Here is a 72,089-nt window from a genome sequence, read left to right as displayed (position 1 = left end):
GAAATTGCATCGGAATTTAATACAAAAGGCACAATGCCGAGTTAAGTAAAAGAGGACTGACACTCTCACTTTCTATGATTTGAACCTCTCCTGTGAGTCGAGTTTTTGATTCCGATGCTTCACTTCAGGTTTACTGTATACCTTGCACCTTCTTATTGACGATGAAACACAGAAATTGCATCGGAATTTAATGCAAATGGCACAATGCCGACTTATGTAAAAGAGGGTTGACACTCTAACTTTCTATGATTTGAACCTATCCTGTGAGTGAAGTTTTAGATTCCGATGCTTCACTTCAGGTTTACTGTATCCCTTGGACCTTCCTGTTGACAGTGAAGCACAGAAATTGCATCCGAATTTAAAATAAATGGCACAATGCTGACTTAAGTACAAGAGGACTGACACTCTCACTTTCTATGATTTGACCTCTCCTGGGATTCCAGTTTTAGATTCCGATGCTTCACTTCAGGTTTACTGTATCATTTGGACCTTCTTATTGACGATGAAACACAGAAATTGCATCCGAATTTAATACAAAAGGCACAATGCCGACTTAAGTACAACAGGACTGACACTCTCACCTTCTATGATTTGAACCTCTCCTGTGAGTCCAGTTTTAGATTCCGATGCTTCACTTCAGATTTACTGTATCCCTTGGACCTTCTTAATGACGATGAAACACAGAAATTGCATCCGAATTTAATACAAATGGCACAATGCCGACTTAAGTACAAGAGGACTGACACTCTCACTTTCTATGATTTGAACCTCTACTGAGAGTCCAGTTTTAGATTCCGATGCTTCACCTCAGGTTTACTGTATCCCTTGGACCTATTTATTGACGATGAAACACAGAGTTTGCATCCGAATTTAATGCAAAAGGCACAATGCCGACTTAAGTAAAAGAGGACTGACTCTCAAGCTTTCTATGATTTGAAACTCTCCTGTGAGTCCAGTTTTAGATTCCGATGCTTCACTTCAGGTTTGCTGTATCCCTTGGACCTTCCTATTGACAGTGATGCACAGAAATTGCATCCGAATTTAATATAAATGGCACAATGCTGACTTAAGTACAAGAGTATGACACTCTCACTTTCTATGATTTGACCTCTCCTGGGAGTCCAGTTTTAGATTCCGATGCTTCACTTCAGGTTTACTGTATCATTTGGACCTTCTTATTGACGATGAAACACAGAAATTGCATCCGAATTTAATACAAAAGGCACAATGCCGACTTAAGTACAAGAGGACTGACACTCTCACCTTCTACGATTTGAACCTCTCCTGTGAGTCCAGTTTAGATTCCGATGCTTCACTTCAGATTTACTGTAACCCTTGGACCTTCTTAATGACGATGAAACACAGAAATTGCATCCGAATTTAATACAAATGGCACAATGCCGACTTAAGTACAAGAGGACTGACACTCTCACTTTCTATGATTTGAACCTCTACTGTGAGTCCAGTTTTAGATTCCAATGCTTCACCTCAGGTTTACTGTATCCCTTGGACCTACTTGTTGACGATGAAACACAGAGTTTGCATCCGAATTTAATACAAAAGGCACAATGCCGACTTAAGTACAAGAGGACAGACACTCTAACTTTCTATGATTTGAACCTCTCCTGTGAGTCTAGTTTTAGATTCCGATGCTCCACTTCAGGTTTACAGTATCCCTTAAACCTTCTTATTGACAATAAAACACAGAAATTGCATCCAAATTTAATACAAATGGCACAATGCTGACTTAAGTACAAGTGGACTGTCACTCTCACTTTCTTTGATTTGAACCTGTCCTGTGAGTCCAGTTTTACATTCCGATGCTTCACTACAGGTTTACTGTATACCTTGCACCTTCTTATTGACGATGAAACACAGAAATTGCACCGGAATTTAATACAAAAGGCACAATGCCGACTTAAGTAAAAGAGGACTGACTCTCAAGATTTCTATGATATGAACATCTCCTGTGAGACCAGTTTTACATTCCGATGCTTCACTTCAGGTTTACTGTATCATTTGGAGCTTCTTACTGACGATGAAACACAGAAAATGCATCCGAATTTTATACAAAAGGCACAATACCGTCTTAAGTACAAGAGGAGTGACACTCTAACTTTCTATGGTTTGAACCTCTCCTGTGAGTCCAGTTTTAGATTCCGATGCTTCACCTCAGGTTTACTGTATCCCTTGGGCCTTCTTATTGACGATGAAACACAGAAATTGCATCCGAATTTAATATAAATGGTACAAAGTCGACTTAAGTGCAAGCGGACTGACACTCTCACTTTCTATGGTTTGAACCTCTCCTGTGATTCGAGTTTTTGATTCCGATGCTTCACTTCAGGTTTACTGTATAGCATGCACCTTCTTATTGACGATGAAACACAGAAATTGCATCGGAAGTTAATACAAATGGCACAATGCCGACTTAAGTAAAAGAGGACTGACACTCTAACTTTCTATGATTTGAACCTCTCCTGTGAGTGAAGTTTTAGATTCCGATGCTTCACTTCAGGTTTACTGTATCCCTAGGACCTTCTTATTGACGATGAAACAGAGAAATTGCATCCGAATTTAATACAAAAGGCACAAGGCCGACTTAAGTAAAAGAGGACTGATACTCTAACATTCTATGATTTGAACCTCTCCTGTGAGACTAGTTTTAGGTTCCGATGCTTCACTTAAGGTTTACTGTATCCCTTGGACGTTCTTATTGACGATGAAACACAGAAATTGCATCCAAATTTAATACGAAAGGCACAATACCGACTTAAATACGAGAGGAGTGACACTCTAACTTTCTATGATTTGAATCTCTCCTGTGAGTGCACTTTTAGATTCCGAAGCTTCACTTCAGGTTTACTGTAACACTTGGACGTTCTTATTGACGATGAAACACAGAAATTGCATCCGAATTTAATACAAAGGCACAATGCCAACTAAAGGACAAGAGGACTGACACTCTCACTTTCTATGATTTGAACCACTACTGTGAGTCCAGTTTTAGATTTCGATGATTCACCTCAGGTTTACTGTATCACTTGGACCTTCTTACTGACGATGAAACACAGAGTTTGCATAAGAGTTTAATACAAATGGCACAATGCCGACTTAAGTACAAGAGGACAGACACCCTAAATTTCTATGATTTGAACCTCTCCTGTGAGTCTAGTTTAAGATTCCGATGCTTCACTACAGGTTTACTGTATCCCCTGGACCTTCTTATTGACGATGAAACACAGAAATTGCATCCGAATTTAAAACAAATGGCACAATGCCGGCTTAAGTAGAAGAGAACTGACACTCTCACTTTCTATGATTTGAACCTCTCCTGTGAGTCCAGTTTTAGATTCCGATGCTTCACTTCAGGTTTACTGTATACCTTGCACCTTCTTATTGACGATGAAACACAGAAATTGCATCGGAATTTAATACAAAAGGCACAATGCCGACTTAAGTAAAAGAGGACTGACACTCTTACTATGATTTGAACCCCTCCTGTGGGTCCAGTTTTAGAATCCGATGCTTCACTTCAGGTTTACTGCATAAAGTGGACCTTCTTATTGACGATGAAACACAGAAATTGCATCGGAATTTAATACAAAAGGCACAATGCCGACTTAAGTAAAAGAGGACTGATGCTCTAACTTTCTATGATTTGAACCCAGTCTGTGAGTCCAGTATTAGGATCCGATGCTTCACTTCAGGATTATTGTATCCCTTGGACCGTCTTATTGACGATGAAACACAAATATTGCATCAGAATTTAATATAAATGGCACAATGCCGACTTAAGTACAAGAGGACTGACAATCTAACTTTCTATCATTTGAACCCCTCCTGTGAGTCCAGTTTTAGAATCCGATGCTTCACTTCAGGTTTACTGTATACCTTGGACCTTCTTATTGACGATGAAACACAGAAATTGCATCCGAATTTAATACAAAAGGCACAATGTCGACTTAAGTAAAAGTGGACTGACACTCTAACATTCTATGATTGGAACCTCTCCTGTGAGTCCAGTTTTAGATTCCGATGCTTCACTTCAGGTTTACTGTATCCCTTGGACCTTCTTATTGACGATGAAACACAGAAATTGCATCGGAATTTAATACAAAAGGCACAATGCCGAGTTAAGTAAAACAGGACTGACACTCTCACTTTCTATGATTTGAACCTCTCCTGTGAGTCGAGTTTTTGATTCCGATGCTTCACTTCAGGTTCACTGTATACCTTGCACCTTCTTATTGACGATGAAACACAGAAATTGCATCGGAATTTAATGCAAATGGCACAATGCCGACTTATGTAAAAGAGGGTTGACACTCTAACTTTCTATGATTTGAACCTCTCCTGTGAGTGAAGTTTTAGATTCCGATGCTTCACTTCAGGTTTACTGTATCCCTTGGACCTTCCTATTGACAGTGAAGCACAGAAATTGCATCCGAATTTAATATAAATGGCACAATGCTGACTTAAGTACAAGAGGACTGACACTCTCACTTTCTATGATTTGACCTCTCCTGGGATTCCAGTTTTAGATTCCGATGCTTCACTTCAGGTTTACTGTATCATTTGGACCTTCTTATTGACGATGAAACACAGAAATTGCATCCGAATTTAATACAAAAGGCACAATGCCGACTTAAGTACAACAGGACTGACACTCTCACCTTCTATGATTTGAACCTCTCCTGTGAGTCCAGTTTTAGATTCCGATGCTTCACTTCAGATTTACTGTATCCCTTGGACCTTCTTAATGAAGATGAAACACAGAAATTGCATCCGAATTTAATACAAATGGCACAATGCCGACTTAAGTACAAGAGGACTGACACTCTCACTTTCTATGATTTGAACCTCTACTGAGAGTCCAGTTTTAGATTCCGATGCTTCACCTCAGGTTTACTGTATCCCTTGGACCTACTTATTGACGATGAAACACAGAGTTTGCATCCGAAATTAATACAAAAGGCACAATGCCGACTTAAGTACAAGAGGACAGACACTCTAACTTTCTATGATTTGAACCTCTCCTGTGAGTCTAGTTTTAGATTCCGATGCTCCACTTCAGGTTTACAGTATCCCTTAAACCTTCTTATTGACAATAAAACACAGAAATTGCATCCAAATTTAATACAAATGGCACAATGCCGACTTAAGTACAAGTGGACTGACACTCTCACTTTCTTTGATTTGAACCTGTCCTGTGAGTCCAGTTTTACATTCCGATGCTTCACTTCGGGTTTACTGTATACCTTGCACCTTCTTATTGACGATGAAACACAGAAATTGCACCGGAATTTAATACAAAAGGCACAAGGCCGACTTAAGTAAAAGAGGACTGACACTCTAACATTCTATGATTTGAACCTCTCCTGTGAGACCAGTTTTAGGTTCCGATGCTTCACTTAAGGTTTACTGTATCCCTTGGACCTTCTTATTGACGATGAAACACAGAAATTGCATCCAAATTTAATACGAAAGGCACAATACCGACTTAAGTACGAGAGGAGTGACACTCTAACTTGCTATGATTTGAATCTCTCCTGTGAGTGCAGTTTTAGATTCCGAAGCTTCACTTCAGGTTTACTGTAACACTTGGACGTTCTTATTGACGATGAAACACAGAAATTGCATCCGAATTTAATACTAAGGCTCAATGCCAACTAAAGGACAAGAGGACTGACACTCTCACTTTCTATGATTTGAACCTCTACTGTGAGTCCAGTTTTAGATTCCGATGATTCACCTCAGGTTTACTGTATCACTTGGACCTTCTTACTGACGATGAAACACAGAGTTTGCATAAGAGTTTAAACAAATGGCACAATGCCGACTTAAGTACAAGAGGACAGACACCCTAACTTTCTATGATTTGAACCTCTCCTGTGAGTCTAGTTTAACATTCCGATGCTTCACTACAGGTTTACTGTATCCCCTGGACCTTCTTATTGACGATGAAACACAGAAATTGCATCCGAATTTGAAACAAATGGCACAATGCCGGCTTAAGTAGAAGAGAACTGACACTCTCACTTTCTATGATTTGAACCTCTCCTGTGAGTCCAGTTTTAGATTACGATGCTTCACTTCAGGTTTACTGTATACCTTGCACCTTCTTATTGACGTTGAAACACAGAAATTGCATCGGAATTTAATACAAAAGGCACAATGCCGACTTATGTAAAAGAGGGTTGACACTCTAACTTTCTATGATTTGAACCTCTCCTGTGAGTGAAGTTTTAGATTCCGATGCTTCACTTCAGGTTTACTGTATGCCTTGGACCTTCCTATTGACAGTGAAGCACAGAAATTGCATCCGAATTTAATATAAATGGCACAATGCTGACTTAAGTACAAGAGGACTGACACACTCACTTTCTATGATTTGACCTCTCCTGGGAGTCCAGTTTTAGATTCCGATGCTTCACTTCAGGTTTACTGTATCATTTGGATCTTCTTATTGACGATGAAACACAGAAATTGCATCCGAATTTAATACAAAAAGCACAATGCCGACTTAAGTACAAGAGGACTGACACTCTCACCTTCTATGATTTGAACCTCTCCTGTGAGTCCAGTTTTAGATTCCGATGCTTCACTTCAGATTTACTGTATCCCTTGGACCTTCTTAATGACGATGAAACACAGAAATTGCATCCGAATTTAATACAAATGGCACAATGCCGACTTAAGTACAAGAGGACTGACACTCTCACTCTCTATGATTTGAACCACTAGTTAGAGTCCAGTTTTAGATTCCGATGCTTCACCTCAGGTTTACTGTATCCCTTGGACCTACTTATTGACGATGAAACACAGAGTTTGCATCCGAATTTAATACAAAACGCACAATGCCGACTTAAGTACAAGAGGACAGACACTCTACCTTTCTATGATTTGAACCTCTCCTGTGAGTCTAGTTTTAGATTCCGATGCTCCACTTCAGGTTTACAGTATCCCTTAAACCTTCTTATTGACAATAAAACACAGAAATTGCATCCAAATTTAATACAAATGGCACAATGCCGACTTAAGTACACGTGGACTGACACTCTCACTTTCTTTGATTTGAACCTCTCCTGTGAGTCTAGTTTAACATTCCGATGCTTCACTACAGGTTTACTGTATCCCCTGGACCTTCTTATTGACGATGAAACACAGAAATTGCACCGGAATTTAATACAAAAGGCACAATGCCGACTTAAGTAAAAGAGGACTGACTCTCAAGATTTCTATGATTTCAACATCTCCTGTGAGACCCGTTTTAGATTCCGATGCTTCACTTCAGGGTTACTGTATCATTTGGAGCTTCTTACTGACGATGAAACACAGAAATTGCATCCGAATTTTATACAAAAGGCACAATACCCTCTTAAGTACAAGAGAAGTGACACTCTAACTTTCTATGATTTGAACCTCTCCTGTGAGTCCAGTTTTAGATTCCGATGCTTCACTCAGGTTCACTGTATCCCTTGGGCCTTCTTATTGACGATGAAACACCGAAATTGCATCCAAATTTAATATAACTGGCACAAAGTCGACATAAGTACAAGCGGACTGACACTCTCACTTTCTATGGTTTGAACCTCTCCTGTGATTCGAGTTTTTGATTCCGATGCTTCACTTCAGGTTTACTGTATAGCATGCACCTTCTTATTGACGATGAAACACAGATATTGCATCGGAATTTAATACAAATGGCACAATGATGACTTAAGTAAAAGAGGGCTGACACTGTAACTTTCTATGATTTGAACCTCTCCTGTGAGTGAAGTTTTAGATTCCGATGCTGCACTTCAGGTTTACTGTATCCCTAGGACCTTCTTATTGACGATGAAACAGAGAAATTGCATCCGAATTTAATACAAAAGGCACAAGGCCGACTTAAGTAAAAGAGGACTGACACACTTACATTCTATGATTTGAACCTCTCCTGTGAGACCAGTTTTAGGTTCCGATGCTTCACTTAAGGTTTACTGTATCCCTTGGACGTTCTTATTGACGATGAAACACAGAAATTGCATCCAAATTTAATACAAAAGGCACAATACCGACTTAAGTACGAGAGGAGTGACACTCTAACTTTCTATGATTTGAATCTCTCCTGTGAGTGCACTTTTAGATTCCGAAGCTTCACTTCAGGTTAACTGTAACACTTGGACGTTCTTATTGACGATGAAACACAGAAATTGCACCCGAATTTAATACAAAGGCATAATGCCAACTAAAGGACAAGAGGACTGACACTCTCACTTTCTATGATTTGAGCCTCTACTGTGAGTCCAGTTTTAGATTCCGATGATTCACCTCAGGTTTACTGTATCACTTGGACCTTCTTATTGACGATGAAACACAGAGTTTGCATAAGAGTTTAACACAAATGGCACAATGCCGAATTAAGTACAAGAGGACAGACACCCTAACTTTCTATGATTTGAACCTCTCCTGTGAGTCTAGTTTTAGATTCCGATGCTTCACTACAGGTTTACTGTATCCCCTGGACCTTCTTATTGACGATGAAACACAGAAATTGCATCCGAATTTAAAAGAAATGGCACAATGCCGGCTTAAGTAGAAGAGAACTGACACTCTCACTTTCTATGATTTGAACCTCTCCTGTGAGTCCAATTTTAGATTCCGATGCTTCACTTCAGGTTTACTGTATACCTTGCACCTTCTTATTGACGATGAGACACAGAAATTGCATCGGAATTTAATACAAAAGGCACAATGCCGACTTAAGTAAAAGAGGACTGACACTCTTACTATGATTTGAACCCCTCCTGTGAGTCCAGTTTTAGAATCCGATGCTTCACTTCAGGTTTACTGCATAAAGTGGACCTTCTTACTGACGATGAAACACAGAAATTGCAAATGAATTTAATGCAAAATTCACAATGCCGACTTAAGGAAAAGAGGACTGATGCTCTAACTTTCTATGATTTGAACCCAGTCTGTGAGTCCAGTACTAGGATCCGATGCTTCACTTCAGGTTTACTGTATCCCTTGGACCCTCTTATTGACGATGAAACACAGATATTGCATCAGAATTTAATATAAATGGCACAATGCCGACTTAAGTACAAGAGGACTGACACTCTCACTTTCTATGATTTGAACTTTTCCTGTGAGTCGAGTTTTTGATTCCGATGCTTCACTTTAGGTTTACTGCATACCTTGCACATTCTTATTGACGATGAAACACAGAAATTGCATCGGAATTTAATACAAAAGCACAATGCCGACTTAAGTAAAGAGGACTGACAATCTAACTTTCTATGATTTGAACCCCTCCTGTGAGTCGAGTTTTTGATTCCGATGCTTCACTTCAGGTTTACTGTATCCCTAGGACCTTCTTATTGACGATGAAACAGAGAAAATGCATGCGAATTTAATACAAAAGGCACAAGGCCGACTTAAGTAAAAGAGGACTGACACTCTAACATTCTATGATTTGAACCTCTCCTGTGAGACCAGTTTTAGGTTCCGATGCTTCACTTAAGGTTTACTGTACCTCTTGGACCTTCTTTGTGACGATGAAACACAGAAATTGCATCCAAATTTAATACAAAAGGCACAATACCGACTTAAGTACGGGAGGAGTGACACTCTAACTTTCTTTGATTTGAATCTCTCCTGTGAGTGCAGTTTTAGATTCCGAAGCTTCACTTCAGGTTTACTGTATCACTTGGACCTTCTTATTGACGATGAAACACAGAAATTGCATCCGAATTTAATACAAACGGCACAATGCCGACTTAAGTAAAAGAGGACTGACACTCTAACTTACTATGATTTGAACCCCTCCTGTGAGTACAGATTTAGAATCCGATGCTTCACTTCATTTTTACTGTATACCGTGGACCTTCTAATTGACGATGAAACACAGAAATTGCATCTGAATTGAATACAAAAGGCACAATGCCGACTTAAGTAAAAGAGGACTGACACTCTTACTATGATTTGAACCCCTCCTGTGAGTCCAGTTTTAGAATCCGATGCTTCGCTTCAGGTTTACTGCATACCGTGGACCTTCTTATTGACGATGAAACACAGAAATTGCATCGGAATTTAATACAAAAGGCACGATGCCGACTTAAGTAAAAGAGGACTGACGCTCTAACTTTCTATGATTTGAACCCAGTCTGTGAGTCCAGTTTTAGGATCCGATGCTTCACTTCAGGTTTACTGTATACCTTGAACCTTCTAATTGTCGATGAATCACAGAAATTGCATCCGAATTTAATACAAATGGCACAATGTCGACTTAAGTAAAAGTGGACTGACACTCTAAAATTCTATGACATGAACCTCTCCTGTGAGTCCAGTTTTAGATTCCGATGCTTCACCTGAGGTTTACTGTATCCCTTGGACCTTCTTATTGACGATGAAACACAGAAATTGCATCCGAATTTAATACAAAAGGCACAATACCGTCTTCAGTACATGAGGAGTGACACTCTAACTTTCTTTGATTTGAACCTGTCCTGTGGGTCCAGTTTTAGATTCCGATCCTTCACTTCAGGTTTTCTGTATCCCTTGGACCGTCTTATTGACGATGAAACACAGATATTGCATCAGAATTTAATATAAATGGCACAATGCCGACTTAAGTACAAGAGGACTGACACTCTCACTTTCTATGATTTGAACCTCTCCTGTGAGTCGAGTTTTTGATTCCGATGCTTCACTTCAGGTTTACTGCAAACCTTGCACATTCTTATTGACGATGAAACACAGAAATTGCATCGGAATTTAATACAAAAGGCACAATACCGACTTAAGTAACGAGGACTGACAATCTAACTTTCTATTATTTGAACCCCTCCTGTGAGTCCAGTTTTAGAATCCGATGCTTCACTTCTGGTTTACGGTATCCCTTGGACCTTCTTATTGACGATGAAACACAGAAATTGCATCCGAATTTAATACAAAAGGCACAATACCGTCTTAAGTACAAGAGGAGTGACTCTCTAACTTTCCATTATTTGAAACTCTCCTGTGAGTCCAGTTTTAGATTCCGATGCTTCACTTCAGGTTTACTGTATCCCTTGGACCTTCCTATTGACAATGAAACACAGAAATTGCATCCGAATTTAATATAAATGGCACAATGCTGACTTAAATACAAGAGGACTGACACTATCCATTTCTACGATTTTACTTCTCCTGGGAGTCCAGTTTTAGATTCCGATGCTTCACTTCAGGTTTACTGTATCTCTTGGACCTTCATATAGACGATGAAACACAGAAATAGCATCCGAATTTAAAATAAAAGGCACAATGCCGACTTAAGTAAAAGAGGACTGAGACTCTAACATTCTATGATTTGAACCTCTCCTGTGAGACCAGTTTTAGATTCCGATGCTTCACTTCAGGTTTACTGTATGCCTTGGACCTTCTTATTGACGATGAAAAACAGAAATTGCATCCGAATTTAATACAAAAGGCACAATGCCGACTTAAGTAAAGGAGGACTGACACTCTCACTTTCTATGATTAGAACCTCTCCTGTGTGTCCAGTTTTAGATTCCGATGCTTCACTTCAGGTTTACTGTATCCCTTGGACCATCTTATTGACGATGAAACACAGAAATTGCATCCGAATTTAATACAAATGGCACAATGCCGACTTAAGTACAAGAGGACTGACACTCTCACTTTCTATGATTTGACCCCTCCTGGGAGTCCAGTTTTAGATTCCGTTGCTTCACTTCAGGTTTACTGTATCCCTTGGACCTTCTTATTGACGATGAAACACAGAAATTGCATCCGTATTTAATACAAATGGCACAATGCCGACTTAAGTACAAGAGGACTGACACTCTAACTTTCTATGATTAGAACCTCTCCTGTGAGTCGAGTTTTGGATTCCGATGCTTCACTTCAGGTTTACTGTATCACTTGGACCTTCTTATTGTCGATGAATCACAGAAATTGCATCCGAATTTAATACAAAAGGCACAATGTCGACTTAAGTAAAAGTGGACTGACACTCTAACTTTCTATGATTTGAACCCCTTCTGTGAGTGCAGTTTTAGGATCCGATGCTTCACTTCAGGTTTACAGTATACCTTGGACCTTCTTATTGTCGATGAATCACAGAAATTGCATCCGAATTTAATATAAATGGCACAATGCCGACTTAAGTACAAGAGGACTGACACTCTCACTTTCTATGATTTAAACCTCCCCTGTGAGTCGAGTTTTTGATTCCGATGCTTCACTTCAGGTTTACTGTTTACCTTGCACCTCCTTATTGACGATGAAACACAGAAATTGCATCCGAATTTAATACAAAAAGCACATTACCGTCTTAAGTACAAGAGGAGTGACACTCTAACTTTCTAAGATTTGAAACTCTCCTGTGAGTGCAGTTTTAGATTGCGATGCTACACTTCAGGATTACTGTATCCCTTGGACCTTCGTATTGACAATGAAGCACAGAAATTGCATCCGAATTTAATATTAATGGCACAATGCTGACTTAAGTAAAAGAGGACTGACACTCTAACTTTCTATGATTTGAACCCAGTCTGTGAGTCCAGTTTTAGGATCCGATGCTTCACTTCAGGTTTACTGTATACCTTGGACCTTCTCATTGTCGATGAATCACAGAAATTGCATCCGAATTTAATACAAATGGCACATTGTCGACTTAAGTAAAAGTGGACTTACACTCTAAAATTCTATGACTTGAACCTCTCCTGTGAGTCCAGTTTTAGATTCCGATGCTTCACCTGAGGTTTACTGTATCCCTTGGACCTTCTTATTGACGATGAAACACAGAAATTGCATCCGAATTTAATACAAAAGGCACAATACCGTCTTCAGTACAAGAGGAGTGACAATCTAACTTTCTATTATTTGAACCCCACCTGTGAGTCCAGTTTTAGAATCCGATGCTTCACTTCTGGTTTACTGTATACTTTGGACCTTCTTATTGACGATGAAACTCAGAAATTGCATCCGAATTTAATACAAAAGGCACAAGGTCGACTTAAGTAAAAGTGGACTGACACTCTAACATTCTATGATTGGAACCTCTACTGTGAGTCCAGTTTTTGATTCCGATGGTTCACTTCAGGTTTACTGTATCCCTTGGACCTTCTTATTGACGATGAAACACAGAAATTGCATCCGAATTTAATACAAAAGGCACAATACCGTCTTAAGTACAAGAGGAGTGACTCTCTAACTTTCTATTATTCGAAACTCTCCTGTGAGTCCAGTTTTAGATTCCGATGCTTCACTTCAGGTTTACTGTATCCCTTGGACCTTCCTATTCACAATGAAACACAGAAATTGCATCCGAATTTAATATAAATGGCACAATGCTGACGTAAATACAAGAGGACTGACACTATCACTTTCTATGATTTTACTTCTCCTGGGAGTCCAGTTTTAGATTCCGATGCTTCACTTCAGGTTTACTGTATCCCTTGGACCTTCATATTGACGATGAAACACAGAAATAGCATCCGAATTTAAAATAAAAGGCACAATGCCGACTTAAGTAAAAGAGGACTGACACTCTAACATTCTATGATTTGAACCTCTCTTGTGTGACCAGTTTTAGATTCCGATGCTTCACTTCAGGTTCACTGTATGCCTTGGACCCTCTTATTGACGTTGAAAAACAGAAATTGCATCCGAATTTAATACAAAAGGCACAATGCCGACTTAAGTAAAGGAGGACTGACACTCTCACTATCTATAATTAGAACCTCTCCTGTGAGTCCAGTTTTAGATTCCGATGCTTCACTTCAGGTTTACTGTATACCTTGGACCTTCTTATTGTCGATGAATCACAGAAATTGCATCCGAATTTAATATAAATGGCACAATGCCGACTTAGGTACAAGAGGACTGACACTCTCACTTTCTATGATTTAAACCTCCCCTGTGAGTCGAGTTTTTGATTCCGATGCTTCACTTCAGGTTTACTGTATACCTTGCACCTCCTTATTGACGATTAAACACAGAAATCGCATCGGAATTTAATACAAATGGCACAATGCCGACTTAAGTAAAAGAGGACTGACACTCTAACATTCTATGATTTGAACCTCTCCTTTGAGTCCAGTTTTAGATTCCGATGCTTCACTTCAGGTTTACTGTATACCTTGCACCTTCTTATTGACGATGAAACACTGAAATTGCATCGGAATTTAATACAAAAGGCACAATGCCGACTTTAGTAAAGAGGACTGACACTCTAACTTTCTATGATTTGAACCCCTCCTGTGAGTCCAGTTTTAAAATCCGATGCTTCACTTCAGGTTTACTGTATACCTTGGACCTTCTTATTGACGATGAAACACAGAAATTGCATCCGAATTTAATACAAAAGGCACATTAGCGTCTTAAGTACAAGAGGAGTGACACTCTAACTTTCTATGATTTGAAACTCTCCTGTGAGTGCAGTTTTAGATTCCAATGCTTCACTTCAGGTTTACTGTATCCCTTGGACCTTCGTATTGACAATGGAGCACAGAAATTGCATCCGAATATAATATAAATGGCACAATGCTGACTTAAGTACAAGAGGACTGACACTCTCACTTTCTATGATTTGACCTCTCCTGGGAGTCCATTTTTAGATTCCGATGCTTCACTTCAGGTTTACTGTATCATTTGGACCTTCTTATTGACGATGAAACACAGAAATTGCATCCGAATTTAATACAAAAGGCACAATGCCACTTAAGTACAAGAGGACTGACACTCTCACTTTCTATGATTTGAACCTCTCCTGAGAGTCCAGTTTTAGATTCCGATGCTTCACTTCAGATTTATTATATCCCTTGGACCTTCTTAATGACGACGAAACACAGAAATTGCATCCGAATTTAATACAAATGGCACAATGCCGACTTAAGTACAAGAGGACTGACACTCTCACTTTCTATGATTTGAAGCTCTACTGTGAGTCCAGTTTTAGATTCCGATGCTTCACCTCAGGATTACTGTATCCCATGGACCTTTTTATTGACGATGAAACACAGAGTTTGCATCCGAATTTAATACAAAAGACACAATGCCGACTTAAGTAGAAGAGGACAGACACTCGAACTTTCTATGATTTGAACCTCTCCTGTGAGTCTAGTTTTAGATTCCGATGCTCCACTTCAGGTTTACACTATCCCTTGAACCTCCTTATTGACGATAAAACACAGAAATTGCATCCAAATTTAATACAAATGTCACAATGCCGACTTAAGTACAAGAGGACTGACACTCTCTCTTTCTATGATTTGAACCTTTCCTGTGAGTCCAGTTTTACATTCCGATGCTTCACTTCAGGTTCACTGTATACCTTGCACCTTCATATTAACGATGAAACACAGAAATTGCATCGGAATTTAATACAAAAGGCACAATGCCGACTTAAGTAAAAGAGGACTGACACTCTTACTATGATTTGAACCCCTCCTGTGAGTCCAGTTTTAGAATCCGATGCTTCACTTCAGGTTTACTGTATACCTTGGACCTTCTTATTGACGATGAAACACAGAAATTGCATCCGAATTTAATACAAAAGGCACAATGTCGACTTAAGTAAAAGTGGACTGACACTCTAACATTCTATGATTGGAACCTCTCCTGTGAGTGCAGTTTTAGATTCCGATGCTACACTTCAGGATTACTGTATCCCTTGGACCTTCGTATTGACAATGAAGCACAGAAATTGCATCCGAATTTAATATTAATGGCACAATGCTGGCTTAAGTAAAAGAGGACTGACACACTAACTTTCTATGATTTGAACCCAGTCTGTGAGTCCAGTTTTAGGATCCGATGCTTCACTTCAGGTTTACTGTATACCTTGGACCTTCTCATTGTCGATGAATCACAGAAATTGCATCCGAATTTAATACAAATGGCACAATGTCGACTTAAGTAAAAGTGGACTTACACTCTAAAATTCTATGACTTGAACCTCTCCTGTGAGTCCAGTTTTAGATTCCGATGCTTCACCTGAGGTTTACTGTATCCCTTGGACCTTCTTATTGACGATGAAACACAGAAATTGCATCCGAATTTAATACAAAAGGCACAATACCGTCTTCAGTACAAGAGGAGTGACACTCTAACTTTCTTTGATTTGAACCTGTCCTGTGGGTCCAGTTTTAGATTCCGTTGCTTCACTTCAGGTTTACTGTATCCCTTGGACCGTTTTATTGACGATGAAACACAGATATTGCATCAGAATTTAATATAAATGGCACAATGCCGACTTAAGTACAAGAGGACTGACAATCTAACTTTCTATTATTTGAACCCCACCTGTGAGTCCAGTTTTAGAATCCGATGCTTCACTTCTGGTTTACTGTATTCTTTGGACCTTCTTATTGACGATGAAACTCAGAAATTGCGTCCGAATTTAATACAAAAGGCACAATGTCGACTTAAGTAAAAGTGGACTGACACTCTAACTTTCTATGATTGGAACCTCTACTGTGAGTCCAGTTTTAGATTCCGATGGTTCACTTCAGGTTTACTGTATCCCTTGGACCTTCTTATTGACGATGAAACACAGAAATTGCATCCGAATTTAATACAAAAGGCACAATACCGTCTTAAGTACAAGAGGAGTGACTCTCTAACTTTCTATTATTCGAAACTCTCCTGTGAGTCCAGTTTTAGATTCCGATGCTTCACTTCAGGTTTACTGTATCCCTTGGACCTTCCTATTCACAATGAAACACAGAAATTGCATCCGAATTTAATATAAATGGCACAATGCTGACGTAAATACAAGAGGACTGACACTATCACTTTCTATGATTTTACTTCTCCTGGGAGTCCAGTTTTAGATTCCGATGCTTCACTTCAGGTTTACTGTATCCCTTGGACCTTCATATTGACGATGAAACACAGAAATAGCATCCGAATTTAAAATAAAAGGCACAATGCCGACTTAAGTAAAAGAGGACTGACACTCTAACATTCTATGATTTGAACCTCTCCTGTGTGACCAGTTTTAGATTCCGATGCTTCACTTCAGGTTCACTGTATGCCTTGGACCCTCTTATTGACGATGAAAAACAGAAATTGCATCCGAATTTAATACAAAAGGCACAATGCCGACTTAAGTAAAGGAGGACTGACACTCTCACTTTCTATAATTAGAACCTCTCCTGTGAGTCCAGTTTTAGATTCCGATGCTTCACTTCAGGTTTACTGTATCCCTTGGACCTTCTTATTGACGATGAAACACAGAAATTGCATCCTTATTTAATACAAATGGCACAATGCCGACTTAAGTACAAGATGACTGACACTCTAACTTTCTATGATTAGAACCTCTCCTGTGAGTCGAGTTTGGATTCCGATGCTTCACTTCAGGTTTACTGTATCACTTGGACCTTCTTATTGTCGATGAATCACAGAAATTGCATCCGAATTTAATACAAAAGGCACAATGTCGACTTAAGTAAAAGTGGACTGACACTCTAACTTTCTATGATTTGAACCCCTTCTGTGAGTCCAGTTTTAGGATCCGATGCTTCACTTCAGGTTTACTGTATACCTTGGACCTTCTTATTGTCGATGAATCACAGAAATTGCATCCGAATTTAATATAAATGGCACAATGCCGACTTAAGTACAAGAGGACTGACACTCTCACTTTCTATGATTTAAACCTCCCCTGTGAGTCGAGTTTTTGATTCCGATGCTTCACTTCAGGTTTACTGTATACCTTGCACCTCCTTATTGACGATTAAACACAGAAATCGCATCGGAATTTAATACAAATGGCACAATGCCGACTTAAGTAAAAGAGGACTGACACTCTAACATTCTATGATTTGAACCTCTGCTTTGAGTCCAGTTTTAGATTCCGATGCTTCACTTCAGGTTTACTGTATACCTTGCACCTTCTTATTGACGATGAAACACAGAAATTGCATCAGAATTTAATACAAAAGGCACAATGCCGACTTTAGTAAAGAGGACTGACACTCTAACTTTCTATGATTTGAACCCCTCCTGTGAGTCCAGTTTTAAAATCCGATGCTTCACTTCAGGTTTACTGTATACCTTGGACTTTCTTATTGACGATGAAACACAGAAATTGCATCCGAATTTAATACAAAAGGCACATTACCGTCTTAAGTACAAGAGGAGTGACACTCTAACTTTCTATGATTTGAAACTCTCCTGTGAGTGCAGTTTTAGATTCCGATGCTTCACTTCAGGTTTGCTGTATCCCTTGGACCTTCGTATTGACAATGGAGCACAGAAATTGCATCCGAATTTAATATAAATGGCACAATGCTGACTTAAGTACAAGAGGACTGACACTCTCACTTTCTATGATTTGACCTCTCCTGGGAGTCCATTTTTAGATTCCGATGCTTCACTTCAGGTTTACTGTATCATTTGGACCTTCTTATTGACAATGAAACACAGAAATTGCAACCGAATTTAATACAAAAGGCACAATGCCACTTAAGTACAAGAGGACTGACACTCTCACTTTCTATGATTTGAACCTCTCCTGAGAGTCCAGTTTTAGATTCCGATGCTTCACTTCAGATTTATTGTATCCCTTGGACCTTCTTAATGACGACGAAACACAGAAATTGCATCCGAAATTAATACAAATGGCACAATGCCGACTTAAGTACAAGAGGACTGACACCGTCACTTTCTATGATTTGAAGCTCTACTGTGAGTCCAGTTTTAGATTCCAATGCTTCACCTCAGGATTACTGTATCCCATGGACCTTTTTATTGACGATGAAACACAGAGTTTGCATCCGAATTTAATACAAAAGACACAATGCCGACTTAAGTAGAAGAGGACAGACACTCGAACTTTCTATGATTTGAACCTCTCCTGTGAGTCTAGTTTTAGATTCCGATGCTCCACTTCAGGTTTACACTATCCCTTGAACCTCCTTATTGACGATAAAACACAGAAATTGCATCCAAATTTAATACAAATGTCACAATGCCGACTTAAGTACAAGAGGACTGACACTCTCACTTTCTATGATTTGAACCTTTCCTGTGAGTCCAGTTTTACATTCCGATGCTTCACTTCAGGTTCACTGTATACCTTGCACCTTCATATTAACGATGAAACACAGAAATTGCATCGGAATTTAATACAAAAGGCACAATGCCGACTTAAGTAAAAGAGGACTGACACTCTTACTATGATTTGAACCCCTCCTCTGAGTCCAGTTTTAGAATCCGATGCTTCACTTCAGGTTTACTGTATCCCTTGGACCTTCTTATTGACGATGAAACACAGAAATTGCATCCGAATTTAATACAAAAGGCACAATACCGTCTTAAGTACAAGGGGAGTGACTCTCTAACTTTCTATTATTTGAAACTCTCCTGTGAGTCCAGTTTTAGATTCCGATGCTTCACTTCAGGTTTACTGTATCCCTTGGACCTTCCTATTGACAATGAAACACAGAAATTGCATCCGAATTTAATATAAATGGCACAATGCTGACGTAAGTACAAGAGGACTGACACTATCACTTTCTATGATTTTACTTCTCCTGGGAGTCCAGTTTTAGATTCCGATGCTTCACTTCAGGTTTACTGTATCCCTTGGACCTTGTTATTGACGATGAAACACAGAAATTGCATCCGAAATTAAAATAAAAGGCACAATGCCGACTTAAGTAAAAGAGGACTGCCTCTCTAACATTCTATGATTTGAACCTCTCCTGTGAGACCAGTTTTAGATTCCGATGCTTCACTTCAGGTTTACTATATCCCTTGGACCTTCTTATTGACGATGAAACACAGAAATTGCATCCGAATTTAATACAAATGGCACAATGCCGACTTAAGTACAAGAGGACTGACACTCTCACTTTCTATGATTTGACCCCTCCTGGGAGTCCAGTTTTAGATTCCGTTCCTTCACTTCAGGTTTACTGTATCCCTTGGACCTTCTTATTGACGATGAAACACAGAAATTGCATCCATATTTAATACAAATGGCACAATGCCGACGTAAGTACAAGAGGACTGACACTCTAACTTTCTATGATTAGAGCCTCTCCTGTGAGTCGAGTTTTTGTTTCCGATGCTTCACTTCAGGTTTACTGTATACCTTGCACATTCTTATTGACGATGAAACACAGATATTTCATCGGAATTTAATACAGAAGCACAATTCCGACTTAAGGAAAGAGGACTGACACTCTAACTTTCTATGATTTGAACCCCTCCTGTGAGTCCAGATTTAGAATCCGATGCTTCACTTCAGGTTTACTGTATACCTTGGACCTTCTTATTGACGATGAAACAGAGAAATTGCATCCGAATTTAATACAAAAGGCACAATACCGTCTTAAGTACAAGAGGAGTGACTCTCTAACTTTCTATTATTTGAAACTCTCCTGTGAGTCCAGTTTTAGATTCCGATGCTTCACTTCAGGTTTACTGTATCCCTTGGACCTTCCTATTGACAATGAAACACTGAAATTGCATCCGAATTTAATATAAATGGCACAATGCTGACTTAAGAACACGGGGACTGACACTATCACTTTCTATGATTTTACTTCACCTGGGAGTCCAGTTTTAGATTCCGATGCTTCACTTCAGGTTTACTGTATCCCTTGGACCTTCTTATTGACGATGAAACACAGAAATTGCATCCGAATTTAAAATAAAAGGCACAATGCCGACTTAAGTAAAAGAGGACTGCCACTCTAACAATCTATGATTTGAACCTCTCCTGTGAGACCAGTTTTAGATTCCGATGCTTCAGGTTTACTGTATGCCTTGGACCTTCTTATTGACGATGAAAAACAGAAATTGCATCCGAATTTAATACAAAGGCACACTGCCGACTTAAGTAAAGGAGGACTGACTCTCTCACTTTCTATGATTAGAACCTCTCCTGTGAGTCCAGTTTTTGATTCCGATGCTTCACTTCAGGTTTACTGTATCCCTTGGACCTTCTTATTGACGATGAAACACAGATATTGCATCCGAATTTAATACAAATGGCACAATGCCGACTTAAGTACAAGAGGACTGACACTCTAAGTTTCTATGATTAGAACCTCTCCTGTGAGTCGATTTTTAGATTCCGATGCTTCACTTCAGGTTTCCTGTATACCTTGCACCTTCTTATTGACGATGAAACACAGAAATTGCATCGGAATTTAATACAAATGGCACAATGCCGACTTAAGTACAAGAGGACTGACACTCTAATTTTCTATGAATTGAATGTCTCCTGTGAGTGCAGTTTTAGATTCCGAAGTTTCACTTCAGGTTTACTGTATCACTTGGACCTACTTATTGACGATGAAACACAGAAATTGCATCCGAATTTAATACAAAAGGCACAATGCCGACTTAAGTACAAGAGGACAGACACTCTCACTTTCTATGATTTGAACCTCTACTGTGAGTCCAGTTTTAGATTCCGATACTTCACCTCAGGTTAACTGTATCACTCGACCTTCTTATTGACGATGAAACACAGAGTTTGCATAAGAAATTAATACAAATGGCAAAATGCCGACTTAAGTACAAGAGGACAGACTCTCTAACTTTCTATGATTTGAACCTCTCCTGTGAGTCTAGTTTTAGATTCCGATGCTTCACTTCAGGTTTACTGTATCCCTTGAACCTTCTTATTGACGATGAAACACAGAAAATGCATCCAAATTTAATACAAATGTCGCAATGCCGACTTAAGTACAAGAAGACTGACACTCTCACTTTCTATGATTTGAATCTGTCCTGTGAGTCCAGTTTTACATTCCGATGCTTCACTAATACTTTGCACCTTCTTATTGACGATGAAACACAGAAATTGCATCCGAATTTAATACAAATGGCACAATGCCGACTTAAGTACAAGAGGACTGACACTCTCACTTTCTATGATTAGAACCTCTCCTGTGAGTCGAGTTTTAGATTCCAATGCTTCACTTCAGGTTTACTGTATACCTTGCACCTTCTTATTGACGATGAAACACAGATATTGCATCGGAATTTAATACAAATGTCACAATGCCGACTTAAGTACAAGAGGACTGACACTCTAACTTTCTATGATTTGAACCTCTCCCGTGAGTCTAGTTTTAGATTCCGATGCTTCACTTCAGGTTTACTGTATCCCTTGGACCTTCTTATTGACGATGAAACACAGAAATTGCTTCCGGATTTTATACAAATGCACAATGCCGACTTAAGTAAAAGAGGACTGACCCTCTAACATTCTATGATTTGAACCTCTCCTGTGAGACCAGTTCTAGGTTCCGTTGCTTCACTTCAGGTTTACTGTATCCCTTGGACCTTCTTATTGACGATGAAACACAGAAATTGCATCGGAATTTAATACAAAAGGCACAATGCCGACTTAAGTAAAAGAGGACTGACACTCTCACTTTCTATGATTAGAACCTCTCCTGTGAGTTTAGTTTTAGATTCCGATGCTTCACTTCAGGTTTACTGTATCCCTTGGACCTTCTTATTGACGATGAAACACAGATATTGCATCCGAATTTAATACAAATGGCACAATGCCGACCTAAGTACAAGAGGACTGACACTCTCACATTCTATGATTTGACCTCTCCTGGGATTCCAGTTTTGGATTCCGATGCTTCACTTCAGGTTTACTGAATCTCTTGGACCTTCTTATTGACGATGAAACACAGAAATTGAATCCGAATTTAATACAAATGGCACAATGCCGACTTAAGTACAAGAGGACTGACACTCTAACTTTCTATGATTTGAATCTCTCCTGTGAGACCAGTTTTAGATTCCGATGCTTCACTTCAGGTTTGCTGTATCATTTGGACCTTCTTATTAACGATGAAACACAGAAATTGCATCCGAATGTAATACAAAATGCACAATGCCGACTTAAGTACAAGAGGACTGACACTCTCACTTTCTATGATTTGAAACCTCTACTGTGTGTCCAGTTTTAGATTCCGATGCTTCACCTCAGGTTTACTGTATCCCTTGGACCTTCTTATTGACGATGAAACACAGAGTTTGCATCCGAATTTAATACAAAAGGCACAATGCCGACTTAAGTACAAGAGGACAGACACTCTAACTTTCTATGATTTGAACCTCTCCTGTGAGTCTAGTTTTAGATTCCGATGCTTCACTTCAGGTTCACAGTATCCCTTGAACATTCTTATTGACGATAAAACACAGAAATTGCATCCAAATTTAACACAAATGGCACAATGCCGACTTAAGTACAAGAGGACTGACACTCTCACTTTCTATGATTTGAACCTGTCCCTTTGAGTCCAGTTTTACATTCCGATGCTTCACTTCAGGTTTACATCATACCTTGCACCTTCTTATTGACGATGAAACACAGAAATTGCATCCGAATTTTATACAAAAGGCACAATACCGTCTTAAGTACAAGAGGAGTGACACTCTAACTTTCTATGATTTGAATCCCTCCTGTGAGACCAGTTTTAGGATCCGATGCTTCACTTCAGGTTTACTGTATACCTTGGACCTTCTTATTGACGATGAAACACAGATATTGCATCCGAATTTAATACAAAAGGCACAATACCGTCTTAAGTACAAGAGGAGTGACACACTAACTTTCTGTGATTTGAACCTCTACTGTGAGTCCAGTTTTAGATTCCGATGCTTCACCTCAGGTTTACTGTATTCCTTGGACCCTCTTATTGACGATGAAACACAGAGTTTGCATCCGAATTTAATACAAAAGGCACAATGCCGACTTAAGTACAAGAGGACTGACACTCTCACTTTCTATTATTCGAAACTCTCCTGTGAGTCCAGTTTTAGATTCCGATGCTTCACTTCAGGTTTACTGTATCCCTTGGACCTTCCTATTCACAATGAAACACAGAAATTGCATCCGAATTTAATATAAATGGCACAATGCTGACGTAAATACAAGAGGACTGACACTATCACTTTCTATGATTTTACTTCTCCTGGGAGTCCAGTTTTAGATTCCGATGCTTCACTTTAGGTTTACTGTATCCCTTGGACCTTCATATTGACGATGAAACACAGAAATAGCATCCGAATTTAAAATAAAAGGCACAATGCCGACTTAAGTAAAAGAGGACTGACACTCTAACATTCTATGATTTGAACCTCTCCTGTGTGACCAGTTTTTAGATTCCGATGCTTCACTTCAGGTTCACTGTATGCCTTGGACCCTCTTATTGACGATGAAAAAACAGAAATTGCATCCGAATTTAATACAAAAGCCACAATGCCGACTTAAGTAAAGGAGGACTGACACTCTCACTTTCTATAATTAGAACCTCTCCTGTGAGTCCAGTTTTAGATTCCCATGCTTCACTTCAGGTTTACTGTATCCCTTGGACCTTCTTATTGACGATGAAACACAGAAATTGCATCCTTATTTAATACAAATGGCACAATGCCGACTTAAGTACAAGATGACTGACACTCTAACTTTCTATGATTAGAACCTCTCCTGTGAGTCGAGTTTGGATTCCGATGCTTCACTTCAGGTTTACTGTATCACTTGGACCTTCTTATTGTCGATGAATCACCGAAATTGCATCCGAATTTAATACAAAAGGCACAATGTCGACTTAAGTAAAAGTGGACCGACACTCTAACTTTCTATGATTTGAACCCCTTCTGTGAGTCCAGTTTTAGGATCCGATGCTTCACTTCAGGTTTACTGTATACCTTATACCTTCTTATTGTCGATGAATCACAGAAATTGCATCCGAATTTAATATAAATGGCACAATGCCGACTTAAGTACAAGAGGACTGACACTCTCACTTTCTATGATTTAAACCTCCCCTGTGAGTCGAGTTTTTGATTCCGATGCTTCACTTCAGGTTTACTGTATACCTTGCACCTCCTTATTGACGATTAAACACAGAAATCGCATCGGAATTTAATACAAATGGCACAATGCCGACTTAAGTAAAAGAGGACTGACACTCTAACAATCTATGATTTGAACCTCTGCTTTGAGTCCAGTTTTAGATTCCGATGCTTCACTTCAGGTTTACTGTATACCTTGCACCTTCTTATTGACGATGAAACACAGAAATTGCATCAGAATTTAATACAAAAGGCACAATGCCGACTTTAGTAAAGAGGACTGACACTCTAACTTTCTATGATTTGAACCCCTCCTGTGAGTCCAGTTTTAAAATCCGATGCTTCACTTCAGGTTTACTGTATACCTTGGACCTTCTTATTGACGATGAAACACAGAAATTGCATCCGAATTTAATACAAAAGGCACATTACCGTCTTAAGTACAAGAGGAGTGACACTCTAACTTTCTATGATTTGAAACTCTCCTGTGAGTGCAGTTTTAGATTCCGATGCTTCACTTCAGGTTTGCTGTATCCCTTGGACCTTCGTATTGACAATGGAGCACAGAAATTGCATCCGAATTTAATATAAATGGCACAATGCTGACTTAAGTACAAGAGGACTGACACTCTCACTTTCTATGATTTGACCTCTCCCGGGAGTCCATTTTTAGATTCCGATGCTTCACTTCAGGTTTACTGTATCATTTGGACCTTCTTATTGACGATGAAACACAGAAATTGCAACCGAATTTAATACAAAAGGCACAATGCCCACTTAAGTACAAGAGGACTGACACTCTCACTTTCTATGATTTGAACCTCTCCTGAGAGTCCAGTTTTAGATTCCGATGCTTCACTTCAGATTTATTGTATCCCTTGGACCTTCTTAATGACGACGAAACACAGAAATTGCATCCGAAATTAATACAAATGGCACAATGCCGACTTAAGTACAAGAGGACTGACACTCTAACTTTCTATGATTTGAACCTCTCCCGTGAGTCTAGTTTTAGATTCCGATGCTTCACTTCAGGTTTACTGTATCCCTTGGACCTTCTTATTGACGATGAAACACAGAAATTGCTTCCGGATTTTATACAAATGCACAATGCCGACTTAAGTAAAAGAGGACTGACCCTCTAACATTCTATGATTTGAACCTCTCCTGTGAGACCAGTTCTAGGTTCCGTTGCTTCACTTCAGGTTTACTGTATCCCTTGGACCTTCTTATTGACGATGAAACACAGAAATTGCATCGGAATTTAATACAAAAGGCACAATGCCGACTTAAGTAAAAGAGGACTGACACTCTCACTTTCTATGATTAGAACCTCTCCTGTGAGTTTAGTTTTAGATTCCGATGCTTCACTTCAGGTTTACTGTATCCCTTGGACCTTCTTATTGACGATGAAACACAGATATTGCATCCGAATTTAATACAAATGGCACAATGCCGACTTAAGTACAAGAGGACTGACACTCTCACATTCTATGATTTGACCTCTCCTGGGATTCCAGTTTTGGATTCCGATGCTTCACTTCAGGTTTACTGAATCTCTTGGACCTTCTTATTGACGATGAAACACAGAAATTGAATCCGAATTTAATACAAATGGCACAATGCCGACTTAAGTACAAGAGGACTGACACTCTAACTTTCTATGATTTGAATCTCTCCTGTGAGACCAGTTTTAGATTCCGATGCTTCACTTCAGGTTTGCTGTATCATTTGGACCTTCTTATTAACGATGAAACACAGAAATTGCATCCGAATGTAATACAAAAGGCACAATGCCGACTTAAGTACAAGAGGACTGACACTCTCACTTTCTATGATTTGAACCTCTACTGTGTGTCCAGTTTTAGATTCCGATGCTTCACCTCAGGTTTACTGTATCCCTTGGACCTTCTTATTGACGATGAAACACAGAGTTTGCATCCGAATTTAATACAAAAGGCACAATGCCGACTTAAGTACAAGAGGACAGACACTCTAACTTTCTATGATTTGAACCTCTCCTGTGAGTCTAGTTTTAGATTCCGATCCTTCACTTCAGGTTCACAGTATCCCTTGAACATTCTTATTGACGATAAAACACAGAAATTGCATCCAAATTTAATACAAATGGCACAATGCCGACTTAAGTACAAGAGGACTGACACTCTCACTTTCTATGATTTGAACCTGTCCTTTGAGTCCAGTTTTACATTCCGATGCTTCACTTCAGGTTTACATCATACCTTGCACCTTCTTATTGACGATGAAACACAGAAATTGCATCCGAATTTTATACAAAAGGCACAATACCGTCTTAAGTACAAGAGGAGTGACACTCTAACTTTCTATGATTTGAATCCCTCCTGTGAGACCAGTTTTAGGATCCGATGCTTCACTTCAGGTTTACTGTATACCTTGGACCTTCTTATTGACGATGAAACACAGAAATTGCATCCGAATTTAATACAAAAGGCACAATACCGTCTTAAGTACAAGAGGAGTGACACACTAACTTTCTGTGATTTGAACCTCTACTGTGAGTCCAGTTTTAGATTCCGATGCTTCACCTCAGGTTTACTGTATTCCTTGGACCCACTTATTGACGATGAAACACAGAGTTTGCATCCGAATTTAATACAAAAGGCACAATGCCGACTTAAGTACAAGAGGACTGACACTCTCACTTTCTATTATTCGAAACTCTCCTGTGAGTCCAGTTTTAGATTCCGATGCTTCACTTCAGGTTTACTGTATCCCTTGGACCCTCCTATTCACAATGAAACACAGAAATTGCATCCGAATTTAATATAAATGGCACAATGCTGACGTAAATACAAGAGGACTGACACTATCACTTTCTATGATTTTACTTCTCCTGGGAGTCCAGTTTTAGATTCCGATGCTTCACTTCAGGTTTACTGTATCCCTTGGACCTTCATATTGACGATGAAACACAGAAATAGCATCCGAATTTAAAATAAAAGGCACAATGCCGACTTAAGTAAAAGAGGACTGACACTCTAACATTCTATGATTTGAACCTCTCCTGTGTGACCAGTTTTAGATTCCGATGCTTCACTTCAGGTTCACTGTATGCCTTGGACCCTCTTATTGACGATGAAAAACAGAAATTGCATCCGAATTTAATACAAAAGGCACAATGCCGACGTAAGTAAAGGAGGACTGACACTCTCACTTTCTATAATTAGAACCTCTCCTGTGAGTCCAGTTTTAGATTCCGATGCTTCACTTCAGGTTTACTGTATCCCTTGGACCTTCGTATTGACGATGAAACACAGAAATTGCATCCTTATTTAATACAAATGGCACAATGCCGACTTAAGTACAAGATGACTGACACTCTAACTTTCTATGATTAGAACCTCTCCTGTGAGTCGAGTTTGGATTCCGATGCTTCACTTCAGGTTTACTGTATCACTTGGACCTTCTTATTGTCGATGAATCACAGAAATTGCATCCGAATTTAATACAAAAGGCACAATGTCGACTTAAGTAAAAGTGGACTGACACTCTAACTTTCTATGATTTGAACCCCTTCTGTGAGTCCAGTTTTAGGATCCGATGCTTCACTTCAGGTTTACTGTATACCTTGGACCTTCTTATTGTCGATGAATCACAGAAATTGCATCCGAATTTAATATAAATGGCACAATGCCGACTTAAGTACAAGAGGACTGACACTCTCACTTTCTATGATTTAAACCTCCCCTGTGAGTCGAGTTTTTGATTCCGATGCTTCACTTCAGGTTTACTGTATACCTTGCACCTCCTTATTGACGATTAAACACAGAAATCGCATCGGAATTTAATACAAATGGCACAATGCCGACTTAAGTAAAAGAGGACTGACACTCTAACATTCTATGATTTGAACCTCTGCTTTGAGTCCAGTTTTAGATTCCGATGCTTCACTTCAGGTTTACTGTTTACCTTGCACCTTCTTATTGACGATGAAACACAGAAATTGCATCAGAATTTAATACAAAAGGCACAATGCCGACTTTAGTAAAGAGGACTGACACTCTAACTTTCTATGATTTGAACCCCTCCTGTGAGTCCAGTTTTAAAATCCGATGCTTCACTTCAGGTTTACTGTATACCTTGGACCTTCTTATTGACGATGAAACACAGAAATTGCATCCGAATTTAATACAAAAGGCACATTACCGTCTTAAGTACAAGAGGAGTGACACTCTAACTTTCTATGATTTGAAACTCTCCTGTGAGTGCAGTTTTAGATTCCGATGCTTCACTTCAGGTTTGCTGTATCCCTTGGACCTTCGTATTGACAATGGAGCACAGAAATTGCATCCGAATTTAATATAAATGGCACAATGCTGACTTAAGTACAAGAGGACTGACACTCTCACTTTCTATGATTTGACCTCTCCTGGGAGTCCATTTTTAGATTCCGATGCTTCACTTCAGGTTTACTGTATCATTTGGACCTTCTTATTGACGATGAAACACAGAAATTGCAACCGAATTTAATACAAAAGGCACAATGCCACTTAAGTACAAGAGGACTGACACTCTCACTTTCTATGATTTGAACCTCTCCTGAGAGTCCAGTTTTAGATTCCGATGCTTCACTTCAGATTTATTGTATCCCTTGGACCTTCTTAATGACGACGAAACACAGAAATTGCATCCGAAATTAATACAAATGGCACAATGCCGACTTAAGTACAAGAGGACTGACACTCTAACTTTCTATGATTTGAACCTCTCCCGTGAGTCTAGTTTTAGATTCCGATGCTTCACTTCAGGTTTACTGTATCCCTTGGACCTTCTTATTGACGATGAAACACAGAAATTGCTTCCGGATTTTATACAAATGCACAATGCCGACTTAAGTAAAAGAGGACTGACCCTCTAACATTCTATGATTTGAACCTCTCCTGTGAGACCAGTTCTAGGTTCCGTTGCTTCACTTCAGGTTTACTGTATCCCTTGGACCTTCTTATTGACGATGAAACACAGATATTGCATCCGAATTTAATACAAATGGCACAATGCCGACTTAAGTACAAGAGGACTGACACTCTCACATTCTATGATTTGACCTCTCCTGGGATTCCAGTTTTGGATTCCGATGCTTCACTTCAGGTTTACTGAATCTCTTGGACCTTCTTATTGATGATGAAACACAGAAATTGAATCCGAATTTAATACAAATGGCACAATGCCGACTTAAGTACAAGAGGACTGACACTCTAACTTTCTATGATTTGAATCTCTCCTGTGAGACCAGTTTTAGATTCCGATGCTTCACTTCAGGTTTGCTGTATCATTTGGACCTTCTTATTAACGATGAAACACAGAAATTGCATCCGAATGTAATACAAAAGGCACAATGCCGACTTAAGTACAAGAGGACTGACACTCTCACTTTCTATGATTTGAACCTCTACTGTGTGTCCAGTTTTAGATTCCGATGCTTCACCTCAGGTTTACTGTATCCCTTGGACCTTCTTATTGACGATGAAACACAGAGTTTGCATCCGAATTTAATACAAAAGGCACAATGCCGACTTAAGTACAAGAGGACAGACACTCTAACTTTCTATGATTTGAACCTCTCCTGTGAGTCTAGTTTTAGATTCCGATGCTTCACTTCAGGTTCACAGTATCCCTTGAACATTCTTATTGACGATAAAACACAGAAATTGCATCCAAATTTAATACAAATGGCACAATGCCGACTTAAGTACAAGAGGACTGACACTCTCACTTTCTATGATTTGAACCTGTCCTTTGAGTCCAGTTTTACATTCCGATGCTTCACTTCAGGTTTACATCATACCTTGCACCTTCTTATTGACGATGAAACACAGAAATTGCATCCGAATTTTATACAAAAGGCACAATACCGTCTTAAGTACAAGAGGAGTGACACTCTAACTTTCTATGATTTGAATCCCTCCTGTGAGACCAGTTTTAGGATCCGATGCTTCACTTCAGGTTTACTGTATACCTTGGACCTTCTTATTGACGATGAAACACAGAAATTGCATCCGAATTTAATACAAAAGGCACAATACCGTCTTAAGTACAAGAGGAGTGACACACTAACTTTCTGTGATTTGAACCTCTACTGTGAGTCCAGTTTTAGATTCCGATGCTTCACCTCAGGTTTACTGTATTCCTTGGACCCTCTTATTGACGATGAAACACAGAGTTTGCATCCGAATTTAATACAAAAGGCACAATGCCGACTTAAGTACAAGAGGACTGACACTCTCACTTTCTATTATTCGAAACTCTCCTGTGAGTCCAGTTTTAGATTCCGATGCTTCACTTCAGGTTTACTGTATCCCTTGGACCTTCCTATTCACAATGAAACACAGAAATTGCATCCGAATTTAATATAAATGGCACAATGCTGACGTAAATACAAGAGGACTGACACTATCACTTTCTATGATTTTACTTCTCCTGGGAGTCCAGTTTTAGATTCCGATGCTTCACTTCAGGTTTACTGTATCCCTTGGACCTTCATATTGACGATGAAACACAGAAATAGCATCCGAATTTAAAATAAAAGGCACAATGCCGACTTAAGTAAAAGAGGACTGACACTCTAACATTCTATGATTTGAACCTCTCCTGTGTGACCAGTTTTAGATTCCGATGCTCCACTTCAGGTTCACTGTATGCCTTGGACCCTCTTATTGACGATGAAAAACAGAAATTGCATCCGAATTTAATACAAAAGGCACAATGCCGACTTAAGTAAAGGAGGACTGACACTCTCACTTTCTATAATTAGAACCTCTCCTGTGAGTCCAGTTTTAGATTCCGATGCTTCACTTCAGGTTTACTGTATCCCTTGGACCTTCTTATTGACGATGAAACACAGAAATTGCATCCTTATTTAATACAAATGGCACAATGCCGACTTAAGTACAAGATGACTGACACTCTAACTTTCTATGATTAGAACCTCTCCTGTGAGTCGAGTTTGGATTCCGATGCTTCACTTCAGGTTTACTGTATCACTTGGACCTTCTTATTGTCGATGAATCACAGAAATTGCATCCGAATTTAATACAAAAGGCACAATGTCGACTTAAGTAAAAGTGGACTGACACTCTAACTTTCTATGATTTGAACCCCTTCTGTGAGTCCAGTTTTAGGATCCGATGCTTCACTTCAGGTTTACTGTATACCTTGGACCTTCTTATTGTCGATGAATCACAGAAATTGCATCCGAATTTAATATAAATGGCACAATGCCGACTTAAGTACAAGAGGACTGACACTCTCACTTTCTATGATTTAAACCTCCCCTGTGAGTCGAGTTTTTGATTCCGATGCTTCACTTCAGGTTTACTGTATACCTTGCACCTCCTTATTGACGATTAAACACAGAAATCGCATCGGAATTTAATACAAATGGCACAATGCCGACTTAAGTAAAAGAGGACTGACACTCTAACATTCTATGATTTGAACCTCTGCTTTGAGTCCAGTTTTAGATTCCGATGCTTCACTTCAGGTTTACTGTATACCTTGCACCTTCTTATTGACGATGAAACACAGAAATTGCATCAGAATTTAATACAAAAGGCACAATGCCGACTTTAGTAAAGAGGACTGACACTCTAACTTTCTATGATTTGAACCCCTCCTGTGAGTCCAGTTTTAAAATCCGATGCTTCACTTCAGGTTTACTGTATACCTTGGACCTTCTTATTGACGATGAAACACAGAAATTGCATCCGAATTTAATACAAAAGGCACATTACCGTCTTAAGTACAAGAGGAGTGACACTCTAACTTTCTATGATTTGAGACTCTCCTGTGAGTGCAGTTTTAGATTCCGATGCTTCACTTCAGGTTTGCTGTATCCCTTGGACTTTCGTATTGACAATGGAGCACAGAAATTGCATCCGAATTTAATATAAATGGCACAATGCTGACTTAAGTACAAGAGGACTGACACTCTCACTTTCTATGATTTGACCTCTCCTGGGAGTCCATTTTTAGATTCCGATGCTTCACTTCAGGTTTACTGTATCATTTGGACCTTCTTATTGACGATGAAACACAGAAATTGCAACCGAATTTAATACAAAAGGCACAATGCCACTTAAGTACAAGAGGACTGACACTCTCACTTTCTATGATTTGAACCTCTCCTGAGAGTCCAGTTTTAGATTCCGATGCTTCACTTCAGATTTATTGTATCCCTTGGACCTTCTTAATGACGACGAAACACAGAAATTGCATCCGAAATTAATACAAATGGCACAATGCCGACTTAAGTACAAGAGGACTGACACTCTCACTTTCTATGATTTGAAGCTCTACTGTGAGTCCAGTTTTAGATTCCGATGCTTCACCTCAGGATTACTGTATCACATGGACCTTTTTATTGACGATGAAACACAGAGTTTGCATCCGAATTTAATACAAAAGACACAATGCCGACTTAAGTAGAAGAGGACAGACACTCGAACTTTCTATGATTTGAACCTCTCCTGTGAGTCTAGTTTTAGATTCCGATGCTCCACTTCAGGTTTACACTATCCCTTGAACCTCCTTATTGACGATAAAACACAGAAATTGCATCCAAATTTAATACAAATGTCACAATGCCGACTTAAGTACAAGAGGACTGACACTCACACTTTCTATGATTTGAACCTTTCCTGTGAGTCCAGTTTTACATTCCGATGCTTCACTTCAGGTTCACTGTATACCTTGCACCTTCATATTAACGATGAAACACAGAAATTGCATCGGAATTTAATACAAAAGGCACAATGCCGACTTAAGTAAAAGAGGACTGACACTCTTACTATGATTTGAACCCCTCCTGTGAGTCCAGTTTTAGAATCCGATGCTTCACTTCAGGTTTACTGTATACCTTGGACCTTCTTATTGACGATGAAACACAGAAATTGCATCCGAATTTAATACAAAAGGCACAATGTCGACTTAAGTAAAAGTGGACTGACACTCTAACATTCTATGATTGGAACCTCTCCTGTGAGTCCAGTTTTAGATTCCGATGCTTCACTTCAGGTTTACTGTATCCCTTGGACCTTCTTATTGACGATGAAACACAGAAATTGCATCCGAATTTAATACAAAAGGCACAATACCGTCTTAAGTACAAGGGGAGTGACTCTCTAACTTTCTATTATTTGAAACTCTCCTGTGAGTCCAGTTTTAGATTCCGATGCTTCACTTCAGGTTTACTGTATCCCTTGGACCTTCCTATTGACAATGAAACACAGAAATTGCATCCAAATTTAATATAAATGGCACAATGCTGACGTAAGTACAAGAGGACTGACACTATCACTTTCTATGATTTTACTTCTCCTGGGAGTCCAGTTTTAGATTCCGATGCTTCACTTCAGGTTTACTGTATCCCTTGGACCTAGTTATTGACGATGAAACACAGAAATTGCATCCGAAATTAAAATAAAAGGCACAATGCCGACTTAAGTAAAAGAGGACTGCCTCTCTAACATTCTATGATTTGAACCTCTCCTGTGAGACCAGTTTTAGATTCCGATGCTTCACTTCAGGTTTACTATATCCCTTGGACCTTCTTATTGACGATGAAACACAGAAATTGCATCCGAATTTAATACAAATGGCACAATGCCGACTTAAGTACAAGAGGACTGACACTCTCACTTTCTATGATTTGACCCCTCCTGGGAGTCCAGTTTTAGATTCCGTTCCTTCACTTCAGGTTTACTGTATCCCTTGGACCTTCTTATTGACGATGAAACACAGAAATTGCATCCATATTTAATACAAATGGCACAATGCTGACTTAAGAACACGGGGACTGACACTATCACTTTCTATGATTTTACTTCACCTGGGAGTCCAGTTTTAGATTCCGATGCTTCACTTCAGGTTTACTGTATCCCTTGGACCTTCTTATTGACGATGGAACACAGAAATTGCATCCGAATTTAAAATAAAAGGCACAATGCCGACTTAAGTAAAAGAGGACTGCCACTCTAACAATCTATGATTTGGACCTCTCCTGTGAGACCAGTTTTAGATTCCGATGCTTCAGGTTTACTGTATGCCTTGGACCTTCTTATTGACGATGAAAAACAGAAATTGCATCCGAATTTAATACAAAGGCACACTGCCGACTTAAGTAAAGGACGACTGACTCTCTCACTTTCTATGATTAGAACCTCTCCTGTGAGTCCAGTTTTTGATTCCGATGCTTCACTTCAGGTTTACTGTATCCCTTGGACCTTCTTATTGACGATGAAACACAGATATTGCATCCGAATTTAATACAAATGGCACAATGCCGACTTAAGTACAAGAGGACTGACACTCTAACTTTCTATGATTAGAACCTCTCCTGTGAGTCGATTTTTAGATTCCGATGCTTCACTTCAGGTTTCCTGTATACCTTGCACCTTCTTATTGACGATGAAACACAGAAATTGCATCGGAATTTAATACAAATGGCACAATGCCGACTTAAGTACAAGAGGACTGACACTCTAATTTTCTATGAATTGAATGTCTCCTGTGAGTGCAGTTTTAGATTCCGAAGTTTCACTTCAGGTTTACTGTATCACTTGGACCTACTTATTGACGATGAAACACAGAAATTGCATCCGAATTTAATACAAAAGGCACAATGCCGACTTAAGTACAAGAGGACAGACACTCTCACTTTCTATGATTTGAACCTCTACTGTGAGTCCAGTTTTAGATTCCGATACTTCACCTCAGGTTAACTGTATCACTCGGACCTTCTTATTGACGATGAAACACAGAGTTTGCATAAGAAATTAATACAAATGGCAAAATGCCGACTTAAGTACAAGAGGACAGACTCTCTAACTTTCTATGATTTGAACCTCTCCTGTGAGTCTAGTTTTAGATTCCGATGCTTCACTTCAGGTTTACTGTATCCCTTGAACCTTCTTATTGACGATGAAACACAGAAAATGCATCCAAATTTAATACAAATGTCGCAATGCCGACTTAAGTACAAGAGGACTGACACTCTCACTTTCTATGATTTGAATCTGTCCTGTGAGTCCAGTTTTACATTCCGATGCTTCACTAATACTTTGCACCTTCTTATTGACGATGAAACACAGAAATTGCATCCGAATTTAATACAAATGGCACAATGCCGACTTAAGTACAAGAGGACTGACACTCTCACTTTCTATGATTAGAACCTCTCCTGTGAGTCGAGTTTTAGATTCCAATGCTTCACTTCAGGTTTACTGTATACCTTGCACCTTCTTATTGACGATGAAACACAGAAATTGCATCGGAATTTAATACAAATGTCACAATGCCGACTTAAGTACAAGAGGACTGACACTCTAACTTTCTATGATTTGAACCTCTCCCGTGAGTCTAGTTTTAGATTCCGATGCTTCACTTCAGGTTTACTGTATCCCTTGGACCTTCTTATTGACGATGAAACACAGAAATTGCTTCCGGATTTTATACAAATGCACAATGCCGACTTAAGTAAAAGAGGACTGACCCTCTAACATTCTATGATTTGAACCTCTCCTGTGAGACCAGTTCTAGGTTCCGTTGCTTCACTTCAGGTTTACTGTATCCCTTGGACCTTCTTATTGACGATGAAACACAGAAATTGCATCGGAATTTAATACAAAAGGCACAATGCCGACTTAAGTAAAAGAGGACTGACACTCTCACTTTCTATGATTAGAACCTCTCCTGTGAGTTTAGTTTTAGATTCCGATGCTTCACTTCAGGTTTACTGTATCCCTTGGACCTTCTTATTGACGATGAAACACAGATATTGCATCCGAATTTAATACAAATGGCACAATGCCGACTTAAGTACAAGAGGACTGACACTCTCACATTCTATGATTTGACCTCTCCTGGGATTCCAGTTTTGGATTGCGATGCTTCACTTCAGGTTTACTGAATCTCTTGGACCTTCTTATTGACGATGAAACACAGAAATTGAATCCGAATTTAATACAAATGGCACAATGCCGACTTAAGTACAAGAGGACTGACACTCTAACTTTCTATGATTTGAATCTCTCCTGTGAGACCAGTTTTAGATTCCGATGCTTCACTTCAGGTTTTCTGTATCATTTGGACCTTCTTATTAACGATGAAACACAGAAATTGCATCCGAATGTAATACAAAAGGCACAATGCCGACTTAAGTACAAGAGGACTGACACTCTCACTTTCTATGATTTGAACCTCTACTGTGTGTCCAGTTTTAGATTCCGATGCTTCACCTCAGGTTTACTGTATCCCTTGGACCTTCTTATTGACGATGAAACACAGAGTTTGCATCCGAATTTAATACAAAAGGCACAATGCCGACTTAAGTACAAGAGGACAGACACTCTAACTTTCTATGATTTGAACCTCTCCTGTGAGTCTAGTTTTAGATTCCGATGCTTCACTTCAGGTTCACAGTATCCCTTGAACATTCTTATTGACGATAAAACACAGAAATTGCATCCAAATTTAATACAAATGGCACAATGCCGACTTAAGTACAAGAGGACTGACACTCTCACTTTCTATGATTTGAACCTGTCCTTTGAGTCCAGTTTTACATTCCGATGCTTCACTTCAGGTTTACATCATACCTTGCACCTTCTTATTGACGATGAAACACAGAAATTGCATCCGAATTTTATACAAAAGGCACAATACCGTCTTAAGTACAAGAGGAGTGACACTCTAACTTTCTATGATTTGAATCCCTCCTGTGAGACCAGTTTTAGGATCCGATGCTTCACTTCAGGTTTACTGTATACCTTGGACCTTCTTATTGACGATGAAACACAGAAATTGCATCCGAATTTAATACAAAAGGCACAATACCGTCTTAAGTACAAGAGGAGTGACACACTAACTTTCTGTGATTTGAACCTCTACTGTGAGTCCAGTTTTAGATTCCGATGCTTCACCTCAGGTTTACTGTATTCCTTGGACCCTCTTATTGACGATGAAACACAGAGTTTGCATCCGAATTTAATACAAAAGGCACAATGCCGACTTAAGTACAAGAGGACTGACACTCTCACTTTCTATGATTTTAACCTCTCCTGTGAGTCGAGTTTTTGATTCCGATGCTTCACTTCAGGTTTACTGTATACCTTGCACCTTCTTATTGACGATGAAACACAGAAATTGCATCGGAATTTAATACAAAAGGCACAATGCCGACTTAAGTAAAAGAGGACTGACACTATAATTTTCTTTGATTTGAACCTCTCCTGTAAGTCTAGTTTTAGATTCCGATGCTTCACTTCAGGTTTACTGTATCCATTGGACCTTCTTATTGACGATGAAACACAGAAATTGCATCCGAATTTAATACAAAAGGCACAATGCCGACTTAAGTAAAAGAGGACTGACACTCTCACTTTCTATTATTAGAACCTCTCCCGTGAGTCCAGTTTTAGATTCCGATGCTTCACTTCAGGTTTACTGTATCCCTTGGACCTTCTCATTGGCGATGAAACAAAGAAATTGCATCCGAATTTAATACAAATGGCACAATGCCGACTTAAGTACAGGAGGACTGACACTCTCACTTTCAATGATTTGACCTCTCCTGGGAGTCCAGTTTTAGATTCCGATGCTTCACTTCAGGTTTACTGTATTCCTTGGACCCTCTTATTGACGATGAAACACCGAAATTGCATCCGAATTTAATACAAATGGCACAATGCCGACTTAAGTACAAGAGGACTGACACTCTAAATTTCTATGATTTGAACCTCTCCTGAGAGTCTAGTTTTAGATTCCGATGCTTCACTTCAGGTTTACTGTATCCCTTGGACCTTCTTATTGACGATGAAACACAGAAATTGCATCCGAATTTAATACAAGATTCACAATGCCGACATAAGTAAAAGAGGACTGACACTCTAGCATTCTATGATTTGAACCTCTCCTGTGAGACCAGTTTTAGATTCCGATGCTTGACTTCACGTTTACTGTTTCGTTTGGACCTTCTTATTGACGATGAAACAGAGAAATTGCATCTGAATTTAATACAAAAGGCACAATGACGACTTAAGTACAAGAGGACTGACACTCTCACTTTCTATGATTTGAACCTCTACTGTGAGTCCTGTTTTAGATTCCGATGTTTCACCTCAGGTTTACTGTATCCCTTGGACCTTCTTATTGACGATGAAACACAGAGTTTGCATCCGAATTTAATACCAAAGGCACAATGTCGACTTAAGTACAATAGGACAGACAATCTAACTTTCTGTGATATGAACCTCTCCTGTGAGTCTAGTTTTAGATTCCTATGCTTCACTTCAGGTTTACTGTATCCCTTGAACCTTCTTATTGACGGTGAAAAACAGATATTGCATCCAAACTTAATACAAATGTCACAATGCCGACTTAAGAACAAGAGGACTGACACTCTCACTTTCTATGATTTGAACCTGTCCTGTGAGTCCAGTTTTACATTCCAATGCTTCACTTCAGGTTTACTATATACCTTGCACCTTCTAATTGACGATGAAACACAGAAATTGCATCGGAATTTAATACAAAAGGCACAATGCCGACTCAAGTAAAAGAGGACTGGCACTCTAATTTTTTATGATTTGAACCCCTCCTGTGAGTCCAGTTTTAGAATCCGATGCTTCACTTCAGGTTTACTGTATACCTTGGACCCTCTTATTGACGATGAAACACAGAAATTGCATCCGAATTTAATACAAAAGGCACAATGTCGACTTAAGTAAAAGTGGACTGACACTCTAACATTCTATGATTTGAACCTCTCCTGTGAGACCAGTTTTAGATTCCGATGCTTCACTTCAGGTTTACTGTATCCCTTGGACCTTCTTATTGACGATGAAACACAGAAATTGCATCCGAATTTAATACAAAAGGCACAATACCGTCTTAAGTACAAGAGGAGTGACACTCTCACTTTCCATGATTTGAAACTCTCCTGTGAGTGCAGTTTTAGATTCCGATGCTTCACTTCAGGTTTGCTGTATCCCTTGGACCTTCGTATTGACAATGGAGCACAGAAATTGCATCCGAATTTAATATAAATGGCACAATGCTGACTTAAGTACAAGAGGACTGACACTCTCACTTTCTATGATTTGACCTCTCCTGGGAGTCCATTTTTAGATTCCGATGCTTCACTTCAGGTTTACTGTATCATTTGGACCTTCTTAATGACGATGAAACACAGAAATTGCAACCGAATTTAATACAAAAGGCACATAGCCACTTAAGTACAAGAGGACTGACACTCTCACTTTCTATGATTTGAACCTCTCCTGAGAGTCCAGTTTTAGATTCCGATGCTTCACTTCAGATTTATTGTATCCCTTGGACCTTCTTAATGACGACGAAACACAGAAATTGCATCCGAATTTAATACAAATGGCACAATGCCGACTTAAGTACAAGAGGACTGACACTCTCACTTTCTATGATTTGAAGCTCTACTGTGAGTCCGGTTTTAGATTCCGATGCTTCACCTCAGGATTACTGTATCCCATGGACCTTTTTATTGACGATGAAACACAGAGTTTGCATCCGAATTTAATACAAAAGACACAATGCCGACTTAAGTAGAAGAGGACAGACACTCGAACTTTCTATGATTTGAACCTCTCCTGTGAGTCTAGTTTTAGATTCCGATGCTCCACTTCAGGTTTACACTATCCCTTGAACCTCCTTATTGACGATAAAACACAGAAATTGCATCCAAATTTAATACAAATGTCACAATGCCGACTTAAGTACAAGAGGACTGACACTCTCACTTTCTATGATTTGAACCTTTCCTGTGAGTCCAGTTTTACATTCCGATGCTTCACTTCAGGTTCACTGTATACCTTGCACCTTCATATTAACGATGAAACACAGAAATTGCATCGGAATTTAATACAAAAGGCACAATGCCGACTTAAGTAAAAGAGGACTGACACTCTTACTATGATTTGAACCCCTCCTGTGAGTCCAGTTTTAGAATCCGATGCTTCACTTCAGGTTTACTGTATACCTTGGACCTTCTTATTGACGATGAAACACAGAAATTGCATCCGAATTTAATACAAAAGGCACAATGTCGACTTAAGTAAAAGTGGACTGACACTCTAACATTCTATGATTGGAACCTCTCCTGTGAGTCCAGTTTTAGATTCCGATGCTTCACTTCAGGTTTACTGTATCCCTTGGACCTTCTTATTGACGATGAAACACAGAAATTGCATCCGAATTTAATACAAAAGGCACAATACCGTCTTAAGTACAAGGGGAGTGACTCTCTAACTTTCTATTATTTGAAACTCTCCTGTGAGTCCAGTTTTAGATTCCGATGCTTCACTTCAGGTTTACTGTATCCCTTGGACCTTCCTATTGACAATGAAACACAGAAATTGCATCCGAATTTAATATAAATGGCACAATGCTGACGTAAGTACAAGAGGACTGACACTATCACTTTCTATGATTTTACTTCTCCTGGGAGTCCAGTTATAGATTCCGATGCTTCACTTCAGGTTTACTGTATCCCTTGGACCTTGTTATTGACGATGAAACACAGAAATTGCATCCGAAATTAAAATAAAAGGCACAATGCCGACTTAAGTAAAAGAGGACTGCCTCTCTAACATTCTATGATTTGAACCTCTCCTGTGAGACCAGTTTTAGATTCCGATGCTTCACTTCAGGTTTACTATATCCCTTGGACCTTCTTATTGACGATGAAACACAGAAATTGCATCCGAATTTAATACAAATGGCACAATGCCGACTTAAGTACAAGAGGACTGACACTCTAACTTTCTATGATTAGAACCTCTCCTGTGAGTCGATTTTTAGATTCCGATGCTTCACTTCAGGTTTCCTGTATACCTTGCACCTTCTTATTGACGATGAAACACAGAAATTGCATCGGAATTTAATACAAAAGGCACAATGCCGACTTAAGTAAAAGAGGACTGACACTCTCACTTTCTATGATTAGAACCTCTCCTGTGAGTTTAGTTTTAGATTCCGATGCTTCACTTCAGGTTTACTGTATCCCTTGGACCTTCTTATTGACGATGAAACACAGATATTGCATCCGAATTTAATACAAATGGCACAATGCCGACTTAAGTACAAGAGGACTGACACTCTCACATTCTATGATTTGACCTCTCCTGGGATTCCAGTTTTGGATTCCGATGCTTCACTTCAGGTTTACTGAATCTCTTGGACCTTCTTATTGACGATGAAACACAGAAATTGAATCCGAATTTAATACAAATGGCACAATGCCGACTTAAGTACAAGAGGACTGACACTCTAACTTTCTATGATTTGAATCTCTCCTGTGAGACCAGTTTTAGATTCCGATGCTTCACTTCAGGTTTGCTGTATCATTTGGACCTTCTTATTAACGATGAAACACAGAAATTGCATCCGAATGTAATACAAAAGGCACAATGCCGACTTAAGTACAAGAGGACTGACACTCTCACTTTCTATGATTTGAACCTCTACTGTGTGTCCAGTTTTAGATTCCGATGCTTCACCTCAGGTTTACTGTATCCCTTGGACCTTCTTATTGACGATGAAACACAGAGTTTGCATCCGAATTTAATACAAAAGGCACAATGCCGACTTAAGTACAAGAGGACAGACACTCTAACTTTCTATGATTTGAACCTCTCCTGTGAGTCTAGTTTTAGATTCCGATGCTTCACTTCAGGTTCACAGTATCCCTTGAACATTCTTATTGACGATAAAACACAGAAATTGCATCCAAATTTAATACAAATGGCACAATGCCGACTTAAGTACAAGAGGACTGACACTCTCACTTTCTATGATTTGAACCTGTCCTTTGAGTCCAGTTTTACATTCCGATGCTTCACTTCAGGTTTACATCATACCTTGCACCTTCTTATTGACGATGAAACACACAAATTGCATCCGGATTTTATACAAAAGGCACAATACCGTCTTAAGTACAAGAGGAGTGACACTCTAACTTTCTATGATTTGAATCCCTCCTGTGAGACCAGTTTTAGGATCCGATGCTTCACTTCAGGTTTACTGTATACCTTGGACCTTCTTATTGACGATGAAACACAGAAATTGCATCCGAATTTAATACAAAAGGCACAATACCGTCTTAAGTACAAGAGGAGTGACACACTAACTTTCTGTGATTTGAACCTCTACTGTGAGTCCAGTTTTAGATTCCGATGCTTCACCTCAGGTTTACTGTATTCCTTGGACCCTCTTATTGACGATGAAACACAGAGTTTGCATCCGAATTTAATACAAAAGGCACAATGCCGACTTAAGTACAAGAGGACTGACACTCTCACTTTCTATGATTTTAACCTCTCCTGTGAGTCGAGTTTTTGATTCCGATGCTTCACTTCAGGTTTACTGTATACCTTGCACCTTCTTATTGACGATGAAACACAGAAATTGCATCGGAATTTAATACAAAAGGCACAATGCCGACTTAAGTAAAAGAGGACTGACACTATAATTTTCTTTGATTTGAACCTCTCCTGTAAGTCTAGTTTTAGATTCCGATGCTTCACTTCAGGTTTACTGTATCCATTGGACCTTCTTATTGACGATGAAGCACAGAAATTGCATCGGAATTTAATACAAAAGGCACAATGCCGACTTAAGTAAAAGAGGACTGACACTCTCACTTTCAATGATTTGACCTCTCCTGGGAGTCCAGTTTTAGATTCCGATGCTTCACTTCAGGTTTACTGTATTCCTTGGACCCTCTTATTGACGATGAAACACCGAAATTGCATCCGAATTTAATACAAATGGCACAATGCCGACTTAAGTACAAGAGGACTGACACTCTAAATTTCTATGATTTGAACCTCTCCTGAGAGTCTAGTTTCAGATTCCGATGCTTCACTTCAGGTTTACTGTATCCCTTGGACCTTCTTATTGACGATGAAACACAGAAATTGCATCCGAATTTAATACAAGATTCACAATGCCGACATAAGTAAAAGAGGACTGACACTCTAGCATTCTATGATTTGAACCTCTCCTGTGAGACCAGTTTTAGATTCCGATGCTTGACTTCACGTTTACTGTTTCGTTTGGACCTTCTTATTGACGATGAAACACAGAAATTGCATCTGAATTTAATACAAAAGGCACAATGACGACTTAAGTACAAGAGGACTGACACTCTCACTTTCTATGATTTGAACCTCTACTGTGAGTCCTGTTTTAGATTCCGATGTTTCACCTCAGGTTTACTGTATCCCTTGGACCTTCTTATTGACGATGAAACACAGAGTTTGCATCCGAATTTAATACCAAAGGCACAATGTCGACTTAAGTACAATAGGACAGACAATCTAACTTTCTGTGATATGAACCTCTCCTGTGAGTCTAGTTTTAGATTCCTATGCTTCACTTCAGGTTTACTGTATCCCTTGAACCTTCTTATTGACGGTGAAAAACAGATATTGCATCCAAATTTAATACAAATGTCACAATGCCGACTTAAGAACAAGAGGACTGACACTCTCACTTTCTATGATTTGAACCTGTCCTGTGAGTCCAGTTTTACATTCCAATGCTTCACTTCAGGTTTACTATATACCTTGCACCTTCTAATTGACGATGAAACACAGAAATTGCATCTGAATTTAATACAAAAGGCACAATGACGACTTAAGTACAAGAGGACAGACACTCTCACTTTCTATGATTTGAACCTCTACTGTGAGTCCAGTTTTAGATTCCGATACTTCACCTCAGGTTAACTGTATCACTCGGACCTTCTTATTGACGATGAAACACAGAGTTTGCATAAGAAATTAATACAAATGGCAAAATGCCGACTTAAGTACAAGAGGACAGACTCTCTAACTTTCTATGATTTGAACCTCTCCTGTGAGTCTAGTTTTAGATTCCGATGCTTCACTTCAGGTTTACTGTATCCGTTGAACCTTCTTATTGACGATGAAACACAGAAAATGCATCCAAATTTAATACAAATGTCGCAATGCCGACTTAAGTACAAGAGGACTGACACTCTCACTTTCTATGATTTGAATCTGTCCTGTGAGTCCAGTTTTACATTCCGATGCTTCACTAATACTTTGCACCTTCTTATTGACGATGAAACACAGAAATTGCATCCGAATTTAATACAAATGGCACAATGCCGACTTAAGTACAAGAGGACTGACACTCTCACTTTCTATGATTAGAACCTCTCCTGTGAGTCGAGTTTTAGATTCCAATGCTTCACTTCAGGTTTACTGTATACCTTGCACCTTCTTATTGACGATGAAACACAGAAATTGCATCGGAATTTAATACAAATGTCACAATGCCGACTTAAGTACAAGAGGACTGACACTCTAACTTTCTATGATTTGAACCTCTCCCGTGAGTCTAGTTTTAGATTCCGATGCTTCACTTCAGGTTTACTGTATCCCTTGGACCTTCTTATTGACGATGAAACACAGAAATTGCTTCCGGATTTTATACAAATGCACAATGCCGACTTAAGTAAAAGAGGACTGACCCTCTAACATTCTATGATTTGAACCTCTCCTGTGAGACCAGTTTTAGGTTCCGTTGCTTCACTTCAGGTTTACTGTATCCCTTGGACCTTCTTATTGACGATGAAACACAGAAATTGCATCGGAATTTAATACAAAAGGCACAATGCCGACTTAAGTAAAAGAGGACTGACACTCTCACTTTCTATGATTAGAACCTCTCCTGTGAGTTTAGTTTTAGATTCCGATGCTTCACTTCAGGTTTACTGTATCCCTTGGACCTTCTTATTGACGATGAAACACAGATATTGCATCCGAATTTAATACAAATGGCACAATGCCGACTTAAGTACAAGAGGACTGACACTCTCACATTCTATGATTTGACCTCTCCTGGGATTCCAGTTTTGGATTCCGATGCTTCACTTCAGGTTTACTGAATCTCTTGGACCTTCTTATTGACGATGAAACACAGAAATTGAATCCGAATTTAATACAAATGGCACAATGCCGACTTAAGTACAAGAGGACTGACACTCTAACTTTCTATGATTTGAATCTCTCCTGTGAGACCAGTTTTAGATTCCGATGCTTCACTTCAGGTTTGCTGTATCATTTGGACCTTCTTATTAACGATGAAACACAGAAATTGCATCCGAATGTAATACAAAAGGCACAATGCCGACTTAAGTACAAGAGGACTGACACTCTCACTTTCTATGATTTGAACCTCTACTGTGTGTCCAGTTTTAGATTCCGATGCTTCACCTCAGGTTTACTGTATCCCTTGGACCTTCTTATTGACGATGAAACACAGAGTTTGCATCCGAATTTAATACAAAAGGCACAATGCCGACTTAAGTACAAGAGGACAGACACTCTAACTTTCTATGATTTGAACCTCTCCTGTGAGTCTAGTTTTAGATTCCGATGCTTCACTTCAGGTTCACAGTATCCCTTGAACATTCTTATTGACGATAAAACACAGAAATTGCATCCAAATTTAATACAAATGGCACAATGCCGACTTAAGTACAAGAGGACTGACACTCTCACTTTCTATGATTTGAACCTGTCCTTTGAGTCCAGTTTTACATTCCGATGCTTCACTTCAGGTTTACATCATACCTTGCACCTTCTTATTGACGATGAAACACACAAATTGCATCCGAATTTTATACAAAAGGCACAATACCGTCTTAAGTACAAGAGGAGTGACACTCTAACTTTCTATGATTTGAATCCCTCCTGTGAGACCAGTTTTAGGATCCGATGCTTCACTTCAGGTTTACTGTATACCTTGGACCTTCTTATTGACGATGAAACACAGAAATTGCATCCGAATTTAATACAAAAGGCACAATACCGTCTTAAGTACAAGAGGAGTGACACACTAACTTTCTGTGATTTGAACCTCTACTGTGAGTCCAGTTTTAGATTCCGATGCTTCACCTCAGGTTTACTGTATTCCTTGGACCCTCTTATTGACGATGAAACACAGAGTTTGCATCCGAATTTAATACAAAAGGCACAATGCCGACTTAAGTACAAGAGGACTGACACTCTCACTTTCTATGATTTTAACCTCTCCTGTGAGTCGAGTTTTTGATTCCAATGCTTCACTTCAGGTTTACTGTATACCTTGCACCTTCTTATTGACGATGAAACACAGAAATTGCATCGGAATTTAATACAAAAGGCACAATGCCGACTTAAGTAAAAGAGGACTGACACTATAATTTTCTTTGATTTGAACCTCTCCTGTAAGTCTAGTTTTAGATTCCGATGCTTCACTTCAGGTTTACTGTATCCCTTGAACCTTCTTATTGACGGTGAAAAACAGATATTGCATCCAAATTTAATACAAATGTCACAATGCCGACTTAAGAACAAGAGGACTGACACTCTCACTTTCTATGATTTGAACCTGTCCTGTGAGTCCAGTTTTACATTCCAATGCTTCACTTCAGGTTTACTATATACCTTGCACCTTCTAATTGACGATGAAACACAGAAATTGCATCTGAATTTAATACAAAAGGCACAATGACGACTTAAGTACAAGAGGACAGACACTCTCACTTTCTATGATTTGAACCTCTACTGTGAGTCCAGTTTTAGATTCCGATACTTCACCTCAGGTTAACTGTATCACTCGGACCTTCTTATTGACGATGAAACACAGAGTTTGCATAAGAAATTAATACAAATGGCAAAATGCCGACTTAAGTACAAGAGGACAGACTCTCTAACTTTCTATGATTTGAACCTCTCCTGTGAGTCTAGTTTTAGATTCCGATGCTTCACTTCAGGTTTACTGTATCCGTTGAACCTTCTTATTGACGATGAAACACAGAAAATGCATCCAAATTTAATACAAATGTCGCAATGCCGACTTAAGTACAAGAGGACTGACACTCTCACTTTCTATGATTTGAATCTGTCCTGTGAGTCCAGTTTTACATTCCGATGCTTCACTAATACTTTGCACCTTCTTATTGACGATGAAACACAGAAATTGCATCCGAATTTAATACAAATGGCACAATGCCGACTTAAGTACAAGAGGACTGACACTCTCACTTTCTATGATTAGAACCTCTCCTGTGAGTCGAGTTTTAGATTCCAATGCTTCACTTCAGGATTACTGTATACCTTGCACCTTCTTATTGACGATGAAACACAGAAATTGCATCGGAATTTAATACAAATGTCACAATGCCGACTTAAGTACAAGAGGACTGACACTCTAACTTTCTATGATTTGAACCTCTCCCGTGAGTCTAGTTTTAGATTCCGATGCTTCACTTCAGGTTTACTGTATCCCTTGGACCTTCTTATTGACGATGAAACACAGAAATTGCTTCCGGATTTTATACAAATGCACAATGCCGACTTAAGTAAAAGAGGACTGACCCTCTAACATTCTATGATTTGAACCTCTCCTGTGAGACCAGTTTTAGGTTCCGTTGCTTCACTTCAGGTTTACTGTATCCCTTGGCCCTTCTTATTGACGATGAAGCACAGAAATTGCATCGGAATTTAATACAAAAGGCCCAATGCCGACTTAAGTAAAAGAGGACTGACACTCTCACTTTCTATGATTAGAACCTCTCCTGTGAGTTTAGTTTTAGATTCCGATGCTTCACTTCAGGTTTACTGTATCCCTTGGACCTTCTTATTGACGATGAAACACAGATATTGCATCCGAATTTAATACAAATGGCACAATGCCGACTTAAGTACAAGAGGACTGACACTCTCACATTCTATGATTTGACCTCTCCTGGGATTCCAGTTTTGGATTCCGATGCTTCACTTCAGGTTTACTGAATCTCTTGGACCTTCTTATTGACGATGAAACACAGAAATTGAATCCGAATTTAATACAAATGGCACAATGCCGACTTAAGTACAAGAGGACTGACACTCTAACTTTCTATGATTTGAATCTCTCCTGTGAGACCAGTTTTAGATTCCGATGCTTCACTTCAGGTTTGCTGTATCATTTGGACCTTCTTATTAACGATGAAACACAGAAATTGCATCCGAATGTAATACAAAAGGCACAATGCCGACTTAAGTACAAGAGGACTGACACTCTCACTTTCTATGATTTGAACCTCTACTGTGTGTCCAGTTTTAGATTCCGATGCTTCACCTCAGGTTTACTGTATCCCTTGGACCTTCTTATTGACGATAAAACACAGAGTTTGCATCCGAATTTAATACAAAAGGCACAATGCCGACTTAAGTACAAGAGGACAGACACTCTAACTTTCTATGATTTGAACCTCTCCTGTGAGTCTAGTTTTAGATTCCGATGCTTCACTTCAGGTTCACAGTATCCCTTGAACATTCTTATTGACGATAAAACACAGAAATTGCATCCAAATTTAATACAAATGGCACAATGCCGACTTAAGTACAAGAGGACTGACACTCTAAATTTCTATGATTTGAACCTCTCCTGAGAGTCTAGTTTTAGATTCCGATGCTTCACTTCAGGTTTACTGTATCCCTTGGACCTTCTTATTGACGATGAAACACAGAAATTGCATCCGAATTTAATACAAGATTCACAATGCCGACATAAGTAAAAGAGGACTGACACTCTAGCATTCTATGATTTGAACCTCTCCTGTGAGACCAGTTTTAGATTCCGATGCTTGACTTCACGTTTACTGTTTCGTTTGGACCTTCTTATTGACGATGAAACACAGAAATTGCATCTGAATTTAATACAAAAGGCACAATGACGACTTAAGTACAAGAGGACTGACACTCTCACTTTCTATGATTTGAACCTCTACTGTGAGTCCTGTTTTAGATTCCGATGTTTCACCTCAGGTTTACTGTATCCCTTGGACCTTCTTATTGACGATGAAACACAGAGTTTGCATCCGAATTTAATACCAAAGGCACAATGTCGACTTAAGTACAATAGGACAGACAATCTAACTTTCTGTGATATGAACCTCTCCTGTGAGTCTAGTTTTAGATTCCTATGCTTCACTTCAGGTTTACTGTATCCCTTGAACCTTCTTATTGACGGTGAAAAACAGATATTGCATCCAAATTTAATACAAATGTCACAATGCCGACTTAAGAACAAGAGGACTGACACTCTCACTTTCTATGATTTGAACCTGTCCTGTGAGTCCAGTTTTACATTCCAATGCTTCACTTCAGGTTTACTATATACCTTGCACCTTCTAATTGACGATGAAACACAGAAATTGCATCGGAATTTAATACAAAAGGCACAATGCCGACTCAAGTAAAAGAGGACTGGCACTCTAATTTTTTATGATTTGAACCCCTCCTGTGAGTCCAGTTTTAGAATCCGATGCTTCACTTCAGGTTTACTGTATACCTTGGACCCTCTTATTGACGATGAAACACAGAAATTGCATCCGAATTTAATACAAAAGGCACAATGTCGACTTAAGTAAAAGTGGACTGACACTCTAACATTCTATGATTTGAACCTCTCCTGTGAGACCAGTTTTAGATTCCGATGCTTCACTTCAGGTTTACTGTATCCCTTGGACCTTCTTATTGACGATGAAACACAGAAATTGCATCCAAATTTAATACAAAAGGCACAATACCGTCTTAAGTACAAGAGGAGTGACACTCTAACTTTCTATGATTTGAACCTCTTCTGTGAGTCCAGTTTTGGATTCCGATGCTTCACTTCAGGTTTACTGTATCCCTTGGAATTTCTTATTAACGATGAAACACAGAAATTGCATCCGAATTTAATATAAATGGCACAATGCCGACTTAACTACAAGAGGACTGCCACTCTCACTTTCTATGATTTGAACCTCTCCTGTGAGTCGAGTTATCGATTCCGATGCTTCACTTCAGGTTTACTGTATACGTTGCACCTTCTTATTGATGATGAAACACAGAAATTGCATCGGAATTTAATACAAAAGGCACAATGCCGACTTAAGTACAAGAGGACTGACACTCTAACTTACTATGATTTGAACCCCTCCTGTGAGTCCAGTTTTAGAATCCGATGCTTCACTTCAGGTTTACTGTATACAGTGGACCTTCTTATTGACGATGAAACACAGAAATTGCATCGGAATTTAATACAAAAGGCACAATGCTTACTTAAGTACAAGAGGAGTGACACTCTAACTTTCTTTGATTTGAACCTCTCCTGTGGGTCCAGTTTTAGATTCCGATGCTTCACTTCAGGTTTACTGTATCCCTTGGACCTTCTTATTGACGATGAAACACAGAAATTGTATCCGGGTTTAATACAAATGGAACATTGCCGACTTAAGTACAAGAAGACTGACACTCTCACTTTCTATGAGTTGAACCTCTCCTGTGACTCCAGTTTTAGATTCCAATGCTTCACTTCAATTTTACTGTATACGTTGCACCTTCTTATTGACGATGAAACACAGAAATTGCATCCGAATTCAATACAAAAGGCACAATTCCGACTTAAGTACAAGAAGACTGACATTCTAACTTTCTATGATTTGAACCTCACCTGAGAGTCCAGTTTTAGATTCCGATGCTTCACTTCAGGTTTACTGTATCCCTTGGACCGTCTTATTGACGATGAAACACAGAAATTGCATCCGGATTTAATACAGATGGCATAATGCCGACTTAAGTAAAAGCGGACTGACACTCTCACTTTCTATGATTTGAACCTCTCCTGTGAGTCCAGTTTTAGATTCTGATGCTTCACTTCAGGTTTACTGTATACCTTGCACCATCTTATTGACGATGAAACACAGAAATTTAATCGGAATTTAATACAAATGGCACAATGCCGACTTAACTAAAAGAGGACTGACACTCTAACTTTCTATGATTTAACCTCTCCTGTGAGTCCAGTTTTAGATTCAGATGCTTCACTTCCGGTTTACTGTATGCCTTGGACCTTCTTTTTGACGATGAAACACAGAAATTGCATCCGAATGTAATACAGAAGGTACAATGCCGACTTAAGTAAAAGAGGACTGACACCCAACCATTCTATGATTTGAACCGCTCCTGTGAGTCCAGTTTTAGATTCCGATGCTTCACTTCAGGTTTACTGTATCCCTTGGACCTTCTTATTGACGATGAAACACAGAAATTGCATCCGAATTTAATACAAATGCCACAAAGCCGACTTAAGTACAAGAGGACTGACACTCTCACTTTCTATGATTTGAACCTCTCCTGTGAGTCCAGTTTTAGATTCCGATGTTTCACTTTAGGTTTACTGTATACCTTGCACCTTCTTATTGACGATGAAACACAGAAATTGCATCGGAATTTAATACAAAAGGCACAATGCCGACTTAAGTAAACGAGGAATGACTTTTTAACTTTCTATGATTTCAACCGCTCCTGTGAGTCCAGTTTTAGAATCCGATGCTTCACTTCAGGTTTACTGTATTCCTTGGACCATCTTATTGACGATGAAACACAGAAATTGCTTCCGAATTTAATACAAAAGGCACAATGTCGTCTTAAGTAAAAGTGGACTGTCACTCTAACTTTCTATGATTTGAACCTCTCCTGTGAGTGAAGTTTTAGATTTCTATGCTTCACTTAAGGTTTACTGTATCCCTAGGACCTTCTTATTGACGATGAAACAGAGAAATAGCATCCGAATTCAATACAAAAGGCACAAGGCCGACTTAAGTAAAAGAGGACTGACACTTTAACATACTATGATTTGAACCTCTCCTGTGAGACCAGTTTTACATTCCGATGCTTTACTTAAGGTTTACTGTATCCCTTGGAACTTCTAATTGACGATGAAACACAGAAATTGCATCCGAATTTAATACAAAAGGCACAATACCTACTTAAGTACGAGAGCAGTGACACTCTAACTTTCTATGATTTGAATCTCTCCTGTGAGTGCAGTTTCAGATTCAAAAGGTTCACTTCAGGTTTACTGTATCACTTGGACCTACTTATTGACGATGAAACACAGAAATTGCATCCGAATTTAATACAAAAGGAACAATGCCGACTTAAGTACAAGAGGACAGACACTCTAACTTTCTATGATTTGAACCTCTCCTGTGAGTCTATTTTTAGATTCCGATGCTTCACTTCAGGTTTACTGTATCCCCTGGACCTTCTCATTGACGATGAAACACAGAAATTGCATCCGAATTTAATACAAATGGCACAATGCCGACTTAAGTACAAGAGAATTGACACTCTCACTTTCTATGATTTGAACCTCTCCTGTGAGTCCAGTTTTAGATTCCGATGCTTAACTTCAGGTTTACTGTATACCTTGCACCTTCTTATTGACGACGAAACACAGAAATTGCATCGGAATTTAATACAAATGTCACAATGCCGACTTAAGTACAAGAGGACTGACACTCTAACTTTCTATGATTTGAACCTCTCCCGTGAGTCTAGCTTTAGATTCCGATGCTTCACTTCAGGTTTACTGTATCCCTTGGACCTTCTTATTGACGATGAAACACAGAAATTGCTTCCGGATTTTATACAAATGCACAATGCCGACTTAAGTAAAAGAGGACTGACCCTCTAACATTCTATGATTTGAACCTCTCCTGTGAGACCAGTTTTAGGTTCCGTTGCTTCACTTCAGGTTTACTGTATCCCTTGGACCTTCTTATTGACGATGAAACACAGAAATTGCATCGGAATTTAATACAAAAGGCACAATGCCGACTTAAGTAAAAGAGGACTGACACTCTCACTTTCTATGATTAGAACCTCTCCTGTGAGTTTAGTTTTAGATTCCGATGCTTCACTTCAGGTTTACTGTATCCCTTGGACCTTCTTATTGACGATGAAACACAGATATTGCATCCGAATTTAATACAAATGGCACAATGCCGACTTAAGTACAAGAGGACTGACACTCTCACATTCTATGATTTGACCTCTCCTGGGATTCCAGTTTTGGATTCCGATGCTTCACTTCAGGTTTACTGAATCTCTTGGACCTTCTTATTGACGATGAAACACAGAAATTGAATCCGAATTTAATACAAATGGCACAATGCCGACTTAAGTACAAGAGGACTGACACTCTACCTTTCTATGATTTGGATCTCTCCTGTGAGACCAGTTTTAGATTCCGATGCTTCACTTTAGGTTTGCTGTATCATTTGGACCTTCTTATTAACGATGAAACACAGAAATTGCATCCGAATGTAATACAAAAGGCACAATGCCGACTTAAGTACAAGAGGATTGACACTCTCACTTTCAATGATTTGAACCTCTACTGTGTGTCCAGTTTTAGATTCCGATGCTTCACCTCAGGTTTACTGTATCCCTTGGACCTTCTTATTGACGATGAAACACAGAGTTTGCATCCGAATTTAATACAAAAGGCACAATGCCGACTTAAGTACAAGAGGACAGACACTCTAACTTTCTATGATTTGAACCTCTCCTGTGAGTCTAGTTTTAGATTCCGATGCTTCACTTCAGGTTCACAGTATCCCTTGAACATTCTTAATGACGATAAAACACAGAAATTGCATCCAAATTTAATACAAATGGCACAATGCCGACTTAAGTACAAGAGGACTGACACTCTCACTTTCTATGATTTGAACCTGTCCTTTGAGTCCAGTTTTACATTCCGATGCTTCACTTCAGGTTTACATCATACCTTGCACCTTCTTATTGACGATGAAACACAGAAATTGCATCCGAATTTTATACAAAAGGCACAATACCGTCTTAAGTACAAGAGGAGTGACACTCTAACTTTCTATGATTTGAATCCCTCCTGTGAGACCAGTTTTAGGATCCGATGCTTCACTTCAGGTTTACTGTATACCTTGGACCTTCTTATTGACGATGAAACACAGAAATTGCATCCGAATTTAATACAAAAGTCACAATACCGTCTTAAGTACAAGAGGAGTGACACACTAAATTTCTGTGATTTGAACCTCTACTGTGAGTCCAGTTTTAGATTCCGATGCTTCACCTCAGGTTTACTGTATACCTTGGACCCTCTTATTGACGATGAAACACAGAGTTTGCATCCGAATTTAATACAAAAGGCACAATGCCGACTTAAGTACAAGAGGACTGACACTCTCACTTTCTATGATTTGAACCTCTCCTGTGAGTCGAGTTTTTGATTCCGATGCTTCACTTCAGGTTTACTGTATACCTTGCACCTTCTTATTGACGATGAAACACAGAAATTGCATCGGAATTTAATACAAAAGGCACAATGCCGACTTAAGTAAAAGAGGACTGACACTATAATTTTCTTTGATTTGAACCTCTCCTGTAAGTCTAGTTTTAGATTCCGATGCTTCACTTCAGGTAACTGTATCCATTGGACCTTCTTATTGACGATGAAACACAGAAATTGCATCCGAATGTAATACAAAAGGCACAATGCCGACTTAAGTAAAAGAGGACTGACACTCTCACTTTCTATTATTAGAACCTCTCCCGTGAGTCCAGTTTTAGATTCCGATGCTTCACTTCAGGTTTACTGTATCCCTTGGACCTTCTCATTGGCGATGAAACAAAGAAATTGCATCCGAATTTAATACAAATGGCACAATGCCGACTTAAGTACAGGAGGACTGACACTCTCACTTTCAATGATTTGACCTCTCCTGGGAGTCCAGTTTTAGATTCCGATGCTTCACTTCAGGTTTACTGTATTCCTTGGACCCTCTTATTGACGATGAAACACCGAAATTGCATCCGAATTTAATACAAATGGCACAATGCCGACTTAAGTACAAGAGGACTGACACTCTAACTTTCTATGATTTGAACCTCTCCTGAGAGTCTAGTTTTAGATTCCGATGCTTCACTTCAGGTTTACTGTATCCCTTGGACCTTCTTATTGACGATGAAACACAGAAATTGCATCCGAATTTAATACAAGATTCACAATGCCGACATAAGTAAAAGAGGACTGACACTCTAGCATTCTATGATTTGAACCTCTCCTGTGAGACCAGTTTTAGATTCCGATGCTTGACTTCACGTTTACTGTTTCGTTTGGACCTTCTTATTGACGATGAAACACAGAAATTGCATCTGAATTTAATACAAAAGGCACAATGACGACTTAAGTACAAGAGGACTGACACTCTCACTTTCTATGATTTGAACCTCTACTGTGAGTCCTGTTTTAGATTCCGATGTTTCACCTCAGGTTTACTGTATCCCTTGGACCTTCTTATTGACGATGAAACACAGAGTTTGCATCCGAATTTAATACCAAAGGCACAATGTCGACTTAAGTACAATAGGACAGACAATCTAGCTTTCTGTGATATGAACCTCTCCTGTGAGTCTAGTTTTAGATTCCTATGCTTCACTTCAGGTTTACTGTATCCCTTGAACCTTCTTATTGACGGTGAAAAACAGATATTGCATCCAAATTTAATACAAATGTCACAATGCCGACTTAAGAACAAGAGGACTGACACTCTCACTTTCTATGATTTGAACCTCTCCTGTGAGTCGAGTTATCGATTCCGATGCTTCACTTCAGGTTTACTGTATCCCTTGGACCTTCTTATTGACGATGAAACACAGAAATTGTATCCGAGTTTAATACAAATGGAACATTGCCGACTTAAGTACAAGAAGACTGACACTCTCACTTTCTATGAGTTGAACCTCTCCTGTGACTCCAGTTTTAGATTCCAATGCTTCACTTCAATTTTACTGTATACGTTGCACCTTCTTATTGACGATGAAACACAGAAATTGCATCCGAATTCAATACAAAAGGCACAATTCCGACTTAAGTACAAGAAGACTGACATTCTAACTTTCTATGATTTGAACCTCACCTGAGAGTCCAGTTTTAGATTCCGATGCTTCACTTCAGGTTTACTGTATCCCTTGGACCGTCTTATTGACGATGAAACACAGAAATTGCATCCGGATTTAATACAGATGGCATAATGCCGACTTAAGTAAAAGCGGACTGACACTCTCACTTTCTATGATTTGAACCTCTCCTGTGAGTCCAGTTTTAGATTCTGATGCTTCACTTCAGGTTTACTGTATACCTTGCACCATCTTATTGACGATGAAACACAGAAATTTAATCGGAATTTAATACAAATGGCACAATGCCGACTTAACTAAAAGAGGACTGACACTCTAACTTTCTATGATTTAACCTCTCCTGTGAGTCCAGTTTTAGATTCAGATGCTTCACTTCCGGTTTACTGTATCCCTTGGACCTTCTTATTGACGATGAAACACAGAAATTGCATCCGAATGTAATACAGAAGGTACAATGCCGACTTAAGTAAAAGAGGACTGACACCCAACCATTCTATGATTTGAACCGCTCCTGTGAGTCCAGTTTTAGATTCCGATGCTTCACTTCAGGTTTACTGTATCCCTTGGACCTTCTTATTGACGATGAAACACAGAAATTGCATCCGAATTTAATACAAATGCCACAATGCCGACTTAAGTACAAGAGGACTGACACTCTCACTTTCTATGATTTGAACCTCTCCTGTGAGTCCAGTTTTAGATTCCGATGTTTCACTTTAGGTTTACTGTATACCTTGCACCTTCTTACTGACGATGAAACACAGAAATTGCATCGGAATTTAATACAAAAGGCACAATGCCGACTTAAGTAAACGAGGAATGACTTTTTAACTTTCTATGATTTCAACCCCTCCTGTGAGTCCAGTTTTAGAATCCGATGCTTCACTTCAGGTTTACTGTATTCCTTGGACCTTCTTATTGACGATGAAACACAGAAATTGCATCCGAATTTAATACAAAAGGCACAATTCCGACTTAAGTACAAGAAGACTGACATTCTAACTTTCTATGATTTGAACCTCTCCGGAGAGTCCAGTTTTAGATTCCGATGCTTCACTTCAGGTTTATTGTATCCCTTGGACCTTCTTATTGACGATGAAACAAAGAAATTGCATCCGAATTTAATACAAAAGGCACAATACCGGCTTATGTGCAAGAGGAGTGACACTCTAACTTTCTATGATTTGAACCTCTCCTGTGAGTCCAGTTTTAGATTCGATGCTTCACTTCAGGTTTACTGTATCCCTTGGACCGTCTTATTGACGATGAAACACAGAAATTGCATCCGGATTTAATACAGATGGCATAATGCCGACTTAAGTAAAAGCGGACTGACACTCTCACTTTCTATGATTTGAACCTCTCCTGTGAGTCCAGTTTTAGATTCTGATGCTTCACTTCAGGTTTACTGTATACCTTGCACCATCTTATTGACGATGAAACACAGAAATTTAATCGGAATTTAATACAAATGGCACAATGCCGACTTAACTAAAAGAGGACTGACACTCTAACTTTCTATGATTTAACCTCTCCTGTGAGTCCAGTTTTAGATTCAGATGCCTCACTTCCGGTTTACTGTATCCCTTGGACCTTCTTATTGACGATGAAACACAGAAATTGCATCCGGATGTAATACAGAAGGCACAATGCCGACTTAAGTAAAAGAGGACTGACACCCTACCATTCTATGATTTGAACCGCTCCTGTGAGTCCAGTTTTAGATTCCGATGCTTCACTTCAGGTTTACTGTATCCCTTGGACCTTCTTATTGACGATGAAACACAGAAATTGCATCCGAATTTAATACAAATGCCACAATGCCGACTTAAGTACAAGAGGACTAACACTCTCACTTTCTATGATTTGAACCTCTCCTGTGAGTCCAGTTTTAGATTCCGATGCTTCACTTTAGGTTTACTGTATACCTTGCACCTTCTTATTGACGATGAAACACCGAAATTGCATCGGAATTCAATACAAAAGGCACAATGCAGACTTAAGTAAACGAGGACTGGCACTTTAAATTTCTATGATTTGAACCTCTCCTGTGGGTGAAGTTTTAGATTTCTATGCTTCACTTCAGGTTTACTGTATCCCTAGGACCTTCTTATTGACGATGAAACAGAGAAATAGCATCCGAATTCAATACAAAAGGCACAAGGCCGACTTAAGTAAAAAAGGACTGACACTTTAACATACTATGATTTGAACCTCTCCTGTGAGAGCAGTTTTAGATTCCAGTGTTTTCCTTAAGGTTTACTGTATCCCTTGGACTTCTTATTGACGATGAAACACAGAAATTGCATCCGAATTTAATACAAAAGGCACAATGCCGACTTAAGTAAAAGAGGACTGTCACTCTAACTTACTATGATTTGAACCCCTCCTGTGAGTCCAGTTTTGGATTCCGATGCTTCACTTCAAGTTTACTGTTTCCCTTGGACCTTCTTATTAACGATGAAACACAGATATTGCATCCGAATTTAATATAAATGGCACAACGCCGACTTAAGTAAAAGAGGACTGTCACTCTAACTTACTATGATTTGAACCCCTCCTGTGAGTCCAGTTTTAGAATCCGATGCTTCACTTCAGGTTTACTGTATACCTTGGACCTTCTTATGGACGATGAAACACAGAAATTGCATCCGAATTTAATACAAAAGGCACAATGCCGACTTAAGTAAAAGTGGACTGACACTCTAACATTCAATGATTTGAACCTCTCCTGTAACTCCAGTTTTAGATTCCGATGCTTCATTCAGGTTTTCTGTATCCCTTGCACTTTCTTATTGACGATGAAACACAGAAACTGCTTCCGAATCTAATACAAAAGGCACAATACCGACTTAAGTACAAGAGGAGTGACACTCTAACTTTCTTTGATTTGAACCTCTCCTGTGGGTCCAGTTTTAGAATCCGATGATTCACTTCAGGTTTACTGTATCCCTTGGACCTTCTTATTGACGATGAAACACAGAAATTGTATCCGAGTTTAATACAAATGGAACATTGCCGACTTAAGTACAAGAAGACTGACACTCTCACTTTCTATGAGTTGAACCTCTCCTGTGACTCCAGTTTTAGATTCCAATGCTTCACTTCAATTTTACTGTATACGTTGCACCTTCTTATTGACGATGAAACACAGAAATTGCATCCGAATTTAATACAAAAGGCACAATTCCGACTTAAGTACAAGAAGACTGACATTCTAACTTTCTATGATTTGAACCTCTCCGGAGAGTCCAGTTTTAGATTCCGATGCTTCACTTCAGGTTTACTGTATCCCTTGGACCTTCTTATTGACGATGAAACAAAGAAATTGCATCCGAATTTAATACAAAAGGCACAATACCGGCTTATGTGCAAGAGGAGTGACACTCTAACTTTCTATGATTTGAGCCTCTCCTGTGAGTCCAGTTTTAGATTCGATGCTTCACTTCAGGTTTACTGTATCCCTTGGACCGTCTTATTGACGATGAAACACAGAAATTGCATCCGGATTTAATACAGATGGCATAATGCCGACTTAAGTAAAAGCGGACTGACACTCTCACTTTCTATGATTTGAACCTCTCCTGTGAGTCCAGTTTTAGATTCCGATGCTTCACTTCAGGTTTACTGTATCCCTTGGACCTTCTTATTGACGATGAAACACAGAAATTGCATCCGAATTTAATAAAAATGCCACAATACCGACTTAAGTACAAGAGGACTGACACTCTCACTTTCTGTGATTTGAACCTCTCCTGTGAGTCCAGTTTTAGATTCCGATGCTTCACTTTAGGTTTACTGTATACCTTGCACCTTCTTATTGACGATGAAACACAGAAATTGCATCGGAATTTAATACAAAAGGCACAATGCAGACTTAAGTAAACGAGGACTGGCACTTTAAATATCTATGATTTGAACCTCTCCTGGGAGTGAAGTTTTAGGTTTCTATGCTTCACTTCAGGTTTACTGTATCCCTAGGACCTTCTTATTGACGATGAAACAGAGAAATAGCATCCGAATTCAATACAAAAGGCACAAGGCCGACTTAAGTAAAAAAGGACTGACACTTTAACATACTATGATTTGAACCTCTCCTGTGAGAGCAGTTTTAGATTCCAGTGCTTTCCTTGAGCTTTACTGTATCCCTTGGACCTTCTTATTGACGATGAAACACAGAAATTGCATCCGAATTTAATACAAAAGGCACAATACCTACTTACGTACGAGAGCAGTGACACTCTAACTTTCTATGATTTGAATCTCTCCTGTGAGTGCTGTTTTAGATTCCGAATCTTCACTTCAGGTTTACTGTATCACTTGGACCTACTTATTGACGATGAAACACAGAAATTGCATCCGAATTTAATACAAAAGGAACAATGCCGACTTAAGTACAAGAGGACAGACACTCTAACTTTCTATGATTTGAACCTCTCCTGTGAGTCTAGTTTTAGATTCCGATGCTTCACTTCAGGTTTACTGTATCCCCTGGTCCTTCTCATTGACGATGAAACACAGAAATTGCATCCGAATTTAATACAAATGGCACAATGCCGACTTAAGTACAAGAGAATTGACACTCTCACTTTCTATGATTTGAACCTCTCCTGTGAGTCCAGCTTTAGATTCCGATGCTTCACTTCAGGTTTACTGTATACCTTGGACCTTCTTATTAACGGTGAAACACAGATATTGCATCCAAATTTAATACAAATGGCACAATGCCGCCTTAAGTACAAGAGAATTGACACTCTCACTTTCTATGATTTGAACCTCTCCTGTGAGTCCAGTTTTAGATTCTGATGCTTAACTTCAGGTTTACTGTATACCTTGTACCTTCTTATTGACGATGAAACACAGAAATTGCATCGGAATTTAATACAAATGGCACAATGCCGACTTAAGCACAAGAGGACTGACACTCTAACTTTTTATGATTTGAACTTCTCCTGAGAGTCTAGTTTTAGATTCCGATGCTTCACTTCAGGTTTACTATATCCCTTGGACCTTCTTATTGACGATGAAACACAGAAATTGCATCCGAATTTAATACAAGAGGCACAATACCGTCTTAAGTACAATTGGAGTGACACTCTAAATTTCTATGATTTGAACCTCTCCTGTGAGTCCAGTTTTGGATTCTGATGCTTCACTTCAGGTTTACTGTTTCCCTTGGACCTTCTTATTAACGATGAAACACAGAAATTGCATCCGAATTTAATATAAATGGCACAATGCCGACTTAAGTACAAGAGGACTGGCACTCTCACTTTCTATGATTTGAACCTCTCCTGTGAGTCGAGTTATCGATTCCGATGCTTCACTTCAGGTTTACTGTATACCTTGCACCTTCTTATTGTTGATGAAACACAGAAATTGCATCGGAATTTAATACAAAATGCACAATGCCGACTTAAGTAAAAGAGGACTGTCACTCTAACTTACTATGATTTGAACCCCTCCTGTGAGTCCAGTTTTAGAATCCGATGCTTCACTTCAGGTTTACTGTATACCTTGGACCTTCTTATGGACGATGAAACACAGAAATTGCATCCGAATTTAATACAAAAGGCACAATGCCGACTTAAGTAAAAGTGGACTGACACTCTAACATTCAATGATTTGAACCTCTCCTGTAACTCCAGTTTTAGATTCCGATGCTTCATTCAGGTTTTCTGTATCCCTTGCACTTTCTTATTGACGATGAAACACAGAAACTGCTTCCGAATCTAATACAAAAGGCACAATACCGACTTAAGTACAAGAGGAGTGACACTCTAACTTTCTTTGATTTGAACCTCTCCTGTGGGTCCAGTTTTAGATTCCGATGATTCACTTCAAGTTTACTGTATCCCTTGGACCTTCTTATTGACGATGAAACACAGAAATTGTATCCGAGTTTAATACAAATGGAACATTGCCGGCTTAAGTACAAGAAGACTGACACTCTCACTTTCTATGAGTTGAACCTCTCCTGTGACTCCAGTTTTAGATTCCAATGCTTCACTTCAATTTTACTGTATACGTTGCTCCTTCTTATTGACGATGAAACACAGAAATTGCATCCGAATTTAATACAAAAGGCACAATTCCGACTTAAGTACAAGAAGACTGACATTCTAACTTTCTATGATTTGAACCTCTCCGGAGAGTCCAGTTTTAGATTCCGATGCTTGACTTCAGGTTTACTGTATCCCTTGGACCTTCTTATTGACGATGAAACAAAGAAATTGCATCCGAATTTAATACAAAAGGCACAATACCGGCTTATGTGCAAGAGGGGTGACACTCTAACTTTCTATGATTTGAACCTCTCCTGTGAGTCCAGTTTTAGATTCGATGCTTCACTTCAGGTTTACTGTATCCCTTGGACCGTCTTATTGACGATGAAACACAGAAATTGCATCCGGATTTAATACAGATGGCATAATGCCGACTTAAGTAAAAGCGGACTGACACTCTCACTTTCTATGATTTGAACCTCTCCAGTGAGTCCAGTTTTAGATTCTGATGCTTCACTTCAGGTTTACTGTATACCTTGCACCATCTTATTGACGATGAAACACAGAAATTTAATCGGAATTTAATACAAATGGCACAATGCCGACTTAACTAAAAGAGGACTGACACTCTAACTTTCTATTATTTAACCTCTCCTGTGAGTCCAGTTTTAGATTCAGATGATTCACTTCCGGTTTACTGTATCCCTTGGACCTTCTTATTGACGATGAAACACAGAAATTGCATCCGGATGTAATACAGAAGGCACAATGCCGACTTAAGTAAAAGAGGACTAACACTCTACCATTCTATGATTTGAACCGCTCCTGTGAGTCCAGTTTTAGATTCCGATGCTTCACTTCAGGTTTACTGTATCCCTTGGACCTTCTTATTGACGATGAAACACAGAAATTGCATCCGAATTTTATACAAATGCCACAATGCCGACTTAAGTACAAGAGGACTGACACTCTCACTTTCTATGATTTGAACCTCTCCTATGAGTCCAGTTTTAGATTCCGATGCTTCACTTTAGGTTTACTGTCTACCTTGCACCTTCTTATTGCCGATGAAACACAGAAATTGCATCGGAATTTAATACAAAAGGCACAATGCAGACTTAAGTAAACGAGGACTGGCACTTTAAATTTCTATGATTTGAACCTCTCCTGTGAGTGAAGTTTTAGATTTCTATGCTTCACTTCAGGTTTACTGTATCCCTAGCACCTTCTTATTGACGATGAAACAGAGAAATAGCATCCGAATTCAATACAAAAGGCACAAGGCCGACTTAAGTAAAAAAGGACTGACACTTTAACATACTATGATTTGAACCTCTCCTGTGAGAGCAGTTTTAGATTCCAGTGCTTTCCTTAAGGTTTACTGTATCCCTTGCACCTTCTTATTGACGATGAAACACAGAAATTGCATCCGAATTTAATACAAAAGGCACAATACCAACTTACGTACGAGAGCAGTGACACTCTAACTTTCTATGATTTGAATCTCTCCTGTGAGTGCTGTTTTAGATTCCGAATCTTCACTTCAGGTTTACTGTATCACTTGGACCTACTTATTGACGATGAAACACAGAAATTGCATCCGAATTTAATACAAAAGGAACAATGCCGACTTAAGTACAAGAGGACAGACACTCTCACTTTCTATGATTTGAACCTCTCCTGTGAGTCCAGTTTTAGATTCCGATGCTTCACTTCAGGTTTACTGTATACCTTGGACCTTCTTATTGACGATGAAACACAGAAATTGCATCGGAATTTAATACAAATGGCACAATGCCGACTTAAGCACAAGAGGACTGACACTCAAACTTTCTATGATTTGAACCTCTCCTGAGGGTCTAGTTTTAGATTTCGATGCTTCACTTCAGGTTTACTATATCCCTTGGACCTTCTTATTGACGATGAAACACAGAAATTGCATCCGAATTTAATACAAGAGGCACAATGCCGACTTATTTAAAAGAGGACTGACACTCTAACATTCTATGATTTGAACCTCTCCTGTGAGACCAGTTTTAGATTCCGATGCTTCACTTCAGGTTTACTGTATCATTTGGACCTTCATATTGACGATGAAACACAGAAATTGCATCATCCGAATTTAATGCAAAAGGCGCAATGACGACTTAAGTACAAGAGGACTGAGACTCTCACTTTCTATGATTTGAACCTCTACTGTGAGTCCAGTTCTAGATTCCGATGTTTCACCTCAGGTTTACTGTATCCCTTGGACATTCTTATTGACGATGAAACACAGAGTTTGTATCCGAATTTAATACAAAAGGCACATTGCCGACTTAAGTACAAGAGGACAGACACTCTAATTTTCTATGATTTGAACCTCTCCTGTGAGTCTAGTTTTAGATTCCTATGCTTCACTTTAGGTGTACTGTATCCCTTGATCCTTCTATTAACGGTGAAACACAGATATTGCATCCAAATTTAATACAAATTGCACAATGCCGACTTAAGTACATGAGGACTGACACTCTCACTTTCTATGATTTGAACCTGTCCTGTGAGTCCAGTTTTACATTCCGATGCTTCACTTCAGGTTTACTGTAAACCTTGCACCTTCTTATTGACGATGAAACACAGAATTTGCATCGGAATTTAATAGAAAAGGCACAATGCCGACTCAAGTAAAAGAGGACTGATACTCTAACTTTCTATGATTTCAACCCCACCTGTGAGTCCAGTTTCAGAATCCGATGCTTCTCTTCTGGTTTACTGTATACCTTGGACCTTCTTTTTGACGATGAAACACAGAAATTGCATCCGAATTTAATACAAATGCACAATGTCGACTTAAGTAAAAGTGGACTGACACTCTAACATTCTATTATTTGAACCTCTCCTGTGAGTCCAGTTTTAGATTCCGATGCTTCACTTCAGGTTTACTGTATCCCTTGGACCTTCTTATTGACGATGAAACACAGAAATTGCATCCTAATTTAATACAAAAGGCACAATACCGCCTTAAGTACAAGAGGAGCGAAACTCTAACTTTCTATGATTTGAACATCTCCTGTGAGTCCAGTTTTGGATTCCGATGCTTCACTTCAGGTTTACTGTATTCCTTGGACCTTCTTATTGACGATGAAACACAGAAATTGCATAGGAATTTAATATAAATGGCACAATGCCGACTTAACTAAAAGAGGACTGACACTCTAACTTTCTATGATTTGAACTTCTCCTGTGAGTCCAGTTTTAGATTCAGATGCTTCACTTCCGGTTTACTGTATCCCTTAAACCTTCTTATTGACGATGAAACACAGATATTGCATCCGAATTTAATACAAAAGGCACAATACCTACTTAAGTACGAGAGGTGTGATACTCTAACTTTCTATGATTTGAATCTCTCCTGTGAGTGCAGTTTTAGATTCCGAAGCTTCACTTCAGGTTTACAGTATCACTTGTACCTACTTATTGACGATGAAACACAGAAATTGCATCCGAATTTAATACAAAAGTAACAATGCCGACTTAAGTACAAGAGGACAGACACTCTAACTTTCTATGGTCTTGAACCTCTCCTGTGAGTCCAGTTTTAGATTCCGATGCTTCACTTCAGGTTTACTGTATACCTTGGACCGTCTTATTGACGATGAAACACAGAAATTTCATCGGAATTTAATACAAATGGCACAATGCCGACTTAAGCACAAGAGGACTCACACTCTAACTTTCTATGATTTGAACCTCTCCTGGGAGTCTAGTTTTAGATTCCGATGCTTCACTTCAGGTTTACTGTATCCCTTGGACCTTCTTATTGACGATGAAACACAGAAATTGCATCCGAATTTAATACAAAAGGCACAATGCCGACTTAAGTACAAGAGGACAGACACTCTCACTTTCTATGATTTGAACCTCTCCTGTGAGTCTAGTTTTAGATTCCTATGCTTCACTTCAGGTTTACTGTATCTCTTGGACCTTCTTATTGACGATGAAACACAGAAATTGCATCCGAATTTAATACAAAAGGCACAATGCCGACTTAACTAAAAGTGGACTGACACTCTAACTTTCTTTGATTTCAACCCCTCCTGTGAGTCCAGTTTTAGAATCCGATGCTTCACTTCAGGTTTACTGTATACCTTGGACCTTCTTATTGACGATGAAACACAGAAATTGCATCGGAATTTAATAAAAAAGGCACAATGCCGACTTAAGTAAAAGAGGACTGACACTCTAACATACTATGATTTGAACCCCTCCTGTGAGTCCAGTTTTAGAAACCGATGCTTCACTTCAGGTTTACTGTATACCGTTGACCTTCTTATTGACGATGAAACACAGAAATTGCATCGGAATTTACTACAAAAAGCACAAACACGACTTAAGTAAAAGAGGACTGACACTCTAACATTCTATGATTTGAACCCCTCCTGTGAGTCCAGTTTTACAACCCGATGCTTCACTTCAGGTTTATTGTATACCTTGGACCTTCTTATTGACGAAACACAGAAATTGCATCCGAATTTAATTTAAAAGGCACAATGCCGACTTAAGTAAAAGTGGACTGACACTCTAACATTCTATGATTTGAACCTCTCCTGTGAGTCCAGTTTTAGATTCCGATGCTTCATTCAGGTTTACTGTATCCCTTGGACCTTCTTATTGACGATGAAACACAGAAATTGTATCCGAGTTTAATACAAATGGAACATTGCCGACTTAAGTCCAAGAGGACTGACACTCTCACTTTCTATGAGTTGAACCTCTCCTGTGAGTCCAGTTTTAGATTCCGATGCTTCACTTCAATTTCACTGTATACGTTGCACCTTCTTATTGACGATGAAACACAGAAATTGCATCCGAATTCAATACAAAAGGCACAATACCGGCTTAAGTGCAAGAGGAGTGACACTCTCACTTTCTATGATTTGAACCTCTCCTGTGAGTCCAGTTTTAGATTCGATGCTTCACTTCTGGTTTACTGTGTCCCTTGGACCTTCTTATTGACGATGAAACACAGAAATTGAATCGGAATTTAATACAAATGGCACAATGCCGACTTAACTAAAAGAGGACTGACACTCTATCTTTCTATAATTTGAACATCTCCTGTGAGTCCAGTTTTAGATTCAGATGCTTCACTTCCGGTTTACTGTATCCGTTAAACCATCTTATTGACGATGAAACACAGATATTGCATCCGAATTTAATACAAAAGGCACAATGCCGTCTTAAGTACAAGAGGACTGACACTCTAACTTTCTATGATATAACCTCACCTGTGAGTCCAGTTTTAGATTCAGATGCTTCACTTAAGGTTTGCTGTATCCCTTATACCTTCTTATTGACGATGAAACACAGAAATTGCATCCGAATTTAATACAAAATTCACAATACCTACTTAAGTACGAGAAGAGTGATACTCAAACTTTCTATGATTTGAATCTCTCCTGTGAGTGCAGTTTTAGATTCCGAAGCTTCACTTCAGGTTTACTGTATCACTTGGACCTACTTATTAACGATGAAACACAGAAATTGCATCCGAATTTAATACAAAAGGAACAATGCCGACGTAAGTACAAGAGGACAGACACTCTAACTTTCCATGATTTGAACCTTTCCTGTGAGTCCAGTTTTAGATTCCGATGCTTCAATTCAGGTTTACTGTATCCCCTGGACTGTCTCATTGACGATGAAACACAGAAATTGCATCCGAATTTAATACAAATGGCACAATGCCGACTTAAGTACAAGAGAAGTGACACTCTCACTTTCTATGATTTGAACCTCTCCTGTGAGTCCAGTTTTAGATTCCGATGCTTCACTTCAGGTTTACTGTATCCCTTGGACCTTCTTATTGACGATGAAACACAGAAATTGCATCCGAATTTAATACAAGAGGCACAATGCCGACTTAATTAAAAGAGGACTGACACTCTAACATTCTATGATTTGAACCTCTCCTGTGAGACCAGTTTTAGATTCCGATGCTTCACTTCAGGTTTACTGTAACATTTGGACCTTCTTATTGACGATGAAACACAGAAATTGCATCTGAATTAATACAAAAGGCACAATGACGACTTAAGTACAAGAGGACTGAGACTCTCACTTTCTATGATTTGAACCTCTACTGTGAGTCCAGTTCTAGATTCCGATGTTTCACCTCAGGTTTACTGTATACCTTGGACCTTCTTATTGACGATGAAACACAGAAATTGCATCCGAATTTAATACAAAAGGCACAATGTCGACTTAAGTAAAAGTGGACTGACACTCTAACATTCTATGATTTGAATCTCTCCTGTGAGTCCAGTTTTAGATTCCGATGCTTCACTTGAGGTTTACTGTATCCCTTGGACCTTCTTATTGTCGATGAAACACAGAAATTGCATTCTAATTTAATACAAAAGGCACAATACCGTCTTAAGTACAAGAGGAGTGACACTCTAACTTTCTATGATTTGAACCTCTCCTGTTAGTCCAGTTTTGGATTCCGATGCTTCACTTAAGGTTTACTGTATCCCTTGGACCTTCTTATTGACGATGAAACACAGAAATTGCTTCCGAATTTAATACAAAAGGCACAATGCCGACTTAAGTACAAGAGGACTGACACTCTCACTTTCTATGATTTGAACCTCTCCTGTGAGTCCAGTTTTAGATTCCGAAGCTTCACTTTAGGTTTACTGTATACCTTGCACCTTCTTATTGACGTTGAAACACAGAAATTGCATCGGAATTTACTACAAAAAGAACAATGCCCATTTAAGTAAAAGAGGACTGACACTCTAACTTTCTATGATTTGAACCCTTCCTGTGAGTCCAGTTTTACAACCCGATGCTTCACTTCAGGTTTACTGGATACCTTGGCCCTTCTTATTGACGATGAAACACAGAAATTGCATCCGAATTTAATACAAAAGGCACAATGCCGACTTAAGTAAAAGTGGACTGACACTCTAACATTCTATGATTTGAACGTCTCCTGTGAGTCCAGTTTTAGATTCCGATGCTTCAATCAGGTGTACTGTATCCCTTGGACCTTCTTATTGACCATGAAACACAGAAATTGCTTCCGAATCTAATACAAAAAGCACAATACCGACTTAAGTACAAGAGGAGTGGCACTCTAACTTTCTATGCTTTTGAACCTCTCCTGTGAGTCCAGTTTTAGATTCCGATGCTTCACTTCAGGTTTACTGTATCACTTGGACCTTCTTATTGACGATGAAACACAGAAATTGTATCCGACTTTAATACAAATGGAATATTGCCGACTTAAGTACAAGAGGACTGACACTCTCACTTTCTATAAGTTGAACCTCTCCTGTAACTCAAGTTTTGGATTCCGATGCTTCACTTCAATTTCACTGTATACGTTGCACCTTCTTATTGACGATGAAACACAGAAATTGCATCCGAATTCAATACAAAACGCACAATTCCGACTGAACTAAAAGAGGACTGACACTCTGACTTTCTATGATTTGAACATCTCCTGTGAGTCCAGTTTTAGTTTTAGATGCTTCACTTCAGGTTTACTGTATCATTTGGACCATCTTATTGACGATGAAACACAGAAATTGCATCCGAATTTAATACAAAAGGCACAATGCTGTCTTAAGTAAAAGAGGACTGACACTCTACCATTCTATGATTTGAACCGCTCCTGTGAGTCCAGTTATAGATTCTGATGCTCCACTTCAGGTTTACTGTATCCCTTGGACCATCTTATTGACGATGAAACACTGAAATTGTATCCGAATTTAATACAAATGGCACAATGCCGACTTAAGTACAAGAGGACTGACACTCTCACTTTCTATGATTTGAACTTCTCCTGTGAGTCCAGTTTTAGATTCCGATGCTTCACTTTAGGTTTACTGTATACCTTGCACCTTCTTATTGACGATGAAACTCAGAAATTGCATCGGAATTTAATACAAAAGGCACAATGCCGACTTAAGTAAACGAGGACTGACACTTTAACTTTCTATGATTTGAACTCTTCCTGTGAGTCCAGTTTTAGAATCCGATACTTCACTTCAGGTTTACTGTATACCTTGGACCTTCATATTGACGATGAAACACAGAAATTGCATCCGAATTTAATACAAAAGGCACAATGTCGTCTTAAGTAAAAGTGGACTGACACTCTAACATTCTCTGATTTGAACCTCTCCTGTGAGTCCAGTTTTAGATTCCGATGCTTCACTTCAGGTTAACTGTATCCCTTGGACCTTCATATTGACCATGAAACACAGAAATTGCATCCGAATTTAATACAAAGGTCACAATACCGACTTAAGTACAAGGGGAGTGACACTCTAACGTTCTATGATTTGAACCTCTCCTGTGAGTCCAGTTTTAGATTCCGATGCTTCACTTCAGGATTACTGTATCCCTTGGACGTTCTTATTAACGATGAAACACAGAAATTGCATCCGAATTAAATACAAATGGCACAATGCCGACTTAAGTACAAGAGGACGGACACTCTCACTTTCTATGATTTGAACCTCTCCTGTGGGTCGAGTTTTAGATTCCCATGCTTCACTTGAGGTTTACTGTATCCCTTGCACCCTCTTATTGACGATCAAACACAGAAATTGCATCGGAATTTAATACAAATGGCACAATGCCGACTTAAGTAAAAGAGGACTGACACTCTAACTTTCTATGATTTGAACCTTCCTGTGAGTCCAGTTTTAGATTCCGATGCTTCACTTCAGGTTTACCGTATACCTTGGACCTTCTTACTGACGATGAAACACAGAAATTGCATCCGAATTTAATACAAAAGGCACAATGTCGACTTAAGTAAAAGTGGACGGACACTCTAACATTCTATGATTTGAACCTCTCCTGTGAGTCCAGTTTTAGATTCTGATGCTTCACTTCAGGTTTACTGTATCCCTTGGACCTTCTTATTGACGATGAAACACAGAAATTGCATCCTGATTTAATACAAATGCCACAATGCCGACTTAAGTACAAGAGGACTGACACTCTCACTTTCTATGATTTGAACCTCTCCTGTGAGTCCAGTTTTAGATTCCGATGCTTCATTTTAGGTTTACTGTATACCTTGCACCTTCTTATTGACGATGAAACACAGAAATTGTATCCGAGTTTAATACAAATGGAACATTGCCGACTTAAGTCCAAGAGGACTGACACTCTTACTTTCTATGAGTTGAACCTCTCCTGTGAGTCCAGTTTTAGATTCCGATGCTTCACTTCAATTTTACTGTATACGTTGCACCTTCTTATTGACGATGAAACACAGAAATTGCATCCGAATTCAATACAAAAGGCACAATACCGGCTTATGTGCAAGAGGAGTGACACTCTCACTTTCTATGATTTGAACCTCTCCTGTGAG

Source organism: Schistocerca piceifrons, chromosome X (assembly GCF_021461385.2).
Source record: "Schistocerca piceifrons isolate TAMUIC-IGC-003096 chromosome X, iqSchPice1.1, whole genome shotgun sequence".
Classification (NCBI taxonomy): Eukaryota; Metazoa; Arthropoda; class Insecta; order Orthoptera; family Acrididae; genus Schistocerca; species Schistocerca piceifrons.
This window is presented reverse-complemented; position numbering follows the sequence as displayed.